This window comes from Bufo gargarizans, chromosome 11, assembly GCF_014858855.1.
Source record: "Bufo gargarizans isolate SCDJY-AF-19 chromosome 11, ASM1485885v1, whole genome shotgun sequence".
Classification (NCBI taxonomy): domain Eukaryota; kingdom Metazoa; phylum Chordata; class Amphibia; order Anura; family Bufonidae; genus Bufo; species Bufo gargarizans.
Genome location: NC_058090.1, coordinates 78,912,772 through 78,984,860, shown reverse-complemented (window position 1 = coordinate 78,984,860; position 72,089 = coordinate 78,912,772). Strand labels below are relative to the sequence as shown.

Genomic DNA, 72,089 nt, shown 5'->3' with positions numbered 1-72,089 from the left:
GCTCTGGCCACAGGTCAAGCCTGCACACCCAGTAGTCAAGGTGTTCCTTACTTCTCAGAGCGTCCACATCGACCGTTAAACCGATATAGTCGGACACCCGTCGGTCTGAGGCTGGATCCGGAGGGTGGCTGTCGATGGGTTGGCTGAAAGAATGATCTCATATCCGAATTGACCAACATATCTTCAAACCACCCTCTTCTTGCAGGCGGGGTAGGATTGGTACCCGCACCTGTTTCGCTGTGGGTAAAAATTCCTCTGTCAATGCCCACAACAAAAGAATGCAGCATCTCTCGCAGCAAGGCCTGGAAATGCATTCTGCCAGCCCTCTGTGATGCTGGTAAAATGTCCGCCATTTTGTGTTTGTTCCGGGGGTCTAAGTACATTGCCACCCACTACTGGTTCTTGCCCTTTATGCTTTTTTATACGGGGGTCACTCTTCAAACACTGGAGCATGAAGGCCCCCATTTGCACTAAATTGGAAGTGGTGGAGCGCTCTAGCTCCTGCTCATCGCCCAGAGAATATTGTCCTCGGTCTCCTCCCCCCAGCCACGGACAAAATCAGGGATCCCCAAAAAGCATAAAGTCCCCCTCAAAGCCTGCTCTTCTTGCTCCTCCTCCTCCCTCCAGCCACCATCCTCTTCAGACTCCTGCTGACTTTTTTTCAGATCGAGTAGCCCCCCCCCCCCCCTTGGAATTCATTCAGCATTGCGACTTCCTCAGCTTTGAGCATGAGCAGCCAAAAAACAATATTCACAGAACCTGTCCTGCTGCAGAGTTCGTACAGGAAGTCGTTAAAGGCACGTTGCTGCTGGAGCAGCCTATCAATCATAAACAAGGTCGAGTTCCAGCGCGCTGAGCTGTCACAAATCAGATGTCTTTCATGCAGGTGGTGTTGCCGCTGAACGTCATTTTGTCCTTTTTTAGTGTGCTCAGCAGATTGGCACTGTTGTTGCACACCACTTTACCAACTGTCAAATTGAGCGAGGTTACCACTGATTGGCCTGTGACCGCAGAGCTGAAAGTAGTGCAGGACTGGTGTGGCTCTGGGCTTCCAGGCACAGTGGGCTCACCCAGTGGGCAGTAAAATATATTTACCCTCCCTGCCCGTGTTTGTAGATGTATCTTGGCACTGACACTGTGTGCCAGAGATACATTCACTTTCCGCTGAACATGGCCATATAGCTCTGGGATGCGCTTCTGGGAGAAATTTTAACTTCCGTGGATCTTCTATTGCGGTGTGCCAATGGCCACAAATTTTCTAAAGGCTTCAGAGTCTACCAGTTTATATGGCAGTAGTTGGCGGGCTAGCAATTCCGACAAGCCAGCGGTAAGCCATTGGACAAGAGGGTTATCCAGCATCATCAACTTTTTACGTTTAAACATTTGGACCACGGAAGCCTGCCTTCTTCCAGAAGAACATGACGACGGCACGGTGGAAGGTGGAGTGGAGGACAAATGGGAGGAGAGAGAAGAAGTAGAAGTGGCACTGCGAGTTCTGCCTGCTTCTCCTTCTCCTCCCTATCTGCTGCTCCATTTCTCCCTATAAACTCCACTCCTTGCCCTCTCTTGTGGGGGTGTGTCCATGTGCTGAAACGACTCAATTGGCTGTCCTGTCCCACCTGATGGATGTGTCATGGGTCAAAGTTTGGTGCAATGCAAAACAATATGGCCCATGCAAATATCGCCATATGTTCGCATGTTCGGCGAATCGCGAACGAGCAAAATTCGCTGCGAAATGATTGCCTGGCAAACTGCAAGGCCATCTCTATCTGTAATGGTCAAAAGAAGAACCTTGAGCCTGGTAGAATGATCTCTATATGTGACCACCAGGTGACTACCATGGAGATGTTTTCCAATTCGTTCAACCTTTCCGGTACGTTTCATGGTGGTATTTTTATACCATTGATAATTCTTAGACCATTGTTAATTTCATGCAAGTGTGTGAAATATGAAGAAAACAAAAGCAAATATTTTACACCTGGTTACTAAAACTTATGATTTTAAGTGTTTTTTGTGACATCTGTAGCAAAATATATTATAGAGTAGGATGTGGCTGAGAGGTTAGCATTGGTGCACTGCAGTGCTGGGGTCCTAGGTTCAAAGCCGACCAAGTACAATATCTCCTTACATGACGGGGCTCACAGGCACAGCAAGCAGTCCACAAGAAGCTCCTCATCCCTCTTCCGAGTAGGTGCTTGGCCACAGGGCCGGACTGGGGATAAAAACCAGCCCTGGAAAACATTGCATACCAGCCCCACAACATTGCGTCATTATTTACTTGTTTATAAAAAGGGAAAGCATTCATTTTAAAACACGTGTGTAAACACGAATATGAACTTTGCTCTTTTGTAGAACCTCCATTGTTTATATTATCACAGTAGACAGTTTGTAGAAGAAGAAATAGAATGAACCTTTTTGATGGCGCTGTCAGCAGGAGTCAGAGATAAGTAGGTATTGTTAACACAATACTTTTTTATTTTCAGTCAACGCGTTTCAGGGGCGGAGGGCCCCCTTCATCAGGACAATATACAACGTGACGATTGCTTCCAAGGCACGGGGCTGGAACCTAGGCAGCAGCGCAGGCACCCTGCATGCTGATCGGGCAAATCAGCACAAGCTACATATAGGTGTTGTGACTCATCACAACACCACCCGGTAAGAGTTTTCACTTACCTCTTTTACTAATTATCTTACTATACCACACATGAGGCGCTGCCTCCTATCTCTCTTTTATCATCACAGTAGACCAGCTTTTCCCAACCAGGATGCCTCCAGCTGTTGCAAAACTACAACTCTCAGCATGCTCAGACAGCGTTTACCTTTTGAGGTAAAAAGTGCAAAAATGTTATACTAAACAATAATGCACCACAGCGTCCACACGGATTAACACTCTAACACTCTCTTCAGCCTGCGCCCTGCTTGTGCCAGGCCCGAGGGGGTAGTTGTAGCTGCTGAAGCACCTCCATATCGCTATATACAAGATGTATAACTTATACCAGCTATACATATATAATTATATACAGAAGATGCCCAGGTTATACCAGCATGGTTCATACCACTATATACAAGAAGATGTATAACTTATACCAGCTGTACATATATAATTATATACAGGAGATACCCAGGTTATACCAGCATGCTCCATATCACTATATACAAGAAGATGTATAACTTATACCAGCTGTATATATATAATTATATACAGGAGATACCCAGGTTATACCAGCATGCTCCATATCACTATATACAAGAAGATGTATAACTTATACCAGCTGTACATATATAATTATATACAGGAGATACCCAGGTTATACCAGCATGCTCCATATCACTATATACAAGAAGATGTATAACTTATACCAGCTGTACATATATAATTATATATAGGAGATGCCCAGGTTATACCAGCATGGTTCATACCACTATATACAAGAAGATGTATAACTTATACCAGCTGTACATATATAGTTATATACAGGAGATGCCCGGGTTATACCAGCATGCTCCATATCACTATATACAAGAAGATGTATAACTTACACCAGCTGTACATATATAATTATATACAGGAGATACCCAGGTTATACCAGCATGCTCCATATCACTATATACAAGAAGATGTATAACTTATACCAGCTGTATATATATAATTATATACAGGAGATACCCAGGTTATACCAGCATGCTCCATATCACTATATACAAGAAGATGTATAACTTATACCAGCTGTACATATATAATTATATACAGGAGATGCCCATGTTATAGCAGCATGCTCCATATCACTGTATACAAGAAGATGTATAACTTATACCAGCTGTACATATATAATTATATACAGGAGATACCCAGGTTATACCAGCATGGTCCATATCACTATATACAAGAAGATGTATAACTTATACCAGCTGTACATATATAATTATATACAGGAGATACCCAGGTTATACCAGCATGGTCCATATCACTATATACAAGAAGATGTATAACTTATACCAGCTGTACATATATAATTATATACAGGAGATACCCAGGTTTTACCAGCATGCTCCATATCACTATATACAAGAAGATGTATAACTTATGCCAGCTGTACATATATAATTATATATAGGAGATGCCCAGGTTATACCAGCATGCTCCATATCACTATATACAAGAAGATGTATAACTTATACCAGCTGTACATATATAATTACATACAGGAGATACCCAGGTTATACCAGCATGCTCCATATCACTATATACAAGAAGATGTATAACTTATACCAGCTGTACATATATAATTACATACAGGAGATACCCAGGTTTTACCAGCATGGTTCATATCACTATATACAAGTAGATGTATAAGTTATAAATCTTCAATGGACCATGCTGGTATAGCCTGGGTATCCCCTGTATATAATTATGTATGTACAGCTGGTATAAGTTATACATCTTCTTGTATATAGTGATATGGACCCAGCATGCCCGGACAGCCTACAGGTATCAGCCTATAGCAGGGCATTGTGGGAGTTGTAGTTTTGCAACAGCTGGAGGCCCGCAGTTTGAGATGCCTGCTTTAGGGTGAGTTCACAATTCAGTTATTTGTTCAGTTATTTCCATCATTTTTTGTGAGCCAAAACCAGTAGTGAAGCCTACTCAGAGTTAAGATGTAATAGAAAGATCTGCACCTGTTCTGTGTTTTTGACCCAAACCAGGTTCGATACTACACATTTTAGGATGTTTCAAATTCTTTTACACTTAATTTGATGCCTCAATCAGTAGTTCCGGAATTGGTGCAAAATTGTGGCCTGACACTATTTCTCTTAACCTTGCAGTTAATGTTAAAGTACTGTATGTCCGACAGGCAGGTGAGGAGGAGAGATCCACTGCTTCCTCCAGTAGGCGGGCAAGTAGTGATGATGAGAGTCGCATGGGAGATGGTGTTACAAGTGGTCAGGCATGTGGCCCTGAGAAAGGTGAAGGTGACATCAGTGACGTGTAGACCGTAGTGTATTATGATGTAGCTGGGCCTTGAGTCAGCAGGGTTACAGCAGAATGAGGTCTAAAACCAAACATGCCTGGGGTAGACCACCTGCTACGCAGGAGCCTATCTGTCTGGAATAAAGTAGCAGTGCATGGTTTCACAGAGGCAGCGGGCAGTCAGCATGGAGTGGTGGTGGAGAAATGCCATATTCTGCAATTTGGGCATTTTTCATCAAGCCGTCGTGGGACATTATGTCAGCATGGCCATTTGTAGAATCTGTGGGCAGATGGTGAAGTGTGGCCAGGGTGCCAATGTTGGCACCACGGCCCTGCGTCAATACATGCAGCATCACCATAAAGTGGCCTGGGAAAACCATTGCGCTAATGTAGTGGTACAGCCTGACGCAACAACCACAGCATCACACAGTGGCCTGCACCTATTCTCCAGCAGTTAAGGCTCCACCAACTTAACAGAAGGGAGTTGTGTTTCCTTACCAGCTCCTGCTCATCCTCCTCCTACTCATCGTGATTCATGTGATGAAATTGTGAATGTAGTTTACTTCATTCTTTTTGCTGGTTTTGAATGTGTAAAATATATGAAAAGCTTCTTTGCCTATTGTGAAGAGGTAGTGTTTCTTTTTAAACCATTGACTCATGGTTTTCCAAAATCTGTATCTTTAATGTGTTGTCATCTCAGTCACCGAAACTGGCCATAACTTATATTGTTCTTCCACTTTTTGTAGAAGGAACTTTTGTACTCACAAAATATATTGCAATCAATTATTTTTTTTAATGTTCTTGTGGTTATGTTGACCATGTAGGGTGTGACTGGCCACCAGCGTACCAGAGGATCCTCCGATTGTCCCAATCTCTCACATAGTAATAGGCTTCTTATAAATCTGGGTCCCTAAGGCCTAACAGAATGTTCTCCAGTGACTTGATGAAAAATTTCCACGACGGAAAAGTAGGTTCACTGCTTACTCACGGCCACTCTGCCATCCTGCTGGCTCAGCTGCTGCCTCACGCGCAATCTGCCATCCTCTTCTCCTGATGATGATGAAGACCCCTCTTCTCCCGGCTCCCACATGCGATCGGCTACATCATCATCCACTATTGTCTGCAAGTCAGTGATGTCATCCTCACCAGTCTTAGGGCCACATGCCTGACCGCTTGCAACACCAGCTCCCACGCGACTCTCATTGTCACTACTTGCTCGCCGACCAAAGGAAGCAGGGGATCTCTCCTCCAGATCCTGGCTGGGCAGTATCTTCTGACTGTCTTCTAGAAGCTTGTCCTCGATGAAAAGCAGAGCCGAGCCGATGGCATACAATACTTCCTGAGCAAAAGGAATAGAAAATCTAAGAGGCAGGTTCAGGACATGGGGGTATAGAGCTTGTTCCCAGGCCATGCCAACTAAGCGTGGTGTCAGAGGAACCTACCGACTCCTGGCAGAGGGTATCTGATGTCACTTGAGATGAGGTAGAAGACCAGGTCAACCATTCAAGGACAGCTGGGTTGCTGTTCAAAACATGACCGCTGGATGACTCTGGCAGCTGTGGCCTGTCGCTGAGACTGCTGCTACAACCCCTTCTTCTTCTGATGCTACTTCTGCCACTTGCTAGTTCCCTTAGAAGGGCCTGTCACCTGTCTGTCATACATACTGTACTGTAACAGTAACTATAAGGGTAAAGGGTAAAGGAGCAGTAGTGTCAGGCTGAAATTTCACCTCTGAAACAAGGATGAATGGATGTACTAAACTCCTCAAAATTTTTAGTATCAGGCCGCAATTTCACTCTAATTACACAATTAGGGATTAACGGATATACTCATGTATATCACTAAATTTTAGTATGTAGCCACAATTTCACCCCAATTAGAGAATCAAGGATTAATGGATTAAATTATATATGAAAGAATGTGAAGTCCCTAAAATCTGTAGTATTAGAACACTTTTTAACCCAAATAAGTGCAGCATGGTGTAATAGAATATCTCCTATTACCCAAGCTTTACACTCTCCTATTGGTCCCTGCTCTCTTCCTATAGTGTGGATAATGCCTTCCTATTATATCCCTACACTATGAATAACCTTTCCCTGAACTGTTTAATAGTAATATTTGGTGAATAAAGTATTTTCTAAACACTGTCCCATTTGCCTGTAATGTCTTTCCCTGCACTACATTCACTCGAAAATGGCAGAGATAGGGCAGGAGGAGACATTTTATAGGGTTGTGACATCACACATGTATGTTCTAATTGACTATCTGCATGGCATTATGGGTACTTCCTCGTTCCCAGTCTTCTTACTTCTTCATTCTAACATGTGCACCATCCATTTTAGAAAAAAACGATCCATTACCACGAAGTGTGAGGAAATTTGACTTCAGGACGAATCAAACTTTTCCTGAAATTCAAATCGAATTCCACTTTGTCAACGTCGATTCGCTCATCTCTAGTGGCATATGTCTTCATATGTCTTTATTCTCAGACTACGGGAGCTTTGGATATCACTAGGCTTCCATAAACCACCCAGCCCCATCACTGGAAGAGTCCATAAAATACGGTATTAGTGACTCACCACAAAGAACTAATGACAGTGATGCAATTACATATGTCTGCACCCTGCGCAGTGGGTAACGGCTGAACATACACTTGTGAAGGTGAGATATAGATAGTGTTTTTTACAAGTATATTAGAGTTTGTAGAAGGTAGAGCGTAAAACCGTGGCTTGTCTGCCCAGAACGAAGCTTGAAGCAAGAGTGAAAAGTTAATAGAAGCTTCTACATATCTAAACTTTTTAGCAACAAATAGCTATATTCTCCATATTAGGTATTAACATGGAACACTGAGGATGTGGTGAACCAGACACTGGTGCCTTTGGATGAAAGCAGGGATCAAACAGCCGTAACGGGTGGCTACAGAAACAATGGTACCAGCGCGTTCTATTGACCAGTTACCATATTAAATGTCAAAATGGACATCATCCTAGGAAATCAGGCCGACCTTAGGGCTGAGTTGCAAACAAAAGGAAAACCTGCTGTTTTTTTATTCCTGATTTTTTGTTTTTTTGTTCAGTATGCCTATTGTCTGTTTAATTCTGTTACTTTGTACACTCGTTTATGATCTCTGAAATTATTGTGTGTGTGTGACATGTCAAAGAGAGTGTGTTTCGATGTTTAGGACCTCCCGTCATACAGTACATGTAGTTCCACCACTCATATAGGCTAACAAACCATTTATACCATGTAGCTAGGGGCGTTATGATAGTGTACACAGGAGAAGTGCCTGCTATAGGGCCCTCATTCAGAGGGGCAACACCCAGGAGTAGGGATGCAATGTATACTATAACTATACTCTACACCTAGATTATATCCAGTCACAGAACATACAGGTCCATCATATACATAATATACTTGTAGTATATGATGGATCAGCTGCGTGGTTGATGTGAGAGCCGTGGTGACTAGCCTCAGGAGGAGGCATGACATGTATACTATAACTATACTCTACACTTACATTATATCCAGTTAAACATCATACAGGTCCATCATAGACATGTGGTAAAAGATGGAGCAACTATGTGACTGATGTGAGAGCCGTGGTGACCAGGGGCGTAGCGTGGGGGGGGCCGGAGGGGCCGTTGCCCCGGGCGCCAAATTGCAGGGGGCGCCAGGCATCCGAAATTTCAATGAGGGCTACGGGAGCCTATGGCTCCCGTCCCCTCCGTTATGCCCCATAGGCTTCAGGCCACTAGGCCTGAAGCCTATAAGGCAGTAGAGGCGAGCGACGCAGGACTCGGTCACGATAACCTCACTGTGACCTCCTGCGTCGGGTCTCGCGAGATGACGCGATGACGCGGCGCAGGAAGGCACAGTGAGGCGTTCGTGACCGCCTGCGGCGGGAACAAGCGGGGATGGAGATAGGTAAGTATTTTTTTTTATGTTAACTTGCCTAATTGCAGAGGCTCTGGCGGCAGTATGGGGGGTGGGAAAGGAGAAGAGAGGACTGGAGCAGAAAGGCTTCACAGGCATTGGCACAGCAATAAGAGGGGCGATTATATTAGCAAAGAGGGGGGCCAGTACATTAATAACAGAGGGGCCAGTACATTAATAACAAAGAGGGGGACATTATATTAGCAAAGAGGGGGGCCAGTACATTTAATAATAAAAAGGGGGCCATTATATTAATAATAAAGAGGGGGCCAGTACATTATTAATAAAAAGGGGGCCATTATATTAATAATAAAGAGGGGGCCAGTACATTATTAATAAAAAGGGGGCCATTATATTAATAATAAAGAGGGGGCCAGTACATTATTATTATTAATGTAATGACCCCCTCTTCATTATTAATGTAATGACCCCCTCTTTATTATTAATATAATGGCCCCCTCTTTATTATTAATATAATGGCCCCCTCTTTATTATTAATGTAATGCCCCCTCTTTATTATTAATGTAATGGCCCCCTCTTTATTATTAATGTAATGGCCCCCTCTTTATTATTAATGTAATGCCCCCTCTTTATTATTAATGTGATGGCCACTCTTTATTATTAATATAATGGCCCCCTCTTTATTATTAATGTAATGGCCCCTCTTTATTATTAATGTAATGACCCCCTCTTTATTATTAATGTAATGACCCCCTCTTTATTATTAATGTGATGGCCCCTCTTTATTATTAATGTGATGACCCCCTCTTTATTATTAATGTAATGACCCCCTCTTTGCTAATATAATGGCCCCCTCTTTGTTATTAAAGAGGGGGCCAGTACATTAATAATAAAGAGGGGGCCATTATAATATACAGGGGGAATGAAAGCTATCTGTCTGGCTCTAGCTCAGTATTGGGGGGCAGCAGGATGACAGTGTTGAAGGAAGGAGAGCATGATAGTAAAGTGAGGAACCTAAATTTTTTTCGGTGAAACTCTGCAGAGACGAGAAGCGGCTGAAAGAAGTTATCATGGCGGTCTTATCTCTGAATGAAGACGTCGAGGAGAGTCTACATCACAGGAGACGTCACTGGATGTAACAGGTATGGTGCGGTATTCTACTGTAATAATAATGTCCATCCACATATCTGTTTCATGGTAGGGTTGGGGGAGAAGATTGAGAATTTGGCCCATACTGCCGCATTCTGGCCCCAGACTTCAGGTCACACTGTACGTGTTCAGAATTCTGGGGCCTCACACCCATCTACTACATTATCTGTACTCAGAGTTATCACTGTGTTATCTGTGGTGTTACATAGGACTGCTAGTGATCTACTACAGTATCTGTTAAAAGTGGCGTGCCTGGGGTAGGCGCGGGGGGGGGGGGGGGCGCAATTTTTGGCTTGCCCCGGGTGCTGGCAACCCACGCTACGCCACTGGTGGTGACTAGCCTCAGGAGGATGCGTGACATGTATACTATAACTATACTCTACACTTACATTATATATCTTATGCTATATATGTGTCATTCACAGATATCCCCCATAAGTGCGTCATCCACAGATATCCCCCATAAGTGCGTCATCCACAGATATCCCCCATAAGTGCGTCATCCACGGATATCCCCCATAAGTGCGTCATCCACAGATATCCCCCATAAGTGCGTCATCCACAGATATCCCCCATAAGTGCCCTCCACAGATATCCCCCATAAGTGCGTCATGCACAGATATCCCCCATGAGTGCGTCATGCACAGATATCCCCCATAAGTGCGTCATCCACAGATATCCCCCATAAGTGCGTCATCCACAGATATCCCCCATAAGTGCGTCATCCACAGATATCCCCCATAAGTGCGTCATCCACAGATATCCCCCATAAGTGCCCTCCACAGATATCCCCCATAAGTGCGTCATGCACAGATATCCCCCATGAGTGCGTCATGCACAGATATCCCCCATAAGTGCGTCATCCACAGATATCCCCCATAAGTGCCCTCCACAGATATCCCCCATAAGTGCGTCATCCACAGATATCCCCCATAAGTGCGTCATCCACAGATATCCCCCATAAGTGCATCATCCACAGATATCCCCATAAGTGCGTCATCCACAGATATCCTCCATAAGTGCGTCATCCACAGATATCCCCCATAAGTGCGTCATCCACAGATATCCCCCATAAGTGCGTCATCCACAGATATCCCCCATAAGTGCGTCATCCACAGATATCCCCCATAAGTGCGTCATCCACAGATATCCCCCATAAGTGCGTCATCCACAGATATCCCCCATAAGTGCGTCATCCACATTACATCCACATCTGCAGACACGTTTAATAAAAGTAAAAAATGATAAAGATAAAATTAAATTATAATCAAGATCCAAATAAAAGAAAGTACATATAAAAGTATGTAAAAACACACTCTGGGCTCGTGCCCACGAATGTAAGGGCGCCGTGCCTGTGCTACAGACCGCAAATAGCGGTCCACGGGGCAGCTGCATGAGGATCGCGGACCCATTCACTTGAATGGGGTTCGCGATCCGCATCCGACTGCCCGCACCGCAAAAAAGTAGCGCATGCTGAAGCGAATGGGTCCATGATGTGGGCTGCACACATTATGGACCCATTCACTTCAATGGGTCCAGGATCCGGGATATGAGAGCTACAGTGTGCTTCTGGCTGTGCCTCCGCACCGCAAAAAAGTAGTGCAGTAAAAATACAAACATATAGTGACCAATATAGAGTCCACAATCACAGCACCATCACCAGTCCACCCCCCGACGCGCGTTTCGCGGTCTGCTTCCTCAAGGGGCAGTGACTGGAATGATGGTGGTACAAAACTTATATAGGGCAGAAATTGGGAGTAATCTGACCATGTGATCAGTTGTTATCCAATAGGCTTAGCTCATTTGGAGAATGAAAGGTGGGATGTAATTGGTTGCTATGGGAATCTGGGGCAGTTCTCTTTTACAGCAGTTTAAGAAATCCTCCAACTACATTTCCTTATGCAGAAGCTGATACTGCACTGGTACAAGACGTGTGAGGTAATAATACTCCCATATATGATTTTGAAGCTGATACTACACCAGTACATGATGTGTGAGGTAATAATACTCCCATATATAATGTAGAAGCTGTTACGGCACCAGTACATGATGTGCGAGGCAATAATACTGCCATGTATGATGTAGAAGCTGATACTACACCAGTAAATTATGTGTGAGGTATTAAAACTCCATATATGATGTAGAAACTTATACTACACCAGTGCATAATGTGTGAGGTAATAATACCCCCATATATGATGTAGAAGCTGATACTACACATTACATGATGTGTGAAGTAATAATACCCCCATATATGATGTAGAAGCTGATACTATACAGTACATGATTTGTGAGGTAATAATACCCCCATATATGATGTAGAAGCTGATACTACACACTACATGATGTGTGAGATAATAATACCCCCATATATGATGTAGAAGCTGATAATACACCAGTACATGATGTATGAGGTAATAATAGTCCCATGTATGATGTAGAAGCTGATACTACACTAGTACAAGACATGTGAGGTAATAATACCCCCATATATGATGTAGAAGCTGATACTACACCAGTACATGATGTGTGAGGTAATAATACTCCCATGTATGATTTAGAAGCTGATATTATATTAGTACAAGACATGTGAGGTAATAATTCTGCCAAATATGATGTAGAAGCTGATACTACATCAGTACATGATGTGTGAGGTAATAATACTCCCATGTATTATGTAGAAGCTGATACTACACCAGTACATGATGTGTGAGGTAATAATACTCCCATATATAATGTAGAAGCTGATACTACACCAGTACATGATGTGCGAGGCAATAATACTGCCATGTATGATGTAGAAGCTGAAACTACACTAGTACAAGATGTGTGAGGTAATAATACTGCCATCTATGATGTAGAAGCTGATACTACACCAGTACATGATGTGTGAGGTAATAATACTCCCATATATAATGTAGAAGCTGATACTGCACCAGTACATGATGTGCGAGGCAATAATACTGCCATGTATGATGTAGAAGCTGAAACTACACTAGTACAAGATGTGTGAGGTAATAATACCCCATATATGATGTAGAAGCTGATACTACACCAGTACATGATGTGTGAGGTAATAATACTCCCATATATGATTTTGAAGCTGATACTACACCAGTACATGATGTGTGAGGTAATAATACTCCCATATATAATGTAGAAGCTGATACGGCACCAGTACATGATGTGCGATGCAATAATACTGCCATTTATGATGTAGAAGCTGATACTACACCAGTAAATTATGTGTGAGGTATTAAAACTCCATATATGATGTAGAAACTTATACTACACCAGTGCATAACGTGTGAGGTAATAATACCCCCATATATGATGTAGAAGCTGATACTACACATTACATGATGTGTGAGGTAATAATACCCCATTATATGATGTAGAAGCTGATACTACACAGTACATGATGTGTGAGGTAATAATACCCCCATATATGATGTAGAAGCTGATACTACACAGTACATGATGTGTGAGGTAATAATACCCCATTATGTGATGTAGAAGCTGATACTACACAGTACATGATGTGTGAGGTAATAATACCCCATTATGTGATGTAGAAGCTGATACTACACAGTACATGATGTGTGAGGTAATAATACCCCATTATGTGATGTAGAAGCTGATAATACACCAGTACATGATGTGTGAGGGAATAATACTCCATTATATGATGTAGAAGCTGATAATACACCAGTACATGATGTGTGAGGTAATAATACCCCATTATATGATGTAGAAGCTGATAATACACCAGTACATGATGTGTGAGGGAATAATACTCCATTATATGATGTAGAAGCTGATAATACACCAGTACATGATGTGTGAGGTAATAATACCCCATTATATGATGTAGAAGCTGATAATACACCAGTACATGATGTGTGAGGGAATAATACTCCATTATATGATGTAGAAGCTGATACTACACAGTACATGATGTGTGAGGTAATAATACCCCATTATGTGATGTAGAAGCTGATACTACACAGTACATGATGTGTGAGGGAATAATACTCCATTATATGATGTAGAAGCTGATACTACACCAGTACATGATGTGTGAGGTAATAATACCCCCATATATGATATAGAAGCTGATACTACACCGGTACATGATGTGTGAGGTAATAATACCCCCATATATGATGTAGAAGCTGATACTACACCAGTGCATGATCTAAGAACATTTAGACACATCCATAAAGCTGGCATGCAGGCAGCAAACACAAACGTGGAGGTTTGGAGGTTGGTTTCAAATGAAAAATAAAAGTTTGGACTTTTCTTTAAATATATTGTTTCTTGGTCTCCACTAAGGGAGGCCACTATTTATTGTATTTCCATAGCACAAATAATACTTTCATTCACCTCTTACCACCCAGCTGCTTTTTTCTGGAGAACAAGGACCCCCATCATATAACGGCATTGGTTGGTCTCGAACCCACACTATTGAAAGACACCAGTGCTGACCACTGAGCCACCATGGAGGACATAGGACACATAATGACCCAACCATAACTATAACCAGTAAATAAGACACCAACCACTTTATTGGAGAAATTAGGCCGTGTTGCTTTATTATGGGGTTACCAAAATTTAATGAACCAGTGAATCTTTAATAAACCATGAAACAAGATCAAGTATTAGACCAATAAAACCAATGACCACCAAGCCCACCCAGCATTAGCTAGGTGACTTTTACCCCCTAATAAGCAACACGAAGGGTTTTCGGGGCTCAGGTCCGGATCTTCTTAACACTGCAGCAGCTGATAGCGACGTCCCGTCTTTTATTTCCACAGGGTTCAAGCCACAGAACTGCTTCTCCAATCAGCTGGTGAGGATTTTCCCGCCGCTGTACATCTGGCCAATCATCTTCTTGACATCTGACAGCTGTCAAAATCCAACATCTGACAGGACCAGCGGGATCCGGATAAAACCAGGTAAGACCTGTCAACATAAGAGGGGAGGGGGAGCAACTACACAGAAAATACTGAAACCGCCAGAATATTAAAACCACCTGACAGGAAAGTGCCCATGTGTCCCCCAAGCGATCCGCTCTGGGGGGCCCCTGCATTCTGCTTATTACTAGCAGGTTCCAGGAGATAAATGAAAACATGAACCAGCAATGAGAGGAGAGCCTTCAGGTGATGAGCTGTCTAATAGTTCCAGGGGTTCTCAATGTTCCCTGGTCACATACATGAACCAAGTACCCCAAGGCTATGATCATGCCCTGCGCTGCCTATAAGAAGCACAGCATGAGCACACTGTCAGCACTGTCCCTATTAAAGGCATGGTAGCCCTAGGGTACACGTAGCGCAGGTTTGATCATAGCAGGCAAATGGCAATATCTACTAAATGATACAAAAAACAGTAAGCAAACCCTCTGGAAGGATCATTTCACCTGCCCTAACCCGTGATGGAGCAGGGGCTTATTCCCCCTGACGCCAATGCCACGCATGCACGATTGGCCGGACTGAGCATGCAGGTGTACAGGACAGATGGGAGTACCAGCTGAAGTAAGAGAGAAGGGATGTCTCCACCACAATGTCACTTTACATGCTCTTCAGGGTCTGTGGAAAGCAGGGTGATACGTCTTACTTGCGGCCATTAGTAGCTGGTATCTTCTGGGACTGGGAACGGATAGGACCTGAGTGGTCGGATAATGTGCAGCTTCTTCGTGGAAGGTTTTATTATTCTTCACACTTATCCCCTTTTCCAGATTTTCTGTGTAGGAAACGACAATCCTTCAGAAACCGCTGGATGATAGGAGAAAATCTAGATAATACCCCCCCCCCCCCCCATGCACTATAAAGTACAGGAATATATATAGTCATCACCATATAAAAGTACGAGGAGCAAAAGAGGGAGCTGGATAAAGAACCACTTATTCCTCAAGATGGAGTACTGTCAAAGTGTGCCCCCATATAGAGCAAGCCAAAGTGTGCCCCATACCCATATAGTGTAAGACACAGTGTGCCCCCATATAGTGTAAGACACAGTGTGCCCCCATATAGTGTAAGACACAGTGTGCCCCCATATAGTGTAAGACATAGTGTGCCCCCATATAGTGTAAGACACAGTGTGCCCCCATATAGTGTAAGACAGTGTGATGCCATATAGAGAAAGCCACAGTGTGCCCCCGTATAGTGCAAGCCACAGTGTGCCCCCGTATAGTGCAAGACACAGTGTGCCCCCGTATAGTGCAAGACACAGTGTGCCCCCATATAGTGTAAGACACAGTGTGCCCCCATATAGTGTAAGACACAGTGTGCCCCCATATAGTGTAAGACACAGTGTGCCCCCATATAGTGTAAGACACAGTGTGCCCCCATATAGTGTAAGACACAGTGTGCCCCATATAGTGCAATGCACAGTGTGCCCCCATATAGTGTAAGACACAGTGTGCCCCCATATAGTGTAAGACACAGTGTGCCCCATATAGTGCAATGCACAGTGTGCCCCCATATAGTGTAAGACACAGTGTGCCCCCATATAGTGTAAGACACAGTGTGCCCCCATATAGTGTAAGACACAGTGTGCCCCCATATAGAGAAAGCCACAGTGTGACCCATATAGTGTGATTATTTACAGTTGGTCACTAGACCATTGATGTCTCTAGGTTGACACTTGTTATTTTGATACTAAAATGTAACATTTATTGCTTGTCCATAAAATTTACTGGAACTACATTAAAATGATCAGCTGTGCCTGCTATGTCACTGGCTATCATCCATCTGTAATTAGGATATTATACTAAAGTAGTACCACTACAGGGCGACCTTCAGTTATAACTGTGTGTCTGTTTACAGTGTTGCCGCTTAGAATCCTCCGTGCTTTGTTTTAGTGCACGCTGTTAATTCCACAGTGCGCTGCCTCCCAACAGTGACTGCTCCTCTAGTGTTTACTTGATTCCTATATCAAATTGCTCTGCTTAGCATGGCTCACGCTGGCTAAAACACAAATTATTTACTCTCTGCCCCCCAACATGTTTCGCCAAATACCTTGGCGTCTTCAGGGGTATGGGCAGTGAATGTGTTGGGGGCTGGACCGGGCTTTTAAAACCTCCCTAATCGCGTCACTGTTGCGCTAGCTAATATGTATCTGTTTTAATTTTAGGTCCGGCTGGCCAGCCAATCACTATTCGCTTTTCATATAAATAAAAAAAACAACAAAAAAAAAAAAACAGATGAGCATTACTGGGATCAAACTTAACTTCACAAGAGAAAGTAGATTTGGATAGTCTGATGAAAGTCAATAATTTAGACATCAAACCCTCAGACAAGGGCGGCAACATAGTGCTCCTCAAAAAGGAGCACTATGTACACATGGTGATGGCCCTACTGGAAGATACGAACACGTATCGACCACTGAAAGAAAACCCTACAGAGAAATTTAAACAAGATCTGAAAGTAATCTTAGATCAAGCGAAAGAGAGTAGTGTTGAGCGAACTTTTGTTTTAAGTTCGGCGTCTAAAGTTCGGGTTTGGGTTATCGAAGAATCGCGTTATGGATTCCACTACCACATAGTCCGTGGTAGCAGAATCCTTAACGTCATTTTTCGATAACCCGAACCCGAACTTTAGACGCCGAACTTAAAACAAAAGTTCGCTCAACACTAAAAGAGATAGATCTCATCACCGAAGAAGAACTGAAAGTGCTTTATAACCCCCATCCAACCATAGCTACTTTCTACGCTATCCCGAAGGTGCATAAAAGACGTGACCCTATACCAGGGAGGCCCATAGTGTCAGGCAACCAAAGTCTGTGTGAGGGGATCAGTGGCTATGTGGACCAGATGATATCCCCATTTGTATCTAGTTTATCCTCATATTTGAAAGACACTAAAGACACGCTGACGAAGCTCCAGGGCATTCGGGTCAACAAAAGGACTTTAATAGCGAGTCTGGATGTAGAGGCTCTCTACACCAGCATTAAACACGATCTGGGCCTAGAAGCAATTAGATATTATTTAAACACTAAAGGCACACAATTCCAAGACCGCAATAATTTTGTTTTGTCACTATTACAGTTTTTGTTAACACATAATTACTTTATATTTAACGGTAAGTTTTATTTACAGATCACCGGGACAGCTATGGGGACGACCTGTGCACCTAGCTTTGCAAATTTATTCATAGGGTGGTGGGAGGAACGTACAGTATTTACAGAAGAAAATCATCAATTCACAAATCACATACTTTACTTGTGTCGCTTTATAGATGATATTTTAATTTTGTGGGAGAGCACGAGCACAAATTTCCTTGAGTTTGTCAAGGAACTTAATGAGAATTCACTAGGCCTAAAATTCACCGTGGAAATAGATGAGAGAACAATTCATTTTTTAGACCTTACGATTGCCCTGGAGGATGACGGCAGCATTAATACTACTATATATAGGAAGCCTACCTGTACTAAAAGCCTACTACACTGGCAAAGTCATCATCCTACTACCCTTAAAAAAGGAATTCCCATTGGGCAATACCTTCGGGCAAAACGAAATTGCTCCAGAGGAAGAGTGTAGGCTCCTTTATGATAGATTTTTATCAAGAGGATATCCGAAAAAGACCCTACACTATGCATATAATCGGGCCAAGAAAAGCGATAAAACTACTTTACTTCTTAGTAGCAAACAATCTGGAAATCAAAATAAGAACGTAATACGAGGCATAGGCAACTACGACGGGCAACATGAAAAGATACGCAGTATTTTAGGACGACATTGGCATATACTGCTCTCAGATGATGAACTGCAGGAGACCATTACCACAAAGCCAGCTATTACATATAGGAGGGGGCAAAATATAAAGGAAAAATTAGTGCATAGTCACTTTACCCATAGCAGAGAACAAGACAGATCTACGTGGCTTCGGACGGTGGGGTCGTACCCCGGTGGTGACTGCAGTTTCTGTGGAAAAATGATACCAAGAAAAGATTTTTTAAATCCAGTTGACAACAAAAGATATCAGATCAAAGAATATATAAACTGTAAATCAATGGGAGTAATATATGCCATACAATGTGGCTGTCCGAAAATCTATGTGGGTAAAGCCACACAAGAACTTAGAAGGCGCATCTCTAAACACCTCAGCACCATCAATACCATCAGTGATACACCCCTCTCGAGACATATACATAATAAACATAATGGAAATATTCAGAGTTTACAAGTATGGGGTATTCAAAAACTTAAAGGGGTTGTCCGGGTTCAGAGCTGAACCCGGAAATACCCTTATTTTCACCCCGGCAGCCCCCCTGAGCCTAGCATCGGAGCATCTCATGCTCCAATGCGCTCCCGTGCCCTGCGCTAAATTGCGCAGGGCACAGGCTTTTTTGTTTTCAATAACACACTGCCGGGCGGTAACTTCCGCCCAGCAGTGTGTTCGGTGACGTCACCGGCTCTGAGGGGCGGGCTTTAGTCTGCCCTAGCCGTTTTACTGGCTAGGGCAGAGCTAAATCCTGCCCATCAGTGCCGGTGACGTCACCGGGTTTCCTGTCAGCCCCATGGAGAGCCCCGGTACGTCACCGGAACTTCTAAAAATGCCTTTGCCCTGTGCAATTTAGCGCAGGGCAAAGGAGAGCATCGGAGCATGAACTGCTCTGATGCTCATGTCAGGGGGGCTGCGGGGTGAAAATGGAGGGATGTCCGGGTTCAGCTCTGAACCCGGACAACCCCTTTAAGTTAGGCCCAAGAATGGGCAACATGGATAAGAGGCTACAACAGGAAGAAACCCGATGGATATATCACCTGGGTAGCCTAACCCCGCATGGTCTGAATGAGGGCTTTACCTATGCTTCATTTCTTTGAGAGATTCCAATAATTTCCTCAAAAACTAAAATGTATTATAGAGTAATTAACTTTAGAACTATACAATAATTAACAGAGGGGCAGGGTAACCGGTTATGTAAAACCCGTAATATAACCAAGCAATAATGCATCTATTTATAAAAATCTAATCATAAGGAGGATCCCCAGAAAATAAAATATAAAGTAATAATCCAAAATATGTATAAAATAAAATATATATATATATAATAAAAAATAAAAAAATCTAAAACATAAGATAGTATAAAACAAAATATAGCAAAGAATATATATATACCTACTTGGAGAGCTCCATATGAGATACAGCGAGGCTGGGCACTTCGAAAATCTGCAAAAACATATAGAAAAACATATATAAAATTTTTTCCAACAATGTATTAGAGAGTATAGGTCTGGCTGAGCGGTAGGTACACGTCAGTACTTATACTAAAAGTGAAATAACAATATCAGCAGTTAAGAAGAGAGAGAACTGTATTACTCAATCCAGTCCCAGCAAGATCCAGATATGGGATGTAAGACACAAATAAGTGGGAAGATTCCACATTTGAATGATCTATATAGGCGTATATCTGGGGACTCTATGCATATAGAGCAATATATAGAAGAGTGGTCCAGGAAGAGATAAGATCTCACACTCTAGTGAGCCTATATGTACCTGTGGCACTGGGCAGTTGAATGATGACAAAAAACACTCAGTGACAACTCTGTTGCTTATAGTAAAATCGGAATGTGCATAGACAACGACCATGCAAGCATCTGACAAGTTATAGTCCAGTCATGTACAGGAGGAATGATGGCAAATCTCTCAGCAACGAAGCCCAGCACATGCGCAATAGAGGACATATACAGGGAGTGCAGAATTATTAGGCAAATGAGTATTTTGACCGCATCATCCTCTTTATGCATGTTGTCTTTCTCCAAGCTGTATAGGCTCGAAAGCCTACTACCAATTAAGCATATTAGGTGATGTGCATCTCTGTAATGAGAAGGGGTGTGGTCTAATGACATCAACACCCTATATCAGGTGTGCATAATTATTAGGCAACTTCCTTTCCTTTGGCAAAATGGGTCAAAAGAAGGACTTGACAGGCTCAGAAAAGTCAAAAATAGTGAGATATCTTGCAGAGGGATGCAGCACTCTTAAAATTGCAAAGCTTCTGAAGCGTGATCATCGAACAATCAAGCGTTTCATTCAAAATAGTCAACAGGGTCGCAAGAAGCGTGTGGAAAAACCAAGGCGCAAAATAACTGCCCATGAACTGAGAAAAGTCAAGCGTGCAGCTGCCAAGATGCCACTTGCCACCAGTTTGGCCATATTTCAGAGCTGCAACATCACTGGAGTGCCCAAAAGCACAAGGTGTGCAATACTCAGAGACATGGCCAAGGTAAGAAAGGCTGAAAGACGACCACCACTGAACAAGACACACAAGCTGAAACGTCAAGACTGGGCCAAGAAATATCTCAAGACTGATTTTTCAAAGGTTTTATGGACTGATGAAATGAGAGTGACTCTTGATGGGCCAGATGGATGGGCCCGTGGCTGGATTGGTAAAGGGCAGAGAGCTCCAGTCCGACTCAGACGCCAGCAAGGTGGAGGTGGAGTACTGGTTTGGGCTGGTATCATCAAAGATGAGCTTCTGGGGCCTTTTCGGGTTGAGGATGGAGTCAAGCTCAACTCCCAGTCCTACTGCCAATTTCTGGAAGACACCTTCTTCAAGCAGTGGTGCAGGAAGAAGTCTGCATCCTTCAAGAAAAACATGATTTTCATGCAGGACAATGCTCCATCACACGCGTCCAAGTACTCCACAGCGTGGCTGGCAAGAAAGGGTATAAAAGAAGAAAATCTAATGACATGGCCTCCTTGTTCACCTGATCTGAACCCCATTGAGAACCTGTGGTCCATCATCAAATGTGAGATTTACAAGGAGGGAAAACAGTCCACCTCTCTGAACAGTGTCTGGGAGGCTGTGGTTGCTGCTGCACGCAATGTTGATGGTGAACAGATCAAAACACTGACAGAATCCATGGATGGCAGGCTTTTGAGTGTCCTTGCAAAGAAAGGTGGCTATATTGGTCACTGATTTGTTTTTGTTTTTGAATGTCAGAAATGTATATTTGTGAATGTTGAGATGTTATATTTGTTTCACTGGTAAAAATAAATAATTGAAATGGGTATATATTTGTTTTTTGTTAAGTTGCCTAATAATTATGCACAGTAATAGTCACCTGCACACACAGATATCCCCCTAAAATAGCTAAAACTAAAAACAAACTAAAAACTACTTTCAAAAATATTCAGCTTTGATATTAATGAGTTTTTTGGGTTTATTGAGAACATGGTTGTTGTTCAATAATAAAATTAATCCTCAAAAATACAACTTGCCTAATAATTCTGCACTCCCTGTACGGCTGCCTGAATACATCGAGTAAGTGCAGTAAACTACAATACCTGGAGGAAAATAACATCAAATATCCAGATTTGTGCGCCGATGAAAAATATGCAGCGAATGGACAAGTATAAAGTATCAGAATGCGCTCTGAAGGCGATGAGTCAACTCGTAACCTGACGCATGCGCACTGACAGCAGGAGAGAGCGCAACTGGAGTATAAGTATCAGCATAAAGTCCGCACGCAAGCATGTAAGGCGCAGCCGAATGGTCATTGGCCAGAAAAGAGTAGGACGGCCCACTCGTCAAGTGCTCTATGAAAAGCGAATAGTGATTGGCTGGCCAGCCGGACCTAAAAGTAAAACAGATACATATTAGCTAGCGCAACAGTGACGCGATTAGGGAGGTTTTAAAAGCCCGGTCCTGCCCCCAACATATTCACTGCCCATACCCCTGAAGACGCAAAGGTATTTGGCGAAACATGTCGGGCACAGAGAGTAAATAATTTGTGTTTTAGCCAGCGTGAGCCATGCTAAGCAGCTCTGAAGATATAGATTAGGCAAATGGTCGTCCTGAAGCTGAAGGAAGTTGGCGAGAGAGTGCCAAACGTAAGCCAGAAGGTGTTTGTCAAGATGATGGTCCTGGACCAGTGCTTTTCAAAAGCTGAAATAGTAAGCATCCAGTCATTCATTGCTGGGATGTTTTACATTACGTTTGCAAGCGCTACTGGGAGATGATTAAGGGTACAGTCACACAACCATATTTATGGGTCCCCATCCATTCCGCAATTTTGTGGAACAGATGCGAACCCATTAATTTCAACAGGGCCGCAAAAGATTTGTCTGGTCATTTCAATAGAGCCGCAAAAGATTGTGGACAAGAATAGTATTTCTATCATAGTGCTGGCCGTATGCGTTCCGCAAAATGCGAAACATGTATGGCCGGTATCTGTTTTATGGATCTGCAATTTGCAGAGCACAAAACACATATACATGAATGTACCCTAAAGCTGTAAAGCCAGACTACCCTTTCAGCGGCTTTGTGGACCACTGTCCAATTCAGAGGAAAAGACACTGTTTCCATGTGGATTCCACACATCCCTAGAAAAGATATTGTTACCTTCTTGAAGCATTTCTGCACCATGGTTAGGGATCGCAGCCACATCTTGCATAGAAATTCTTGCTGGCTTCTGGACCGGCAAATGATCTGTCATTGTCTGTTCAAACAAGGACTCCAAAGCCCCATATGGAGTAGAGCACCTGTCCCAATCATTTTCCTTGGGCATTACTTCAGGACTCATCTTTTACCCCAACATGCCACAGATTTGCAGGAAATGCAGCAAGTAGGGTCACAGTATGAAGGACTGCACAGAGGCCACCTGCAGGGCATAAATCCAAGGACTGTCTCAGTAAGACCGCCTGCAACCACTGCAGACAGGCAGCCCATATCTACAAGGACTGTCACAAGAAGGCCACGACATATGCTTCGGTTCTGCCAACTAAAAAAATTGTGTGGCCTACTCAAAGGGATTGAGCAAATGGCACCTTTAACGCATGATCTGCCACTGGCTAACTTGGAAGTTACACCAGAGAGTACACCTGTCTGTCTGCTGCATTAAGAAATTGTTGACCGTCTTCCTCTTCTTGTACAGTCGGTCTAACATATGGAGCTTGCCTTCTCCATATAGATGTTGGGGAAGATCGTTTGGCTTTTGCAGCTCAAGGAGGGCATGTTTGTGCATTCACTTTAGCCTCTCTTATCATGCAAGTTTCCTGGACATTTTTAACTGTTCTTGCAGTTCATTGGAAGACTTGAGGAACCGGGTGACAATGAGATTGAGATTCAAGACGTGCACCATGCAGGGCGCATGGGTTAGCTTTCTCTGATGCAAGGCAGACAAAATGTTCATCCCTTTATCAGTAACCATGGTTCCTATCTCCAGTTGGCAAGGAGACAGCCAGCGTTTGATTTCTTTATTGATAACATCGAGCAGTTCCTCCCTGGTGTGGCTGAGTTCGTCAAGGCTGACCAGGTGCAGAACCGCGTGACAATGCCTAGCTTTACATACTGTAGGGGATATGATTGAGGACCACTGTGCTTAGAGGGGAGGGTCACGAGAAGGTGGAGGATAAGGAGGCAGAGTAGGACATTGGCAGATAAATCCCACGATTACAACATGGAGGCAGCATTGCCGTCACCTGGCCAAGCTGCTGGTGTGCCTGGCTGGGAACGACATTTATCCATGCTATTTTTGTTCATTCTGACTCCCACAAAGTAAAGTAAAAAATAAAAGTTCTTAAAAAGCCATACCGTATGTCCCACAAAAAAACACAACTTTTGAAAACTGGAAAAGTTATGGTAAATAAGAAAGTCAAATATTTTTTTTAAATGTACTTAATGTGTACAAGTAGACAATCACTGTAATTATACTGGTCCAAACAATAAAGGTAATACATCCATTTGAGTTTATAATTTAAAATAGGGCATGCTATGTCATTGTATGGCTGGTACCAGGCCAGCTAGCCAAATGTAAATAATGTACATTTTTATCAATTTGGTTCCACAAAAACAGTTAAGTGCAGTAATGTTAACTCTGATGTGAATAATTACAGATGGAATTATCAGAGGACGTTATTCCCTCTCATCATAATCCCTCTTGTTCTCAATGCAGAATATAAAAAGAATTATTTGTATGTGTCCGATATAGTCCCACTGGATGAAAAGGCTTCCGCTTCTTTCACTGTATGTTAAAGGGGTAATAAACTGAACTTATTTTGTATGTGGTTTGTATTGCCTGTAACAAGTAAGTACAATTGTTGCACAAAGATATGGTAAGTTGAGCTTTTGAATATAAAAAAATAATATGTATTTATGTATTACTTTTATTTTACATAATCCATAAATTTTTTTAAATAATAAAAAAGTTGATAATAGAGAGGACCGCAACAAAGCTGAAGCCAAACAAACCAGGCTCATATCAACCACCCATGCTAATACATCTAACACTGCACTAAGGCAGCATGGCCGAGCGGTCAGACCCTGGTATTGGTAAGAAGCGCTACAGCACGATCCACTCTGCACATTTAGGGCTCATGCACACGGCCGTTGCCCCGCCGTGGCAGAGAATATATACCGCATTGTGTGAACTAAACCTAGTCCCGTTTGCGTGAGCTTAGAATTTGGGTGCCAAAAGGGACCATTATTTGGCTGCATGAATTTGATATTTGTTCTTAGATATTTTATATGATATGCATTAATGGAATGGTGTAATAAATTGTACTTTTATATTTTAATTTGAGAGCCGGCCACTGTGCATATGGTTTTGAAATTTGTTAAGTGGTTATAGCAGGCCGAGTTCCAATTTGGTGAGCCCTTCACAATTACTCCATTCAATTTAAGCTTTTGCCCCAAATTTGTCATTTTCACAACGGGTAACAGAAGAAAAAACACCTCACAATTTGTTATATATTTTCTTCCTCAATATGACAACACCCCACAGCATTCAGAAGGGAAGGAGTTGCACATGGATAGTTTTAATGGGCCATAAAATTTCAATTTTTTTTGTATGAGGGTTTGTTTTTTTGTGAGATAAGCTGTAGTATTTTCTTGTACCATTTGGGATAACGACTTATTTTTGGTCAGTTTTTATACCATTTTTAAGGAGGTGAGGTAAGTAAAAATTGCAATTGTGTCAGCGGTTTGATTTTATTTTTATCGGGTTCCTCATGCCCTATATAATATGCTAATTTTATTCTGTGGGTCGATATAGTTATGGTGATAACACATTTTTAAAAGTTTTTTTATGTCTGACCACTTTTGCAGCATTAAATCATTTATTAAAAATAACTTATATTTTGCTTTCCTATATACCAACATTCATAAAGTTTTTATTTTTTCACCAATGTAAGGCCTCATGCACACGACCGTTGTGTGCATCCGCGTCCATTCCGTCATTTTTCACAGTTTAGCGGAGGTCCCATTCATTTCTATGGAGCTGTGAAAAAAAACTGATAGTCCTCAGTTTTTTCTCTGCGTCCGTGATCCGTGATTCCAGTCTGTCAAAAAAATATAACCTGTCCTATTCTTGTCAGTGGAAAACAGAGGACGGACCCATTCAAGTCAATGGATCTGTAAAAAAAAAACGGATGCACAGCTGGTATGTCATCCGTGGCCGCTTTTTTCTACAAGTTGGTGCAATAAAATTACACTTTTCATTAAACTTCCTTTTTTTTCCCGTCAGACAAAAAAAAAGGAAGACACAAGGAAACACAACTGAAGCAAAATCGGACACGGACCACTGAAGCCAAATCACTGACAGTGAAAAAACACTGTCATGTGCATGAGGCCTAAGGCCGAGTTCACACGAACGTGTGTGACCCGTGCCCGTGCTGCGGCCCGCAAATTGCAGGCCGCAATGTACGATCGCCGGCCGTAGGTCAGCCGCATCGGATCGCGGACCCATTCACTTTAATGGGTCAGCGATCCGCCCGTTCCGCAAAAAGATAGGACATGTTCTATCTTTTTGCGGAACGGAAGTACGGGACGCAACCCCACGGAAGCACTCTGTAGTGCTTCCGAGGGGTCCCGTTCCGTGCGGCCGTTCCGCAATTCCGGATTTGCGGACCCATTGAAGTGAATCCGTGATGCGGAATGCACACGGAGCTGTGGCTGTGTATTGCGGCCCACGGATCACACACAGATCATGTGAAATCAGCCTAACTGTGTGATGGCGTTTTTTTGCAGAGAGGGATGTAGTTTTTAAAGATGAACAAATTTCATGTTATGAAATTCGTTCACACTTTGTTTACTGGTAAAAGGGGAATTGCGAATTGGATTCCGTTACCACGGACCATAACGCAATTCTATGATGGAATGCCTTTAGAGGCATTCCGTTATTCATTCCGTCGTAATAGAAGTCTATGGGCTGCAAAATGTATCCGTCCCATTTTCGTTATGCAGGAGAGGACTCCCATAAATAACCAAAACTAAACTAATCCGTTTTGCAGCCCTTATACTTCTATTATGACGGAATGAATAACGGAATACCTCTAAAGGCATTCCGTTATGCATTCCGATATAGAATTTTGTTATGGTTTGTGGTAACAGAATCCATAACGCAATTCACCTTTTACCAATAAATAAAGTGTAAACAACTTTTTTTTAAAATCTAAAATTCTCTTATCTCTAATAGTTTTTTTATTTTTTATTTTGGAATATTGGTATCAGTTTGGAGTACATATGACTTTTTGATCACTTTTTACACCTTTTTTTTTGAGATGACAAAAACAGCGATTCCGTAATACTTTTTAATTTTCTTTTTTATGGCATTCGCCGTTCACTCACTCCCCCCCATGGATTCCACAGTGGCTGTTACAGTAGAGTGTTAGCTATATGTTACACCTGACAGTTGTTGCTGATGGTGGCAGCTCAGTTCCTGAGCTGCGCATATCAAAAATCTGTAATGGTGTGGGCACAGGAGCAAACAGATGGCAGACAGGGGACATGGGGTGGCACAGATGGCACAGGAAGGGCTCAGTGGAGATCAGAGCTTTCATACAGTAGACAAAATCAGAGGAATCGGGAATCGCTGACAAGGGACCACTCAGATTGGTCCCTTGCCAGAATCTCCCAAGTCTTCTCTGCCGGGGAAAATGGAGACTTCAGGACTGTGACACTGTATAGTGTCATAGCCTCCAGTAAGAGCTTAGGAGTAACTATACGCCCAACTGCAGTAACGAGCATGCAGTCTGGATGTACTGTTATGTCCATATGTGGGAAAGGTTTAAAGAAAACTGTAGATGCATATACAAATGCAGAGAATGATGTATTACTGTTATTAATATATTATAGACAATTCCTTTAAAACTGCACTATGAAGTCTGGAACTCCTAACTCAAATTGAATGCATTCTCGACTGCTGTCCGACTTTATATCGGAGGTCGGGACTTTAAATATAGCCACTAATGCTCTTTTAAACAGCAGACCCCCGGGGGTAATGTATGTGATTGACAAAATCAATTGCACACATTCAATCCCTCAGATACCATGGTCAAATGTTACCATGGCATCTGGGAGTTCAATAACTTTGAGCGCATGCTCCTGGCAGTGCACTGGCTCCCCCTAGGGATCATCAGGGGAGTCGGTTTCAGTTTGCGGCAGCCTTTGTCCTCCTGAATGACAGATGGCTGCTGCACATTAGTTCATAAGGAAAGCCTGCCTGTGGCAGGGCTCCATAGGAACTTAGTGTAATTGTCATAATACTCCAATATTAATGCTTGTTTGTTATAGTTTCCTATCGGAACTATTAAAAAGTGTAAAAAACAAGAAATTTTTTTTAATTTATATACAGGTCCTTCTCAAAAAATTAGCATATTGTGATAAAGTTCATTATTTTCTGTAATGTACTGATAAACATTAGACTTTCATATATTTTAGATTCATTACACACCAACTGATGTAGTTCAAGCCTTTTATTGTTTTAATATTGATGATTTTGGCATACAGCTCATGAAAACCCAAAATTCCTATCTAAAAAAATTAGCATATTTCATCCGACCAATAAAAGAAAAGTGTTTTTAATACAAAAAAAAGTCAACCTTCAAATAATGATGTTCAGTTATGCACTCAATACTTGGTCGGGAATCCTTTAGCAGAAATGACTGCTTCAATGCGGCGTGGCATGGAGGCAATCAGCCTGTGGCACTGCTGAGGTGTTATGGAGGCCCAGGATGCTTCGATAGCGGCCTTAAGCTCATCCAGAGTGTTGGGTCTTGCGTCTCTCAACTTTCTCTTCCCAATATCCCACAGATTCTCTATGGGGTTCAGGTCAGGAGAGTTGGCAGGCCAATTGAGCACAGTAATACCATGGTCAGTAAACCATTTACCAGTGGTTTTGGCACTGTGAGCAGGTGCCAGTTTGTGCTGAAAAATGAAATCTTCATCTCCATAAAGCTTTTCAGCAGATGGAAGCATGAAGTGCTCCAAAATCTCCTGATAGCTAGCTGCATTGACCCTGCCCTTGATAAAACACAGTGGACCAACACCAGCAGCTGACATGGCACCCCAGACCATCACTGACTGTGGGTACTTGACACTGGACTTCAGGCATTTTGGCATTTCCCTCTCCCCAGTCTTCCTCCAGACTCTGGCACCTTGATTTCCGAATGACATGCAACAGTCCAGTGCTGCTTCTCTGTAGCCCAGGTCAGGCGCTTCTGCCGCTGTTTCTGGTTCAAAAATGGCTTGACCTGGGGAATGCTGCACCTGTAGCCCATTTCCTGCACACGCCTGTACACGTTGGCTCTGGATGTTTCTACTCCAGACTCAGTCCACTGCTTCCGCAGGTCCCCCAAGGTCTGGAATCGGTTGTTCTCCACAATCTTCCTCAGGGTCCGGTCACCTCTTCTCGTTGTGCAGCGTTTTCTGCCACACTTTTTCCTTCCCACAGACTTCCCACTGAGGTGCCTTGATACAGCACTCTGGGAACAGCCTATTCGTTCAGAAATTTCTTTCTGTGTCTTACCCTCTTGCTTGAGGGTGTCAATGATGGCCTTCTGGACAGCAGTCAGGTCGGCAGTCTTACCCATGATTGCGGTTTTGAGTAATGAACCAGGCTGGGAGTTTTTAAAAGCCTCAGGAATCTTTTGCAGGTGTTTAGAGTTAATTAGTTGATTCAGATGATTAGGTTAATAGCTCGTTTAGAGAACCTTTTCATGATATGCTAATTTTTTTAGATAGGAATTTGGGGTTTTCATGAGCTGTATGCCAAAATCATCAATATTAAAACAATAAAAGGCTTGAACTACTTCAGTTGGTGTGTAATGAATCTAAAATATATGAAAGTCTAATGTTTATCAGTACATTACAGAAAATAATGAACTTTATCACAATATGCTAATTTTTTTAGAAGGACCTGTATATATATATATATATATATATATATATATATATACACACATTCAACTCACCCCCCTTTTCGAAACAGAAAAAAACTGTCAACATTGACGATTGACAGTTTTTTAGTCACTTTGCTTCCCACAAAAAATGGAATAAAAAGTGATCCAAAAGTCATACATACCCCAAAATAGTACCAATGAAATATATGAATCTTTACACATCTCTGTAAAAGATAAAAATAAAAAAGTTATGAGAGTAAGAATATGGTGATGCAAAGAGAAAAAAATCCAGTTTTTATTTGTTTTTCAGCATTAAAACACAAGAATAACTATATAAAAGTAGTATCATTGTAATCGGACTAATCATTAGAATAAAAAAAAAAGGTCAATTTTTACCACATAGGAAACAATGTAATAACAAAACCCGATTTCACCACATTTGGAATTTTTTACTGTTTCCCAATACATTGTATGCAACCTTAAGTGGTGCCTTTAGAAAGAAAAAGTTGTCCCGCAAAAATCAAGCCCTTAAACGGCTTTGTGAATGGAAATATAAAAAAGTTATGGCTTTGAAAATGCTAGGACAAAAAAAAATAAAAAAATTGCACGGTCATTAAAGGGTTAAAGCTTGTAATAAAAAGTGTGAACTAGTGTCGATCGAGCATGCTTGGGCCGAATACTGCATGTGCTCGAGTACAGTCAATAAACATGCAGGTAAGTACTGCCCTTCACTGTAATGCCGTAGCCATGTTGGTTACTGGCATTACAGTGATTGGCTGTCCGAAACGCTTCATCGGGTGCTATATAGCAACCGATGACACGTGTTCGGCTCAGTGTTAGTCAGGGGAGAGCTGTGCTGAAGAAGGGACAGATAGTGTAGGGAGTGAATTATATATTTTTTCAGTAGAAAAACTTGTCAGAGACCCAAAAGTCCTTTTAAGGACTATTGTTGTGTGTGGCAGCAGCAATATATATTTTTAGCGCAACCTGCGATAAATTGCTAAAACTTTACAGATCCCAAAGTCCTTTTAAGGACTATTGTGTGGCAGCAATATCTATTTTTAGCGCATCCTGCGCTAAATAGCGTGCAATAATTAGGTCGCTGCAGACAGCAACATTATCTGCGCTACATCTCCTGTGTAACGTGTGCGCATCCCAAAAATATCAGTGACATCCAGTGTACTTTTTGTTTAAATGGTGTCCACTACATCTCCTATGTAACGTTTCCACATCCCAAATACCCATGACATTCTCTGTAATTTTATATTAGCCACTGCTGAAATCAGTGACATTATCTGCGGTATTTCTCCTGTGTAATGTAACACCACTGCCTCCTTTTCCCCTGTGTTACGTGCTGGCTAATCCCCTGTCAAAGGAGCAGCCCCGGATGCCTCCCGCCCTGCACCTGGACATTATCAAGAGGTCACCATCAGCGACCACATCCACTTCTGTGTCCCAGCACAGCGTACAAATGTCCTTACCCCAGGCATTTGAACGCAAACGCAAATACACAGCCACCCACCCACTGGCCATAGCACTAAATGTGCAACTTTCCAAATTACTGGCCCTGGAAATGTTGCCATTTAGGCTTGTGGACACTGAGGCCTTCCGCAGCCTGATGTCGGCGGCCTTCTCTTGTTACGCAGTCCCCAGCCGCCACTTTTTCATGGTGTGCCGTGCCCCCCTTACTCCAGCATGTGTCCTGTAACATCACATGTGCCCTGACCAACGCAGTTACTGAGAAGGTCCACTTAACCACTGATACACTGACAATTGCTTATTGCCAGGGATGCAACATTTACCGACGCCAAGGATTACGGGCCCTAATTCCATCAGGGTTTCCGCCACCACCTAAGTTAGTGGCTCCAACCCCCACTTCACCTCCTCCCCCTCCTCTTCCACCTCAGAATTATCCACTTGCAGCACCAGTCAGCTGTCAGTAAGTAGCTGGAAGCAGTGTAGCACTGCAGTAGGGTAGTGTAAACAGGCCGTGCTTAAGCTGATCTGCTTAGGTGACAAACAGCACACCGCCGCAGAACTGTGGCAGGGGATAGGAGACCAGACTGAGCTGTGGCTCTCTCCACTTAACCTAGAACCATGCATGGTTGTGTCTGATAATGGCCGTAACTTGGTCAGCGGATTCTGAAAACCTACCCCAATTTGCCTGAGCTTACTGCTGAAGGTGTGTGCCCATTTCTGCAAGTCATCGACAGCTTCCGCCGGTCTGTCAACGCTGCAGCAGCGCTAACAAATGCCACTTTGTCGACTGTTGTGTGACATGAGCAAGCACTGTAACTCCACGTTCTACATGTTGGCCCGGCTTTGTGAGCAGCAGAGCGCAGTAGTGGAATACCAGCTGCAACATGGTTGTCACCTTTCCAGTCAGCTTCCGCTCTTCACAAGCGAGGAGTGGGCATGGATGTCTGACCTCTGTGAGATTTTAAGAAACTTTGAGGAATCAACACAGATGGTGAGCGGTGATAACTCTATTATCAGCGTCATCATCTGTGTCTACTCAAACGCTCACTGCTCACAATTAAGGATGACGCTTTGCATGTGGAAGAGGTGGAAATGGGGGAAGACATTACACATGGTGATAGCCAGACCACCCTCAGTTCGTCTTCTCAGCACAAATTGGATGATGATGAGAGGGAGGAGGAGGAGGAGGAGCAGGAGACAGTTGCCTCTGAAATAGAGGGTAGTACCCATGGAAGTTTAATTCCATCTGTTCATCTTGAATGGGCAGAAGAGGGGGAAGAGGATGAGAAGATTGAGAGTGATCCTCCTTATGACGACTGCAAAGTCTTGCCTGTTGGGACTCTGGCACACATGGCTGACTTTATGTTAGGTTGCCCTTCCTGTGACCCACGTGTTTCACGCATTTTGGACAACACTGATTACTGGTTGTTCACACTTCTCGACCCACGCTACAAAGAGAACTTCTCATCTCTCATTCCAGCAGTGTAGAGGACAAGCAAAATGGTGCAATACCAGAAGGTCCTTGTGGAAAAACTGCTCCAAAAATTTCCAACTGACAACGCTGGCAGCATAGTACGTAGTTCCTTGGCCAACCGAGGAGGGGAGACGAGGGGAACACACAGCAATTCCAACAGATGCAAAGCAACATTCTCCAAGGCCTGGGACAGTTTCATGACACCCTACCAGCACCCTCACCCTGATGCGCGGCCTAGTGTCACAAGGAGAGAAAAGTTTTGGAAAATGGTGAAGGAGTACGTAGCAGACCGTGTCAGCCTCCCCAATGATCCCTCTGTGCCTTACAATTACTGGGTGTACAAACTGGACACATGGCACAAAAAGGCGCTCTATGCCTTGCAGGTGCTGGCCTGTCCTGCCGCCAGCATTTTGTCAGAGCAGGTATTTAGTGCTGCTCGGGCATAATAACCGATAAGTGTATCCACCTGTCAACTGAAAATGCTGAAAGGTTGACTCTTATAAAAATGAACAAGGCCTGGATTGCCCCTGACTTCTCTACTCCACCAGAGGAAAGCGGCTGAACATAAAAGCACTTTAAATGTGTTTTTTATAATGTACTGAATACACTGTATTCCCATGCACACCTTCCACCACAAAAAAGGGTATGTGGTTCAATCTTCATTTTCTCGTCCTCCTCCTCTTCCATCATATCAACATGCTTATTAGTCTGCCCTTGCTCCTAATGTTGTAGAGGGTGAGCTCACATGCAGGCCCTCACATATAATGCTTCAGAGGGTCAGCTCACCAGCAGGCCCTAGCATATAATGTTTTAGAAGGTCAGCTCACTAGAAGACCCTCACCTACAATCTTTTAGCGGGTCAGCTCACCTGAAGGCCCTCACATGTATTGTTTTAGAGGGTCAGCTCACCAGCAGGCCCTCACCTACAATCTTTTAGCGGGTCAGCTCACCTGTAGGCCCTCGAATATAATGTTTTAGATGGTCAGCTCACCTGCAGGCCCTCGCATGTAATGTTTTAGATGGTCAGCTCACCTGCAGGCCCTCACCTACAATCTTTTAGAGGGTCAGCTCACCTGCAGGCCCTTGCATGTAATTTTTTAGAGGGTCAGCTCACCAGCAGGTCCTCACCTACAATCTTTTAGCAGCTCAGCTCATCTGCAGGCCCTTGCATATAATGTTTTAGAAGGTCACCTCACCAGTAGGCCCCCAACTACAATCTTTTAGAGGGTCATATCATCTGCAGGCCCTCGCATGTAATGTTTTAGAGGGTCATCTCATAAGCAGGCCATCACCTACATTCTTTGAGCGGGTCAGCTCAACTGCAGGCCCTCGCATATAATGTTTTAGAAGGTCAGCTCATTTTTTTAGAGGGTCAGCTCACCTGCAGGCCCTCGCATGTAATTTTTTAGATGGTCAGCTCACCAGCAGGTCCTCAACTACAATATTTTAGAGGGTCATCTCAACTGCAGGCCCTCACATATGTTTTAGAGGGTCAGCTCACCAGCAGCCCCTCACCTACAATCTTTTAGCAACTCATCTACAGGCCCTCGCATATAATGTTTTAGAAGGTCACCTCACCAGCAGGCCTCCAACTACAATCTTTTAGAGGGTCATATCATCTGCAGGCCCTCGCATGTAATGTTTTAGAGGGTCATCTCACAAGTAGGCCATCACCTACATTCTTTTAGCGGGTCAGCTCACCTGCAGGCCCTCGCATATAATGTTTTAGAAGGTCAGCTCATTCTTTTAGAGGGTCAGATCACCTGCAGGCCCTTGCATGTAATGTTTTAGAGGGTCAGCTCACCAGCATATCCTCGCTTGTAATGTTTTAGAGGATCAGCTCACCAGCAGGCCCTCAACTACAATCTTTTAGAGGGTCAGCTCATCTGCAGGCCCTTGCATATAATGTTTTAGAGGGTCAGCTCACCAGAAGGCCGTCACCTACAATCTTTTAGCGGGTCAGCTCACCTGTAGGCCCTCGCATATAATGTTTTAGAACGTCAGCTCACCAGCAGGCTCTCAACTACAATCTTTTAGAGGGTCAGCTCACCTGCAGGACCTCGCATGTAATGTTTTAGAGGGTCAGATCACCAGCAGGCCCTCACCTACAATCTTAGGCCCTCGCATGTAATGTTTTATAGGGTCATCTCACCAGTAGGCCCTCGCCTACAATATTTTAGAGGGTCATCTCAACTGCAGGCCCTCGCATATAATGTTTTAGAGGGTCAGCTCACCAGCAGGCCCTCACCTACAATCTTTTAGAGGGTCAGCTCATCTGCAGGCCCTTGCATGTAATGTTTTAGAGGGTCAGCTCACCAGCAGGCCTTCACCTACAATCTTTTAGAGGGTCAGCTCATCTGCAGGCCCTCACATATAATGTTTTAGAGGATAAGCTCACCAGCAGGCACTCATTCCTATTTTTTTTAATTGTCAGCTCAGCAGCAGGCACTCGTCCATAATGTTTTAGATGTCAGCTCAGCAGCAGGCCCTCGCCTGTAATGTTTTAGAGGGTCACCATTACCAGCAGACCATCAGTCATCATATTTCAAGGGTGTGTGTACTAAAGGGTGCATTTGAGTGCCGGTTCCTTGTATTTTTTGGCAGCCCTTTCATTTAGTGCATAGACTCTATGAGTGTAGGACTCCCACTACCTGAACAATTGTACCACAATGTGAATGAGGCCCTCCATTATGTGATATACAGGTTGTATCGGAGTGCCTCTTCCTTGTAATTTTTGGCAGCACTTGCACTTTATATACAAGTAAATATACAGGAAAGAATGTTTCCTGACAATTTTTGGTCTAAAATCGATTTTATATTCAGTTTTGTGTATATTATTGTCAGTCTGTAAAAGTGGCATACCACTCGAACAACATTGTTCCCAGCAGCGACCTGGGAATCCAAAATGCATCCAGACATCCTCCCCATGCTGTTCCCAAACTACTGTTGGTGTGTCTCTCATGTTCTGACCTTTTCCTATTGTTGTGCCTTTTCATAGGTAAATGCATTGATATCCAATTATTTTAGTCAAGATGAATGTTCATTCCCTTTAAGAGCCATGCTCGACCATAGTTACAATTTTGTATGTCTTGAGAAGGCCAAAGTAAGGTCACACGAAGGTTTCTACTTTTTAGTGTTATTCTTCTCATGAATGTACCAGTCTGAGAAGAGGCCTCCTTGTCTACTCTTAAATTTATGACAAGAGATAAAGATAAGCTCTATGCAGCTGGTGATAATTACCTATACAATTAGGCATTTATTAATGAAGCAAAATATATAATATGTATGTATTCATTTAATGAGCCTTAGTCCTTAGCATAAGACAATCAGTAGAACATATAATATATATTATATTATACTGTTATATGTTATGAAGACAACATGTATCCAGTATATTATATATATTTCTCATTAGGAGAATATTTGTCTCTAAAAGAGTGTCTGTGAAGATGTGTGTTTTGTAACAATTATTCACCTCTTTGGTATGAGAGGAGGTACTGATATCCCTGAGTAAACAAAGCCATTGAAGTTATTTACGATCCACAAATAAACAATGTGAGAAACATTCAGAGAGACGCCTAGAGGTCTGTCTCTAATTGCTACAAGTGTCAAATCTAATCCCTATAGCCTTGAATTAAAGCTTTTAAGGTCAAAATGTATATTATACCTTTATTCAGACTTACAGAAGTTAACCCTTTATACTATGATGCAAATAGCTTACACAGCAGTGCCACCTAGGTATGAGTAGGTGACATTACAACAGTAGCAAAAGTGCATTCTGGGTAAGGTTATGATGTCATTTCTTATCAATAGTCACGCCCATCCGATTATGATTGGAAACTTTCAAACTAGGAAGGTGTGTCTAACTGATAAGTTTGTGTTCATAAACCATACACAGGGGGGAGAAAAAAAAGGGAGACACACACAAGAAAGAGAGGAAAGAGAAGTTAAGCTCTTTAGAGGGGTCTATCAAGATGAAAATCCATGGTGAGATGTGCTATGATGGACCACCCAGCTTTCCTAGGAGCAGAAGTGAGATTTCTACTAGGACTTGGTAAGAGACACAGAAAATGATATTTCATTTTATTAAGACTAATTTGATAGTATGGGTGAAATTATACCATCTAGATTGGCGAATAAATAAATAATTAAATTAATTGATCATCTCCATATTGAGATGTAGTTTTAGGATATTGTGAGGCTTCATTCTACCTGCAGAAGAATCAAGACTCATAATCTAGCAAAGCATTAAATAATTGCTTAGATATATATATATTGATAGAACATTCTTCGCCAAGCTAAGTGATGGATTCCCACAGGAAAGACTTATTTCAAGTCCTTCCCATTTAAGATATGGTCTAGCAAAGATCCTATATCCCTGTTATTTGTCTTAATAGTCTTACCAAAGTTATATGTGTGAAAATAGTCCAGGATGGGGCGGAAGGATACAGTTATCTCTTCTAAGTTGTATCCTTGATTGGATTTGCCCATGCCTGAAGTCATGTGATGTGTAGTTGGTTAGAAGGGGGCAGAATGTATTTAGCATTCCATATTGATGTCTAGGATTAGACATGCCCGTCCTGATATCATGAGGCTTTCTCTGAACAGAAGTGATGTATATAACTTATGTTTATACTTTGATACCCTAACCTAATAATATCTTTGTTATAATGTGACAAGTTATTTCCACTCACATGTATTGTTAAGCTTGTAATGCTATATATATTCATTTGCATGTATCATTGTGTTTATTTACTTATATATGTTTATAACCTTGTATCCAATAAATCTGCATATTTTTATAATACCTTTGTATTATTGTGTAATATAGAACTACATGTTTTCTCATTAACGTCATCTCACGTCAAAAATAACTTATTTATCTGAGGAAATAGTCGGACTCAGATGTGAATTGTATCAATTAGGTTGTCTACAATTCACCAGGTCATGATTTTAAGAATTTATGACAAATTTTATAAATTTTATTTTTTTATGGTTAATTATTTTTATGACCATAATTAATAATTCTTAATTGAATTATTACCCCTGACACTATGAACCACACACCCTCCCCTCTTCAGAGCAAGGGGTGCCTGGTTTAATGCTCGAGTTCTTCCATTTACTTCCATTGTGCTCGAGTGTTCGGTGGTGAACCATTCGATCATTGGTAGAAAGGTCAATGTTAGAGTTTCATAGGACCTAAGGGGGATTTAAGAAAATTGTCATGTGTCTTATTATTATAATCATGGCTGTCCAATTTCAGAGTTTGTGTAGTGGTGCTATCTACTTATATATGCTAATGTTTTGGTGAAGAAATTTATATTAGCAAAATGGATTTCAAAAGAACCGAAGTAGATGAAAAATTTGAAACTTTCCATAATTCATATGATATATCTGGAAAAAAGAACAGCTATAACTAATTTTTAGTTATATAAGTTCAACAAGGTTTGGGATAATTGGACTAAAAGCAGGAGTACCTCCAAAAGTATTAGTTGAAGCTTAGTTTCTCTCTACTCTCAAAAATTATTTTTTTTTCCTTTTCTCATTGTAGCTCTAAAGCCATCTTTTACTGTTTTAACATTAATGTTAGGATTGGTAAATTGTTGTAAGAATAAAATTAAATACAAAATAAAGATCAGCTTCTATGTAAATTTTTGCATTCAGAATGCAAGATGTCAACAAAACTACAGTGACAAAATTTGTACTTTTGGGCTTTTCCAATTTTCACAAATTTCAGAACTTTCTCTTCTGTGCTGTTCTTCTGGCATACACTATTTGTGTTCTTGGAAACATCACTATCTTTCTGCTAGTTAGAAGTGAGTCTTCTCTTCATACTCCAATGTACTTCTTCATCAGTACATTCACAGTTTTGGAAATAATGTTTGTTTCTGTAACAGTCCCAAAACTGTTGGCACTTCTCATTCAGACTAAGAAGACCATCTCGTTTTTGGGTTGCTTCACACAGTTGTATGCCTTACATGCCCTGGGAGAGACAGAATGCGTCCTTCTTTCTTTGATGGTCTTTGATCGATACCTAGCTATTAACAATCCGTTACATTATTCTGCTATAATGAACACTCGATTCTGTCATGGGTTGGCTTTAATGCCATGGATATTTGGTTTTACTTTATCTTTATTTCCTACTGTTGAAACTTTTCTTTTAGACTTCTGTGGACCAAACGAAATTGACCACTTCTTCTGCGACCTGGCACCACTGCAAAATTTATCATGCTCAGACCCATTTGTCACTAATATGATTACAATTGTGGTAGCTATTATTTTAATAGCTTTGCCCTTTTTTGCTATAGTGGGGTTCTATAGTCATATTATATATACTGTGATGAAGATTAAAAACAAAGAAGGTAAAATGAAGGCCTTCTCCACTTGCTCATCCCATCTCATTGTAGTGTCTCTTTTTTTTGTCTCCGCTATTATTGTATATGCAAAGCCTGAAGCCAGTCACTATGACAAGTTCCTTGCCCTCATGTACACTGTGGTTACACCGCTTCTAAACCCATTTATTTATACCTTTAGAAATAGAGACGTAAAGAATGCTTTTAGAAAAGTCACAAGACAGGTTATCATGTGATGTCAATGTTAATGTTCCACACAATCAAAATTTACCTTTACGGGGCCAAGACCTTCAGATGCCGAATGTCTAAAGCAAAATTTCACTTTTGGAATGTCACATTGTGAATTTAACATATTTTTTATATTACAAATTTTTTTCATTTTTGGCAGAGGCCCAGCTTCTATTGACCTCTGCTGAATCTGCTGGTGTCACGGAAAACACTAAAGCCAGCAGATAAACCAGCAATATATAGAGGGAGAAGTGATTATGGTAAACAGATGGCTACAACGGCACGAAGCCTTACAAAGACCTTTGGACTTGCCATGTATGGAAGCCTACGAGGACCAGCCCACTGCCTGGGTCTCATTGGCAAACCGTCAGTGTAATACTGACAATTTCAATGCAGTACAATACAGCAGGACAAAAGTTAAAAAAAAAAAAAATTAAAGTGTTTTATAAAATAAAAAAAAGTTGCTCCTATCCCATCACCAAGCCAAAAATAAAAATTGGTATCTATGTAATGGTACTGACAATAACAAAACCCAAAAAGTAACTATTGCCTGCAGGGGCAGATTGGGAACTAAATGTGGCACAGGAAAAAAAAATGTGGCCCCATGTTGTAGGTAAGTCCAAACTGACAAAAGGCAGGGCAACATAATTAGGCAGGGCCAACAGAAGAAGGCAATACCACAGTGCAGAGGAATATACTGCCCAGCTGAACCAAATACCACAGTGCAGCACAAAATACTGCCATATGCTGAACAGTCGGCAATTGTATCACTGTCCTGAGGACATAGCTAATGATGGGCGACCATTGGCCGGGCAAAAATTCCCACAATAAATATGTTTTTTAATTAGGGGCCATTATTATGCGTCTTAAAGGGAAACTCTTAAAAATGTGCCCTGCAGTAGCCAAGAAAAATGTTATTTTAGGCCACGGGAGTACGGACCCCAAAAATTAGGCATTCACCTGACAGAAAAGAATAAGTGATTAGGTGGCTTGAGGTACGGTATATTAGACGGTAAGTGGATAACAATTTTACTGCAGGCCAGTGGAGTCCAGGCCACAAAAATTATGCATTTCATTGGACAGAAAAGAACAAGAGATTATGTGGCTGGAGGTACATTGGACGGTCAGTGGATAACAATTTTACTGTAGGCCAGTAGAGTACAGGCCCCAAACATTAGGCATTCACCGGACAGAAAAGAACAAGTGATTATGTGGCTGGAGGTACATTATATTAGGCAGTCAGTGGATAACAATTTTACTGTAGGCCAGTGGAGTACAGGCCACAAAAATTATGCATTTCATTGGACAGAAAAGAACAAGAGATTATGTGGCTGGAGGTACATTGGACGGTCAGTGGATAACAATTTTACTGTAGGCCAGTAGAGTACAGGCCCCAAACATTAGGCATTCACCGGACAGAAAAGAACAAGTGATTATGTGGCTGGAGGTACATTATATTAGGCAGTCAGTGGATAACAATTTTACTGTAGGCCAGTGGAGTACAGGACACAAACATTAGGCATTCACCGGACAGAAAAGAACAATTGATTATGTGGCTGGAGGTACATTAGGCGGTCACTGATTAAGGCCTCTTTCACATGGGCAAGATTTCCACATGGGTGCAATGCGTAAGGCGAACGCATTGCACCCGCACTGAATCCGGACCCATTTCTTTCTATGGGGCTGTGCACATGAGTGGTGATTTTCACGCATCACTTGTGCGTTGCGTGAAAATCACAGCATGCTCTATTTTGTGCATTTTTCACGCAATGCAGGCCCCATAGAAGTGAATGGGGCTGCGTGAAAATCGCAAGCATCCGCAAGCAAGTGCGGATGCGGTGTGATTTTCATGCACGGTTGCTAGGAGACAATCGGAATGGGGACCCGATCACTATTATCTTACCTTATAACATGGTTATAAGGGAAAATAATACCATTCTTAATACAAAATGCTTAGTAAAATAGGGCTGGAAGGGTTAAAAAAAGTTTAATTTTTTTTTTAACTCACCTCATCCACTTGTTTGTGCAGCACTGCATCTCTTCTTTCTTCTTCTTTGAGGAAAAGGACCTGTGGTGACGTCACTGCGCTCATCACATAGTCGATCACATGATCCATCACCATGGTGATGGATCATGTGACGGACCATGTGATGAGCACAGTGACGTCACCACAGGTCCTTTTCCGCACAGATCAGCAAAGAAGAAGACAGAAGAGAAGCCGGGCTTCGCGAAAAAGTGGATGAGGTGAGTTAAATTGTTTATTTTTTTTAATCCCTCCAGCCCTATTTTACTAGCATTCTGTATTAAGAATGCTATTATTTTCCCTTATAACCATGTTATAAGGGAAAATAATACAATCTACACAACCTTGAACCCAAACCTAAACTTCTGTGAAGAAGTTTGGGTCTGCGTACCACATTCACTTTTTAATCACACCCGTGCACAACGCATTGCACCCTCGCGATAAAAACTCAAAAACGGAACGCAATTGCAGTCAAAACTCACTGAAATTGCGTACCTACTCGCGCGGGTTTGCCGCAATGCACCCGGAACGCATCCTGAGACAAAACGTGACGCCCGTGTGAAAGAGGCCTAACAATTTACTGTAGGCTAGTGGAGTATAGGCCTAAAAAATTAGGCATTCACCTGACAGAAAAGAACTTGTGATGATGTGACTGGAGGTATATTAGGCGGTCACTGGATGCAAATTTTACTGTAGGCCACTGGAGTATAGAAAACAACAAGTGTTTATGTGGCTGGAGGTATATTAGACAGTCAGTGGATAACAATTGTACTATAGGCCAGTATAGGCCCAAAAAATTTGGCATTCACCTGACAGAAAAGAACTTGTGATTATGTTACTGGAGGTACATTAGGCGGTCACTGGATACAAATTTTACTGTAGGCCACTGGAGTGTAGACCCAAAAAATTTGTCATTCATCTGACAGAAAAAGCCTTTTATGCTGCTGTATATACATAAGACAAGGACCATTCTTTATTCTGGGTGGTGGTGGATATGTGTGGGTAGTGATAGAGGAACATCGGCCGAGATGATTTGTGAACTGCGCGTTTGCGGTGGGCCCCATTCGCTGTAATGGCAGGTGAACCTGAAAAACCTTCAGGTCATATTTGCAGCCAGCAAACACTTACTAGAAGTACACAAATAGTCCCACAACATGGACAGTGACATACCAGAGGGGGATCATTGGCAAAAATGTCCACAAAAAATATGTATTTTAATCAGGGGACATTTTTATGCGTTCCTATCGGTTTGATGTTTACAAATGTGCAGCACTCCACCTTTTTGTATCCTGCAGAGTCCATAAAAAAAATGAATGCGTTAGCGTACATTTTTTTTCTACCATGGAACTGCATGGTGAACGGACACCACTGTACGGCATCAGTGTGAGGCATCTGTTAATGCATACATTATTGGTAGGCATCAAATGAATGGCAAAAATAGTGTCAGAATAAGCACCAGTACACAGCGGAGCAAAGAGAGGAGGCCGCCATGTACTGACAGAGCGCTACCTGGTCCTGGTGGTCAGGAATGAGAACTGTTTCCCAAGGATCATTTTCTACTGGGAAATACAGGGCACAGTATAATACACTAGAATCTATATGATCTAAAAATATTAGCCCTACCCCCAAATAATAATACAATTAGGTGGTCATTTATTATATAGAAATATGTCTACGTTAGGCGTATTTCTAGCACAGATTGTGGTGCAAAGGTCCTTAGCACCACAATCTGCATATTTTTCCCACTCATGCCAGGTCTAAAAAAAGGATGCTGGAAATCCGTGTGCAAACGGATAGCATTTGTAGATGGATGGGTTCGTGCAACCTGTCACCTCCAAAACACATCATTACCTTACAGTAGCCCCTAGTGTGTTCATAATCATGTGTTTCATTCCTCCACTGGTTGTTGTATACTTAATAAAAACGCTGTTTTAATCATTTTTTTCGCTATCCTCAGAGTCCGCTTGAAGTCAAGGGGACAGCGGCATGGGAAGTGCAATTCTCTGTGTGCTCCTTGTCACTGCGCGATCCCGTCTCTGGCTCCTGCACTCAGCCGGACGCTTTCCTCTCTCTGCGCATGCATAGGGCGCGCGCACATGATGGAAAAACCCGGCGCATATGCAGAGAGAGGAAAGCAGCCGGCTGAGTGCAGGAGCCAGAGATCGGATCGCGCAGTGACAAGGAGCGCACAGAGAATTGCTCTGAAATAGAGCGATGTGACAATGCTGGCCCTCAGACCAAAAAAGGTTGTGCACCCCTGCTGTACAGTATTAACCACCTCAGCTACCCTAGCTTAAACCCCCTTAATGACCAGACCACTTTTTACAATTCTGCACTACACTACTTTCACAGTTTATTGCTCGGTCATACAACTTACCACCCAAATTAATTTTACCTCCTTTTCTTCTCACTAATAGAGCTTTCGTGAGGGCTATGGTTAGTTCATGTAAAATTAATTTTTTGTCACAAGTTAGTGGAATATGAGACTTTGTAAAAAAAATATAAAAAAATTCCGCTAACTTGTGCCCAAAAAAAATAATCTATGAACTCGTCCATGCCCCTCACGGACTACCTTAGGGTGTCTTCTTTCTAAAATGGGGTCACTTGTGGGGTATTTATACTGCCCTGGCACTTTAGGGGCCCTAAAGCGTGAGAAGTAGTTTGGAATCCAAATGCGTTAAAATGCCCTGTGAAATCCTAAAGGTACTCATTGGAATTTGGGCTCCTTTGCGCATCTTGGCTGCAAAAAAGTGTCACTCATGTGGTATCGCCATACTCAGGAGAAGTAGGGCAATGTGTTTTGGGGTGTATTTTTACATATACCCATACTGTGTGTGAGAAATATCTCTGTAAATGACAACTTTTCCCATTTTTTTATACAAAGTTGTCAATTTACAGAGATATTTCTCTCACCCAGCATGGGTATATGTAAAAATACACCCCAAACCACATTGCCCTACTTCTCCTGAGTACGGCGATACCACATGTGTGACACTTTTTGCAGCCTAGGTGCGCAAAGGGGTCCAAATTCCAATGAGTACCTTTTAGGAGGGCATTTTTAGGCATTTGGATTCCAGACTTCTTCTCACGCTTTAGGGCCCCTAAAATGCCAGGGCAGTATAAATACCCCACATGTGACCCCATTTTGGAACGAAGACACCCCAAGGTATTCCATAAGGGGCATGGCGAGTTCATAGAAGTTTTTTATTTTTTGGCACAAGTTAGCGGAAATTTTATTTTTTTTTTAAAGTTAGCGGAAATTGATTTTTTTTTGTTTTTTCTCACAAAGTCTCCCTTTCCGCTAACTTGTGATAAAAAGTTCAATCTTTCATGGACTCAATATGCCCCAAAAGGGGTCATTTGTGGGGTGTTTGTACTGTCCTGGCATTTGAGGGTCTCTGCAATCATTACATGTATGGCCAGCATTATGAGTTTCTGCTATTCTCCTTATATTGAGCATACGGGTAATGAGAAAAAATGAACGGCACAGATTTCTTAATTCGCATCGATCAATGTGGATGAAAAAATCTCTGCCAAAAAACGTGCAAAACAAAAAAAAAAGAGGGGAAAGGCGTCTGCCAGGACATAGGAGCTCCGCCCAACATCCAAACCCACTCAAACCGTATGCCCTGGCAAACCCGATTTCTCCATTCACATCAATCGATGTGGATGAATAAATCATTGCCGGAATTTTTTATTTATTTTAATATATACAAAGTGTTTGCCAAAGCATATGAACACAGCCCCTCAGCTCATAAGCCTCGGAAAATTTTCTTTTTTACTGCAGAGGAGAAATCTCGTCTTGCAGCGCCGCATACACCGACTTTTGTGTAATCTGACAGCAGCGCAATGAGGTTTGCAGCAGCTCTGTGTGAAAGGGCCCTAAGACCCCTGTGTGCCTGTCCTGTGTCACGCAATCCCTATACTAAGTGTACCTGTGTGTGGTACTTCCGGAAACACTCCCCTAAGCATAGGGCAGGGTGGTCAGGGCAGTCAGGACAGAAATAGCGGGTGTCACGCCTTATTCCACTCCTGCTACAGAGACGACATATTTTTCGGGGTGACGCTTGGCTTGAGGTACCAGCAACGACATTGGGGAAATGTCGCTCGTGTAGACGGCTCACTACACTGGTGGATGGGGCCACGGAACCTCCTGGATACAGGAGGTTCTCGATGATCTCTTCCTGAAATTTGAGGAAGGATCCTATTCTCCCAGCCTTAGGGTCCATTCACACGTCCGTTGTTTCTTTCCTGATCTGTTCAGTTTTTTGCGGAACAGATCTGGACCAGATCTGGACCCATTCATTTTCAATGGGTCCTGAAAAAAATCGGACAGCACAATGGGTCCAGATCTGTTCCGCAAAAAACGGAACAGATCAGGAAAGAAACAACTGACGTGTGAATGGACCCTTACTGTAGAGAACAAAACTATTGTACATAGCCAATTGAATTAGGTATACAGACACCTTCTTATACCAGCGTCTGGTACTGCGGGAGAGTAAATAAGGAGCCAACATCTGGTCATTGAAGTCCACCCCTCCCATGAGCAAATTATAGTCGTGGACCGAGAGGGGTTTTTCAATTACACTGGTTGCCCGTTCAATTTGGATTATCGTGTCTGCGTGAATGGAGGAGAGCATGTAAACGTCACACTTGTCTCTCCATTTCACCGCGAGCAGTTCTTCGTTACACAATACTGACAGTGCCCGTCACGACCCAATCGGTGCAACCTAAAAAGGTGAGCAGCATTTATTCACCTTAAATTGAAGAACGCTGTTTCATCTTTACCTATTTACCCTATGAGCACCTTTCTCATCCTGTGGCCACACATTTGCTTCGTTACACAAGGCAGCCCTCTCCCCCCTTGCAAGACAGGTGGTAACGAGCCATTAGGGGAAGCCCCAGCGACTAGGTTGCGCGTTGCCACAGCAGCCAATCTGTTCTAGATACAAATGCCTGAAGAGGGCCACACTTGTGTAGAAATTGTACACATAAAGGAGGTACCCCTTGCCAAATAAGGGTGACACCAAGTCCCAGACTGTCTTCCCACTGCTCCCCAGGTAGTCAGGGCAACCGACCGGCTCCAGGCTCTGATCTTTATCCTCATAGACACGAAATTTGTGGGTATAGCCTGTGGCCCTTTCACAGAGCTTACACAATTTTCCCTAATACCGGGCGCGCTTGCTTGGGATCTATTGTTTGAAGCCAAGGCGCCCATTAAAATGTATCAGGGACTCGTCTATGCAGATGTTTTGCTCAGGGGTATACAAATATGCAAATTTGGTGTTAAAGTGGTCTATGAGGGGCTGAATTTTGTGGAGCTGGTCAAAAGCTGGGTGGCCTCTGGGACGGGAGGTGCTATTATCACTAAAGTGCAGGAAACGCAGGATGGTCTCAAATCGTGTCCTGATATGGCAGCAGAGAACATGGGCATGTGATGAATTGGGTTCGTGGACCAATATGACCGCAATTAATGCTTTTTTTTCAGGCCCATGTTGAGGAGAAGGCCCAGAAAAGTCTTAAGTTCGGAAACTTGGACGGGTTTCCACTGGAAAGACTGGGCATAAAAGCTTCCCGGGTTGGCGTCTATAAATTGTGTGGCATACCGGTTTGTTTCTGCCACGACTAAGTCAAAGAGCTCCGCAGTCAAGAACAGCTCAAAAAAAAACAGTGCCAATCCGATCTGAGCTGTCTCAACCCGAACTCCAGACTGGGCGGTGAAAGGGGGAACTACAGGTGCGGCTGAAGTTGGGGACTGCCAATCAGGGTTTGTGAGCACCTCAGGGATTCTAGGGGCTCTACGGGCACATCTGTGCGGTGGCTGCGACGTGGGGAACTACTGCACGTGCCACTGTACCAGCTTCAACTGCCCTTTTGGTGCTCGCCACTTCACCAGGTTGTACGGCAGTGCTGGTACTAGGTCTAGGGAGAGCTGGGCTGCTGGTGTATGCCTCACCACGTAATCTGACAGTGCCAGCCCCACTCTGCTGCCCTTGAAGCGGATCCTGCGCAACCTGTGGTCTAGTGACACGGGGCCGGGTACGCCTGGTGCTATCAGGGACCTCAACCTCCTCGTCCGAACTTTGGGTCAGAGAGCCACTGCTTTCTACAGGTTCATATTCTGACCCGCTGGATTCGTCAGATGAGGGTTCCCATTCCTTATCCGACTGGGTCAGAAGCCTGCAGGCCTCTTCAGAAGAATACCCCTTGTTTGACATTTGGACTCAATTTAGGGGGTATTCCCTGAGACTATCCAAGAAAAAAAGCAAGCCTGTCTTACAAATGAGAGGCTAGCGAAATACCGGAGGCCGCTGCGGTTGATAAAAAATATCAAAACTGATTTTTTTATCGCCGCACGCTTGTGTAGTGATTGTGCAGTGATTAAAAAAAAATTGGTGTCACTGCGGTGGGGCGGGCGTGGGTGAACACACGTGTGGGCGACCGATCAGGCAAACACTGCGTTTTGGGTGGAGGGCGAGCTAAGGTGACACTAATACTATTATAGATCTGACTGTGATCAGTTCTGATTACTTACAGATACTATAAAAGTACCAATGCTGATTAGCGATACGCTAATCAGTAAATCAGTGACTGCGGTGCGGTGGGTGCTAACTGAAGCTAACTACCTACCAAAGGGGCCTAAACTAATCTAAACCTAACAGTCAATACTGGTGGGAAAAAAAATGTGACAGTTTACACTGATCACTTTTTTCCCTTTCACTAGTGATTGACAGGGGTGATCAAGGGGTTAATTGGGGTGATCTGGGGCTAAATATGTAGTGTTTGGTGTGTACTCACTGTGATCTGTGCTTTCTGCTGGGACCAACTGACGAAAAGGACCAGCAGAGGAGCACAGAAGCCATTTAACACATTATATTTATAAATATAATGTGTTAAATTGCTGGTGGTTTGTTATTTTAAAAGTCACCAACCTGCCAACGCTGATCATTGCCTGGCAGGCTGGTGACCAACTCCTTGTGCGCCTTTTGCAGACCCGCACTGCGCATGTGCGGGCCGCATTTGCGAGATGAGACATATATGCGTCCAGGAGGAATAACCCGGCCGCCCGCAGGACGCATCCCTGCGTTAGGGTTATGTTTTTTTACAGTATAAATCAATTTCTGAAGTTATTATGCGAAGTCTCGCGAGAATTCACAAAGTAATTACTTTGGCTCTTTGGAGGCAATACATTCTAATACTGTAGGGAGTATTGAAACAAAGTTTTATGTGAATTGACTTCAGATGTTTCATCCAAAGTCGATTAGCTCATCCCTAACGCTGGGTTCACACCTGAGCGTTTTACAGCGCGTTCCTACGCGCTGTAAAACGCACAACAGGCAAGAACCAATGATTCCCTATGGGAATGGTTCACACCTGGGCGTTTTACAGCGCGTACGATCGCGCTGTAAAACGCCCGACGCTCAAACAAGTACAGGAGCTTTTTTTGGCGCGTTTGACGCGCGTTTGGGCCATAGACTCTTTGGACAACACTGCTGTCAATCACCCAAACGCGCGTTTACTATTACAAAAAACGCGCATAAAAACGCGCGACAAAATCGCGCATAAAAACGCGTGTTTGCGAAACGCTTAGGTGTGAACCCAGCGTAAATGTAATCTTTGACATTTTCCAAACAGCTTTTTGTCTAGTAAACTTAAAGTTTTACAAATATATATATAATTTTTATTTTATTTTTGCTAATGGTTAGAGACAGGGATGGGGACCATTTTTCTATTATACTTTATTTAGGGAAAACCTTGATTTGTAGGAGAAAACAAGGGCTGAAATGTTCCTGTAAATAACTCAATCACAGATGGAGGAGCAACTGACGCTGTGAACAAAGATGTACACATATATATTAATGCCAAGAATGGCGTAGACCTGTCTTGACCCAGGTATAAAGTGTGTATTAAAACTTCACTTTTAATTCAAGATAATGATAAAACGGTTGTGAGCCATAACAAACAATTAAAACACTTTGTTTCCACCCCAAAAGAGTTGACGACTTAGTTGCTGCCAGGGTGAGGGAGTTGTGCGTTATCTCCTATTCACCACAACTATATCTGCAGAGCAATGTGTGGATGGACTAATGTAAGCAAACTACCTGTAGCTGCCTGCAAAAACTGATTCAATGGAATAGGTGACTGTGCTCCGACACACCAACGTTCACAGCACACTTGTCTGACACTACGTCAGTAGCTGTCAAGACGCATGCACACACGCTGCTAAGCGCTCCACCTAGCTCAAAACAGCTTGCCATAGTGAATGAAGTGTCCTACACAAGGACTTTTAAGCTAATGAGCAACATTGGAGTGGACAACAATTGTTTAAAACAATCAACTGGCCTCCAACATGTTTCACCAGATCACTGGCTTCTTCAGAGGTTTGGGCAGAATTGAAGACAACAGACATGATGGTGGTATATATGCTGCAATTCTGTGATTGATTTGTGTGGTAGCCAATTACTGTTAAGCAAGCTGCACCAAGTGACAAATGAGAACGCAAGAGATTGGGAATAGCTGCCCTCCCTATTTTGTTGTTGACAAATGAAAGCAGGGCAGAGGAGGTCTCCTTATGACATCATGCGCAAGCTGTCACTGCGCTCCAACTTAGAAAATCAGCGAGATGATGCTTTCCAAAGCGCATGTCCTGCGCAGGCGGCAGGTGCGTGAGCACTCAGTCTCTAGTAGCCAAGAGTGCCTTTACCCATGCACACCAACTAAAAAGTAAGGGAAAAGAAAACATGCCCGGTGCGCATGTCCTGCCGATGCGTGAGCACTTGGTTAAAACTAAAAATAAAATTTCTTTTTAAAAAAGTGCTCTGCTGCCCATGCGTGCCAACTTAGAATATGATAGCGATATGAGATGGCCTGTGCTATCAATAGATGCTCTGACACTTTAACCACCTCAGGATCGCCGAACACAGGATTGCGTCCTGGCGGCGGCGTTGTTATTCCTCCTGGACGCGCCGATGCGCCCTCTCACGAGAGACGAGATTTCCTGTGAACGCGCGCACACAGGAGCGCGCGTTCACAGGATCGGAAGGTAAACTAGTTGATCTACAGCTTGCCAGCGGCGATCATTCGCTGGCAGGCTGTAGATGCGATTTTTTTAACCCTTGAAAGGTATATCAGACGCTGTTTTGTTAACAGCGTCTGATATACCTGCTACCTGGTTCTCTTGTGGTCCCTTTTGCTTGGATCGACCACCAGAGGACACAGGCAGCTCTGTAAGTAGCACCAAACACCACTATACTACACCCCCCGTCACTTATTAACCCCTTATTAACCCCTGATCACCCCATATAGACTCCCTGATCACCCACCTGTCATTGATCACCCCCCTGTAAGGCTCCATTCAGACGTCCGTATGTGATTTGCGGATCCGCGGATTCACGGATCCGCAAAACACATAAGGACGTCTGAATGGAGCCTTACAGGGGGGGTGATCAATGACAGATGGGTGATCACCCCATATAGACTCCCTGATCAGCCCCCTGTCATTAATCACCCCCCTGTAATGCTCCATTCAGACGTCCATATGTGTTTTGCGGATCCACGGATTCGCGGATCTGCAAAACACATACGGATGTCTGAATGGAGCCTTACAGGGGGGTGATCACCCCATATAGACTCCCTGATCACCCCCCTGTCATTCATCACCCCCCTGTAAAGCTTCATTTAGACGTCCGTATGTGTTTTGCGGATCAGCAGATCCACAGATCCATCCGCGGATCCGCCAAACACATACGGACGTCTGAATGGAGCCTTACAGGGGGGTGATCAATGACATGGGGTGATCACCCCATATAGACTCCTTGATCACCCCCCTGTCATTGATCACCCCCCTGTAAGGCTTCATTCAGACGTCCGTATGTGTTTTGCGGATCCACAGATCCATCCGCGGATCCGCAAAACACATATGGACGTCTGAATGGAGCCTTACAGGGGGGTGATCAATGACAGGGGGTGATCACCCCATATAGACTCCCTGATCACCCCCCTGTCATTGATCACCCCCCTGTAAGGCTCCATTCAGATGTCCGTATGTGTTTTGCGGACAAGAATAGGACATGTTCTATAGGCTCTACAAAAAACGCAGTGTTCACCCGATCAGGCCTGATCTTGTGCGCACACTTGCGTTCAGTCCGCCACACGGCAGTGACAGAATTATTATTTTTTTGATCATTGCAAAAACACTGTAAAATCGCTGCAGCACTATAAAGATCACTTTTAAGGGGCATGGCAAGTTCATAGAAGATTTTTTTTTTAGCACAAGTTAGTGTAAATTGATTTTTTTTGTTTTTTCTTACAAAAGTCTCTATTATATATTCCACTAACTTGTGGCAAAAAATAAAATCTCACATGCGTAAATTTTTTTTGACATTTATATTCCAGACTTCTTCTCACGCTTTAGGGCCCTTAAAATGCCAGGGCAGTATAAACACCCCACAAATGACCCCATTTTGGAAAGTAGACACCCAAAGGTATTCGCTGAGGTGCATATTGAGTCCATGAAAGATTGAACTTTTTGTCACAAGTTAGCGGAAAGGGAGACTTTGTGAGAAAAAACTAAAAAAAATAATTTTCCGCTAACCTGTGCCAAAAAAAAAATCTTCTATGAACTCGCCATGCCCCTCACGGAATACCTTGGGGTGTCTTCTTTCCAAAATGGGGTCACTTGTGGGGTATTTATACTGCCCTGTCATTTTAGGGGCCCCAAAAGCGTGAGAAGAAGTCTGGAATATAAATGTCTAAAAATGCCCTCCTAAAAGGTACTCATTGGAATTTGGGCCCCTTTGCGCACCTAGGCTGCAAAAAAGTGTCATACATGTGGTATCGCCGTACTCAGGAGAAGGTGAGCAATGTGTTTTGGGGTGTCTTTTTACATATACCCATGCTGGGTGAGAGAAATATCTCTGTAAAATGCCAACTTTGTATAAAAAAACACTATTTTGGAAAGAAGACACCCCAAGGTATTCCGTGAGGGGCATGGCGAGTTGATGTAAAATTTTATTTTTTATCACAAGTTAGTGGAATACGAGACTTTGTAAGAAAAATAAATAAAATAAAACATTTTCCGCTAACTTGTGACAAAAATAAAAACTTCCATGAACTCATTATGCCCATCAGCGAATACCTTAGGGTGTCTACTTTCCGAAATGGGGTCATTTGTGGTGTGTTTCTACTGTCTGGGCATTGTAGAACCTCAGGAAACATGACAGGTGCTCAGAAAGTCAGAGCTGCTTCAAAAAGCGGAAATTCAAATTTTTGTACCATAGTGTGTAAACGCTATAACTTTTACCTAAACCAATTAATATACACTTATTGCATTTTTTTTTATCAAAGACATGTAGAACAATATATTTAGAGAAAAATGTATATAGAAATGTAGTTTTATTTGAAAAATTTTACAACCGAAAGTGAAAAATGTAATTTTTAGCAAAAATTTTGGTCAATTTTGATTAATATCAAAAAAAGTAAAAATGTCAGCTGCAATGAAATACCACCAAATGAAAGCTCTATTAGTGAGAAGAAAAGGAGGTAAAATTCATTTGGGTGGTAAGTTGTATGACCGAGCGATAAACCGTGAAAGTAGTGTAGTGCCGAAGTGTAAAAAGTGGTCTGGTCATTAAGGGGGTTTAGGCTAGGGGACCTGAGGTGGTTAACTACCGTAAGGGGTAGATATAATGGCACTAACGGAGAAAGAAAAAAAAAGGGGGGGAAATTTGATATCCATCATTAGTCTTGAGTGCGAATATTCGAATAGCGAATATTATTCACGAATATCTCAACTTTGAAAATTCGTGAATATTTTTTATATAGTGCTATACTGTATATTCGTTATAGCGAATATTCGTCATTTTTTCCCATCTGAACACATGATTGCTCCCTGCTTCTTGCTTGTGGGCCAATGAGTCATTGGCCCACAAGCAACTTAAGCAGGGAGGAATCATGTGTTCAGATGGGAAAAAATGACGAATATTCGAAAAAACAAATATATAGCACTATATTGAATATATTATAGTGAGTTTTTTATTCGTCTTTTTTTTTTTTATCCTGTACAGTTGCTCCGGCATACTTCTCCCCGACAAGCGTCCCGTCACCATCGGAACGCCTGGTGGTTAGAAGATACCATCAGATCAGAGTTTTCACGATCTCAGTGAGAATGTGAAAACTCAGATCCGATGGTTTATTCTAGCCCCCCGGGCGTTCCCATGGTGACGGAGACGCTTGTCGGGGAGGAGTATGCAAATATAATGAGGCAGTAAGGTGCCCAGAGGGGCGTATTTTCATTTAAAAGGTGCCCAGGAATGCCCTTGAGTGCCCAGGTCTGCCCCCCTACTGAGCCCAAGCACACATCTCTCTCCTCTCATACACTACGCCCCCCCCCCCCATCCCGGTTACGTCGCTAGTAGCCGATAATCCTGCCTACCCTTTCTCTTCACCTTCACCAACAGGCACAGGACCACAGGACCTGCGCTTTTCCAGTTTAACTGAGGGCATCAGCCTCAACTGTTTCACGCATCGGCTGCCGGCGCAGGACATGCGCATCGGGCATGTCTTGATTTCCTTTACTTTTTAGTTGGTGCGCATGGGTAAAGGCACTCTTGGCTACTAGAGACTGAGTGCTCACGCACCTGCCGCCTGCGCAGGACATGCGTTTTGGAAAGCATCATCTCGCTGATTTCGGAGAACAGTGACAGCTTGCGCATGATGTCATAAGGAGACCTCCTCTGCCCTGCTTTCATTTGTCAACAACAAAATAGGGAGGGCAGCTATTCCAAATCTCTTGCGTTCTCATTTGTCACTTGGTGCAGCTTGCTTAACAGTAATTGGCTACCACGCAAATCAATCACAGAATTGCAGCATATATACCACCATCATGTCTGTTGTCTTCAATTCTGCCCAAACCTCTGAAGAAGCCAGTGATCTGGTGAAACATGTTGGGGGGCAGTTGATTGTTTTAAACAATTGTTGTCCACTCCAATGTTGCTTATTAGCTTAGAAGTCCTTGTGTAGGACACTTCATTCACTATGGCAAGCTGGTTTGAGCTAAGTGGAGCGCTTAGCAGCGTGTGCGCAGTGTGTGAATGGGTCTTGACAGCTACTGACGTAGTGTCAGACAAGTGTGCTGTGCTGCGAACGTTGGTGTGTAGGAGCACAGGCACCTATTCCATTGAATCAGTTTTTGCAGGCAACTACAGGTAGTTTGCTTACATTAGTCCATCCACACATTGCCCCCCCCCCCATGTTCAAGCTCTGCAGATATAGTTGTAGCGCACATCTCCCTCACGCCGGCAGCAACTAAGTTGTCAACTCTTTGGAGTGTTTTAATTGTTTGTTATGGCTCACAGCCGTTTTATCATTATGTCGAATTAAAAGTGAATTTTTAATACACACTTTATACCTGGGTCAAGATAAGTCTAGGCCATTCTTGGCATTAATATATATGTGTATACAAATACCTTTACCCAGGTTAGGCCCCCTTCTTTTTTGTGAACGATAGTGACCAAAGATGTGACACCAAAATGCCATACGTTGCAAGAAAGACGGGACAAGATATTTGTCCCACACAGAGGCTACCATTATCTGGGTAACGTATGCACCAAAAACAACCTAGACCACATACTGTAGACACTTGGCAGCATGTTCCACAATTAGTGTTGAGTAGTGCTGAGCAAACTTGTTGTTTCAAGTTCGGCATACAAGGTTTGGGTCATCTAAGAATTCTGTTATGGATTCCGCTACCATGGAACACCACGAACCATAACTTATGGTTCGTGGTAGCAGAATCCATAACGAAACTCTTAAGCCTCATTCACACGTCAGTGATTTCCATCAGCGATTGTGAGTCAAAACCAGGATTGGAGCCTCCACAGACATGAGGTATAAGGGAAATATCTGCACCTGTTCTGTGGTTAGAGCCTCGCCTGGTTTTGGCTCAAATACACTGATGGAAATCACTGACCAAACACTGATGTGTGAATGAGGCATTAGATAACTCAAACCTTGGACCCCGAACTTGAAACCAAAAGTTCGCTCAACACTAGAAGTGTCCGAAGTGGACTTGGATCCGAATTTCAGGGAAAATTCAATTTGTCGCAAAGCCGAATTTCCTCGCGCTTCATGTTAACGAATTGATTTTGCCTAAAATGGGGTAAAAAAAATAAAATAATCATATAAGATTTTGCTCTGTATCTTCAATCAAGATGGCGACAGAGGGCTCTTCTCGTTCAAATGGATGAGGTAAGTACAATTTTTTATTTTTTTAATATAGACATTAATTATTGTCAGATCCTGCGATCAGTGTTGAACGCGACATCTGAGGGGTACAATGATGGGGAGCAGGGCAATCGCTGTTCCCTGTCATTGCACCTACTGCTTACAAGGAAATGCGCTATGTGACAGAGCAAATTTTGGGGTAAAATTTGGCGAAGCAGCCGAAATGAATTTTCAAAAACGTTGCTGGTCTCTAGCCACAATCATAAATTTAGGCGCAATAGTCTAGCAACAGCATTGTATCTACTATTGGCATAAAACTCCTATGCTGCAGACAAAATACACCTCACTTAAGAACAGCAGTGCACCAAATAAGAAATCCAACCCTAAATGCGCGCACATAATGGGGGGGAGAGGGCAGAAAATGACGGAGAAAAAGGCAAGCTTAGTAAATGTGCCCTATTGAATGTATGACCAGGAGCATATCTCTACTGGGAAGGACATTGGGAGAGATTTATCAAACTGGTGTAAAGTAGAACTGGCTTGGTTGCCCATAGCAACCAATCACATTCCACCTTTCATTTCAGGAGCTGTCAAAAATTTAAGGTGGAATCGGACTGGTTGCTATAGGCAACTAAGCCAGTTCTACTTTACACCAGTTTGATAATTAGTGTAGATATAATACAAGACAAAAAAAAATAAAAAATTTGAAATAAAAAAAAAAATATATACAGGTGAAACTCGAAAAATTTGAATATCGTGCAAAAGTCCATTTATTTCAGTAATGCAAATTAATAGGAATTGCTTTAATGCAGCTTAAAATGAGAATATTGTGAAAAGGTTCCATATTCTAGGCTCAAAGTGTCGCACTCTAGTCAGCTAATTATTCCATACCCCCTGAGCAAAGGGGACCTCAAAATTGAGACTTTGGGGTTTCATAAACTGTAAGCCATAATAATCCAGATTATAACAAATATAAAGGCTTGAAATATCTCGCTTTGCATGTAATGAGTCTCATATGTTAGTTTCACCTTTTAAGTTACATTACTGAAATAAAGGAACTTTGCACGATATTCAAATTTTTCGAGTTTCACCTGTATATATACAAAAGAGAAATCTAGTAGAATCTGGCTACTGTGTAAAATGAACACTACAGGTGGGATCATGAAGGAAAACCTGGCTGCCCCTAGTAATCCCTAAATGCCCTACACCTGATCTGGTTGTCCAAAGTGATGGCCCTGGAGTTCTTCTACCCACTGCCTACAGCAGAGCTCTGGATAATGTCCAAAATGTCCTGATCCTGGAGTGCAAATGCGTAGCTGATGCTGTGGACCATCAGGTGACCCTATTTCCTGCATGTCTAGAGAAAATGAAAAAAAAAAACAGGAATGGGGAGCGCAGCCAGCGAAATAGGAGCCATATGGTAAGGTTTATTAATTTTTTATGTCCCATTATGACCTTATTTTAAAGTAAATTTTATTTGCTGGCGACCCTTTTAAGGATTTTCTTGTTGCACTTTTCTTCCAATGTTTCAAAATATACATCCCCACATGAATTCTTGTCATTACACCAGGTTTTATCATAAGCATTGCCCCCATTGCCCCTGAGTATCTGAGGAAAGGGATTTAGGGGTCATTATTTCAGAAGACATAGGCCTCATGCACACGACCGTGCTGTTTTTTTTTTTTTTGCGGTCTGCAAATCGCGGATCCGCTAAAAACGGAAGCTGCCCGTGTGCCTTCCACAATTTGCAGAACTGAACGGGCGGCCCATTGTAGAAATGCCTATTCTTGTCTGCAAAACGGACAAGAATAGGACATGCTATATTTTTTTTGACGGGACCACGGAACGGTGCAACGGATGCGGACAGCACACGGAGTGCTGTCCGCATCTTTTGCGGCCTCATTGAAGTGAATGGGTCTGCAACCGAGGCGCAAAAAATGACGCTCGGATGTGGACCACAAAAACGGTCGTGTGCATGAGGCCTTAAAGGTGGGCAGACAATGTCATAGAGCAGCAGGAAATGCTAGCAGAAAGCTTGGGTGTATAGGGAGCGGCATTAACAGTAGAAAGATAAAAAATAATTGTCATATTGGCGATTTCGAAAAACGCAATACAAGTCAATCTCCATAAGAAAAATATCGCACAGTGTACGTGAGATTTGTGTTATCGCATACACTTTGATATTACTTTAATATGCTGCATTTTTTCTGTATGGGAATCTGCGCAGAAAAAATGTGCGTATGACTCAAAGTGTGTAGGTGGCCCTTTGAGGCATCTGCTTTTAAGGCCTCATTCCCACAATCAGGGTTTAAGGCCACTTTCATGCATCAGTATTTGGTCAGTGATTAAAGGGGTATTCTGATAGGTACAAGTTATCCCCTATCCACAGGTACAAGTTAACCCACTATCAGATTGGTGGTATTACCACTGGGACGCCCACTGATCACAAGAATGGGGGCCCCATACCCCCTGCAGGCCCCATGCTGCTTCCCTAAAATCACATAATCGGCCGGCCACACATTTATGTGGCTGCTCCATTTATTTTTATGGGAGTTCCGTAAATAGGTGTTATCCCCGGAACTCCCAAAGAAATTAATGGAGCGGCCAAGCACGTGTGCGACCATCCGCTTCGGTTGTTTTATCTGAGCAGCATTTTATAACACATTTTTTAATGCAGTTTTGCTGTGTATTTTCATTCCTGCCTATTTTCAATGGGAATTCTGGACATAGAACCCGCATGAAGAATGGCCAGGGCACTTATATTTTTCCATGGTTCAGTTTATAATACCACAAGCTAAAAGAAGGGGGTTGTCTCATCTGGGCCCCTGAAGTGAAGGGAGAGCACAATGTGCATGCCTGGCTCTGTAAATAGCTGATCACTGGCAATTCCCTAGCCGTGAATGGAGATAATGCTGCACATATACACTGTTATGGGGGATCTGTAAATGACACAGTGTTATGGGGATCTGTGGATGACACAGTGTTATGGGGGATCTGTGGGTGACACACTGTTATGGGGGGATCTGTGGATGACACACTTATGGGGGACCTGTGGATGACACACTGTTATGGGGGATCTGTGGGTGACACACTGTTATGGGGAGGATCTGTGGATGACACACTTATGGGGGACCTGTGGATGACACACTGTTATGGGGGACCTGTGGATGACACACTGTTAAGGGGGATCTGTGGGTGACACTTATGGGGGACCTGTAGATGACACAATGTTATGGGGGATCTGTGGATGACACACTGTTATGGGGGGGATCTGTGGATGGCACTTATGGGGGACCTGTAGATGACACACTGTTATGGGGGATCTGTGGGTGACACACTGTTATGGGGGATCTGTGGGTGACACTTATGGGGGACCTGTAGATGACACAATGTTATGGGGGATCTGTGGATGACACACTGTTATGGGGGGGATCTGTGGATGACACTTATGGGGGACCTGTAGATGACACACTGTTATGGGGGATCTGTGGATGACACACTGTTATGGGGGATCTGTGGATGACACACTGTTATGGGGGATCTGTGGATGACACACTGTTATGGGGGACCTGTGGATGACACACTGTTATGGATGACAGGCTCCATTCACACGTCCGCAATTCAGTTCCGCAATTTGCTGAACGGAATTGCAGACACATTCATTCCTATAGGGCAGCACGATGTGCTGCCTGGACACGGAATTGCGGACCCGCACTTCCGGGTCCGCAATTCCGTTCCCGAAAAAAATAGAACATGTCCTATTCTTGTCCGCAATTGCGGACAAGAATAGGCATATTCTATAGTGCCGGCAATGTGCGGTCCGCAAAATGCGGAACACACATTGCCACTGTCCGTGTTTTGCAGATCCGTGGCTCCATGGATCCGCAAAACATGTTGCAGACGTGTGAATGGAGCCTTATGGGGGACCTGTGGATGACACTTATGGGGGACCTGTTGATGACACATTGTTATGGGGATCTGTGGATGAGACACAGATCCCCATAACAGTGTGTAATACTGCCGCAATGTGTGACTTGGCTTTACAGATGCCTTTATTATTTATTTATTAGCAGCCCTGTTCTGCTCCCCCCCCAAGCACTGAAAAAAAAGACACTAATTTGTATTCAGATGTGGACCTCAGATTCTTAATCTATACGCCAACGTCCTGCCCCCATTAACAATGCAGACCACCTAAACAATGCCGTCTTCATTAGTTTCCAGGGCTTCAGCTCTGAACCGGACATCCCCATCTTCACCCCTCCGGCCCCTATTATATTTCATGCTCCAATGCGCTCCCTTGCCCTGTGCTAAATCACGCCGGGCAAGGGCTTGTTTGTTTACCTCTGCACACTGCTAGGCAGAGGCTTCCGCCTAGCAGTGTGTTCAGTGACGTTACCGGCTCTGATGTGCCGGCATTAGTGCTGCCCTAGCCACTTTACAGGCTAGGGCAGCGCTAAATAATAATAATAATGTTTAGCACCATATTCTGCAGTGCTTTACAAATAAAGCCCACCATCGGTGCCAGTGACATCACTGGGCTCACAGCTGGACTCACAAGCACCACACGAGCATGCCGTTTGTTTGTGCCATAAAAGTGCCGCAGACCTAGCTCATACTGGAGTCATATAGAGCCCACAGGACACAAGGAGCTCACACAGTACAACTAACACAGGGAGCGCACACAGAGGGGGCACAGGGACTGCACACATGGAGCGCACACAAGGAGCCAAGACAGAGGGGGCACAGGGGAAACCTGGAGCTCACAATGGGAACTCGCAGGTCAGTGACCATCAGTACTTGAGGGCAGTGCAGGGCTGCTACAATGAAAGTGTGACCCCCAGCAGCCCTGCACCCCCCTCCTCCACAGACACTGCTGCGTGTTTTTGACTGGATGGACTTACCAGCTGGAGAGGGAGAAGGCCACTTGCTTTGATAAGAGGGTCCTGGGAGCCCCTGCAGTCAAGCAGCTGAGGTCAGAGTCTAGGGGTTGTCAGATGGAGCAGAAGGCCTAGTCATCCCAGTCTGGTTTGGGCCTTGCAGCCAGGAGCAAGTGCAGGCAAATAATAGGGTGCGGAGCTATGTTATCTCCGCCCACAAGGAACGTCCTGATGTCAGTCTGTGGCAACAGGATTGTGAATAATGCTGTGCAGACGTCTGGTGACATGAGGGGAGTCGGGGGGCTGGACTCGCTGCAGAATATTAGAGGGGCACCTGGGGAGCATGTGGAGGAGAAAAATAACGCAGTTGAATGCAAAAAAAGGCTCCCACCGTCAGCACAACTAAGTATAAAAACTGCAGGTGGCACCTTTCAGAAAGGGGGCCCTGGGCAATTGCCCTGTTTGCCTCCCCTAACGCCAACTTGGCTACATCCTGCAAGCAATTATACTAATAGTATGTCACTAGAAAAATAATTCCTACAAGGGTTTAGGCCTCTTTCAGATAAGCGTGTGTAGTGCGTGATCCTCGCCTTGCAGGAGAGCACAGCATTATGCTCAGTTAAAATGCTATGTGTCTCTGTATGACCCCAGTTCACAGAACGGGAGGGTTCACATGACGTTTTTAATATCTGTTTAAGGGCTCATGCACACAAACATTTTTTTTTCCGTGGTCCGTATTTTTTTTCACAGAACCAATTACTTCAACTGGGCTCCAAAAAACCCGGAAATGACTCCGCGTGCATGCCGTGTCTGTGTGTCGACATGGCCGTTGCTCCAAAAAATTGAACATATCCTATTATTGTCCGCATTATAGAGAAAGATAGGAGTGTTCCGTTCCGTGGCAGTTCCATTCCGCAAAAACACATGACCAGTATCTATATTTTGTAGATATGCAATTTGTGTACCGCAAAACACCCTACGGTCATGTGCATGAGCCCTAACAGACAGATTACTCAAAAAAAAAAAGGGATACAAAAGTGCAGCATACTACGCTTTTGTATCCTGCAGATTCTGGTAAAAAAGAAAAAACGCATACGTTAACGTATACATCTTTTTTAGAATGGAACTCTATGGTGTACTGGATGCCACTGTATGACCTCTATCTGAGGCAACCATTAACATATATACAATTCTTGTACAAGAAACAGAAGGCAAATAACGTGATGTGACCCCCAGCCTTACACAGTGCTACATACAGTATATATAGTCAGGTCCATAAATATTGGGACATCGACACAATTCTAACATTTTTGGCTCTTTACACCACTACAATGGATTGATTTGAAATTAAACAAACAAGATGTAGTTTAACTGCAGACTGTCAGCTTTAATTTGAGGGTATTTATATCCAAATAAGGTGAACGGTTTAGGAATTACAACAGTTTTCATATGTGCTGTCAACACTCAAGAGGAGACCCAAAGAGCTGTCACCATCAGTGAAGCAAGCCATCATTAGGCTGAAAAAACACAACAAACCCATCAGAGAGATAGCAAAAACATTAGATTGTTGCTGCGCATGCACAGCTGTTCTGAAGATAAGAGTGGGCCTCAGAGGTGGGACCTAAACCTCTTAGACATTGATTTCATATCCTAGTGATCAATAAGTTACAGGTAAAGCAAAATGGAGCCATTGAAAAATGTAACAATGCTCAAAACAACCCCTCCTATGTTAACAATAGAAAAATAAATACTGTATGGCTCTCTGATTGCAGTGATGCAGAAATGAAAAAAATCCTGGGTACCTTAGTGCCAAAACAGGAGTTAATGAGTTATCATTACTAATAAGGCAGTTTAAGCTTATATCCAGCACACCAATAGGTATTTGTCCTAAGGGACTAATTATATATTTTTCTGAAAAGAAAAATTAGTTTTTATGTTGTTGATGCCTAATTGGTGCTTAATTAAACGACTTTTATGTGCACGATACGGTACCTAGCGGCTTAAAATATGATTAGACGTCAACATACATCCCATAGGACTTAGTGTTTAATACAGTATATATATATATAGCCGTTCAGTAGAAATTTTGATCCCCCTCAATATGTTCTTATCTAGAGAAGAACATTCAGGTTAGTCCTTATTGTAGTACTTAAAATCAGTGGGTATATTATTTGTTTATATGCAATATGGGACACATAGGACACCTCTGGAGTCTTCAAAATTTGGAAGAAAGGAAATGATTATAGTTTATGTGATATTTTATTCACATAAATCATAATTGGTACATAAATGGTGGACGCAGCATGATATATTGTATTTATAGTGTACAGTAACTCACTGGACATGCTAGACACATCTCTGGCTCGTCTACTGTTCCACCATGGTACTCATCTTTATTTAAGGAATCAAACTTTAATATTTTTTATGTTCTTAGTTTTTTTATAATATTTTTTTTTCTCACCCTGTATTTTAGGAATTCCCTTAATATCGCAAATGCATAGGACAGACATGGAATAATTTATTAAGCCCCGGCTGCATTATGAGCGCACCGATGTGGTAGCAGAGAGGGCCCTTCCCTCTTATAAACACCTTATATGACCCAGTCACTATTGATTGTAGCATCAAAGGGGTGAAAGGAGTTTTCCAGGACTTACTGATGACCTATCAGTAGAATATGCAACTTATATCAGACCAGCAAAAGCCTGACTCCCAACGCCTATGCTCGGCGGCTGTTTTGTTTAGTATCAGAATCCGATGCCGAAACTACACAGATCTTTCAGCCAAAAGTTTAACTTTTTTACTATGGGTTGCTTCTGGGGTTAATACCAATTAGGGTTATCTGTTTCTGTGTATGCCATAACTTTATTAATAATGCTCCTCTTTTGCAGATGTCCCTAGCCATTCGTATTGACACCTATTCTCACAAGAATGACCCTTATACTACTAAAACGTATCCCTGTTCTTCTTCCAGAAATCCCTGTCTTCTCATTCATATTCTCTCTAAGACTAGATCACCAATAAGTAACCCCTAGAAAAAAACACTTTAAATGGCTGGGATCAAAGTTATCTCTGATCCTCGCCATTACTTTGGCATGTCAGCTGTAACACCTAGCTGGTTATCGCTTGGACACCTTGATATAACACCATGATGTAATAGTACTACATTTTCTCATGTACCATTTCATTATTGAGTTAGAAGGAAATAAGAATTTGGCACATTTCGTAGTGATGCACCATTTTTTCAACACTTTTCAAAACTCTGAAGTAGAGATAAAAAGTTAAAAAAAAATAATGCAGCATATAGTACTTCTTTTTGGCACATTGTGTATAGTAAATCTTCCCCATTTACTGCCAGTCTGGTTGTTTAAATTTTATGGTGCCAACGTGTATATCTATTACAAGCAGCAGGGATTTCCCTATTGTCTTGTCTTCTTCGGTTTACGAACATTGGTTGGGGAAGGTGCTATGCAACTGTCTTATACCTGATCTGGCAAAGAATTCAGAATCCTGCTTCGGAGTTGGCATATGAAGAGAAACACTTGCAGGCTTGTATTGGCTACTGCAGGTCATTTTTGGGGAATATCTCAGGAACATAGGTTTTATAACACTAGACCGTCTTGACCGGGTTTTGAAGCGCCGTAGCAGGATTCTGATTTCTTCGTCAAAGCATCTTTCTGGAAGGACTGGACATCCCTCTGCAAAGGAACCCCGACCTGCGGCAGCACACCCGAAGACAAGTTCTTGTCTAATAAGTCTACAATAGGGTTGTGCCTATATTACAACCCCAAAAGGTGTGCCTCTATTATACATTGTTTATTTTACACATACGTCTCAGAACGTACTACCCTATTGTGCGCCTCTCTTATCGAGCTCTAGGCATGTCCATACTCTAAAGAATTACTCCTGATCTGGGTCAGTAGACTGTATATGTGAACAGTTCCATGTGACTTGTCTGCTCTCTGGGTTTGTCCATGTAAGGGTTAATGTTTCCCTGGTCTGTGTCTGAACAGGTGGTTAGGCATCTTAATTACTTTGCTATTTAGATCTGTGGGCTGTGTGCCTGGGAAGCACACCATGCTTCCTGTGTATATTCTGGTCTGCATGGGTTCTGGTTTATGCTCTGACCTGATTCTGTGTCTTTGGTCTGGTCTTGTCTGTTTAGTATACTCGGGTTCTGACTGCGTGAACAGGTTCCTGCAGTTCTTACTGCAGGTGCTTGGACTTTGCCCCTGCACTTAGCATAGGGACTGCTGACCAGTTGGATGCTGTCATTTAGAACAGATTGTCCAGATTGTAAGGACAGCGGTCAGGTGAGACTAGGTCTACACTGGTCCCGACCTGTACATCCTGTTTGATTTTGATTATGTTTGTCTTGTAATCATCATTGAATAAACTATTCTTTTTTGCCTATTCTCTGTCCTGATGTCTTGTCTGAATACACTTGTCATATATTCAGTGGTTTCCTTGACCCTTAAAAGTGACACTAGGTTTACTTAGGGAGCAGTTCTTGATTTTTAGACTTTCCTTTAAATGTCCATGTATTGTGCTTTTTAGATGCCTGTATAGCATGTGCTCTGTGTATCTGTATCGAGAATCAGTATTCCTATTTCTAATCCACAGTACATTTGTGTCTTGTCAGTGTAACTTGGTACCTTTAGTCCTTCTAGTCCCTTTATTGGTGACATTATTGATATGTGTTGTTTAGCCTTTATTACCTATTTTGTGAGTTTGGTATCATTTCTGTTCAACATCATTCATCTGTTTTCAGTCTGTGTACCATCACCAGCTCCCATCTGTGCTATTGTGAGCCTGCTTTCTCCTTCTTCCAACCATAAGTTGTCATAATTTAGTTCCTGTTACCTATCCATGAGTGTTAGGTCAGCGGTCCGTGCCCACCGCTGCCCTGCTATTTACCATCACACTTGGCAACCTCTGCACGCTGCTTTTTCCATTGCTCCAGACTTTTCATAAGGTCATGAGCATGCTTACTTGTAGCATCTTATAGGGCCAATGGCTGAAGTTCCCTTGGTATTTAAGGCAGCCTTCTCAAAGGGAGGGTATCAGAGCTTTGAAGTTTTCTATTCTATCTTTACTGGCAAAAGAGTGATATATTGTCTGATGACCTGTGTACCATACTTACCCGTCTTCCAATTCTGCTGCTTGCCACCTGCTCCGACCTACCTGGACAACGCATGTGCTTAGCCTGCCCTGACCTTGGCTTGTCTTCAGACTACACCATGTTTAATCCCTTGTCGCTTCTGCTATTCTCTTGCATCTTAACTGCATTATCTCTGCATTGTCCCCCACTAGTTTTCCTGTGAATTCTCCAGTGTTACATGCTCCACCCATATGTTCCAGTACATCTAACTTTCAGTGTTAAGTTCTGTTTAGCTAGTTCATCTGTATTGTCCATGCTTCAACCCAGTATCGAGCCTGTTTGCCTTGCCTGAATCTGCTCAGTTCACTGCATGCAAGCTTCTCCCTTTGTCTTTGTTTTGTTTTTTGTTTTTTTACAGCCAGAACCCCAAGTTACCAAAAACCTGTCTGAGTGCCTGTTCACACATATCTGTGGTTTTGGTGCATGTTCTGCATCCTGAGCTGCTGGTACTGGAGTACCTAACCTCAGTGGTCAGCTGCCAGAAACACTGGTAGTGGCCTGGTTGTTTCCCCACTGCAATGTTCAAATCCCTGTATAGGGGTTAACAGGTGAATACCACGGAAGTGCCAGGATAATGCCCTAAGTCAAACCGTTTAGTTGGCACAGTGGTTCCACGCTCACTGATCCATAACAGTGAGTTTCTATTTTTTACATTTCAGTGCGGATATATGCTTCATAATGTTCTTTGCAATCATCAGGTTGTTACACAGTTCAGATCTACTGTAAGTCATGGGGGTATCTGAGCACCAGAAGACACTGTTAGTACTTGGGAAATTGGCCGACTGCTATCATTGGAGTCTAATTCTGCTGTCTTTTGAGCTACCAGAATCTTTACAATATCATAAGCAAGTGCCTTAGATGGTAAATTCATATTGATGCCTACTATAAAGGAGTAAGATGAGGAAAAAAATAAAGTTAGTGTAATTCAACACTTGGTATTTCGTGTAATTTTTGTTAAAATGCATTAATACTTACATGCTGTAGTTATAGACGTTTTCTCACTCAAGAAAAAAACTAAAAGAAGCTCCAAAAGCTAATAAAAATATAATATACTGGTAATTACCATTTAAAGTAGTCACATTCCAGTCATAGCAGTTGACAACATATCACTGGAAGATGCTGTTACTTTCTGACTAGGGGTGTTCCAACTAATATGAGCCACAAATGGGAGAATAAAGGATGCAGTTCTTTGTTGAGCACCAAAGCTTATGAACGTTTCCATTCAGGTTCAATGCAGATACTACAATTGAATCCCAAAACTATGCAGCATAAATGGGGTCTTGGGCATTCTCATGATTAGCGAAGGGCCCTATGATCATATCTTAGATAATCTCCTATCACGGACTAGAATCAAGCAAACATCTTCCATGGTACAAGAAAGTTTGGGAGGGCCCAAGATTAGAGTGATATACCTAATATAAAGGGCTCACATTGACTCTGTTGCCATAGGAAACACATGCTTACAGCTAGCTTAGAAGGAAACACATGCTTACAGCTAGCTTAGAAGGAAACACATGCTTACAGCTTAGAATTAAACAGTTAATTTTTCAATTTTAGATTTCTGGACAGTGCCTAAAGAATACACATGACCACTTTGAAAGGACAACAACTTTGAGAAGTATTCAGCTCTGAAGACTGAGAATGTCTAAATAATGCATCATGTACAATAACATAAGAACGATACAAAACAAGTAAAGCAGAGGGATGTAATGATGGAGACCCCCAAGTCAGAGATAGTGTAGAAGGTCCTTCTGCTCAAAAATGTTTGGACAAGTACTATATCTAGTAAGTTGTGGTCCTGTTACAGATTTTGTAGTAGGGCACAGATGTACACATTTCATTTTGCATTTTGTCTATAAAAACATAAAAATTGTGAAAGTATTTGTGAAAAATTGTACAAGGATAACTTATCATTGAGCTGATTTTTCTTTACCATTTTTGCTATTACAGCTGGATTCAAGAAGAGTCATCTAACTAAACTCATCGAGAAAACAATTCATCACTACTATCATGTATAGGATAAAATGTATATAAAATAAATGTATAAATAGATACTAAAAAATACAACCTAACTTTGGAAGCTATGATAAATACGACTTGTGGACAAATCATTAAAAAAAGAGTTCAAACTAAAATATAGGAGGTGAGGAAATGGATCACAACCAGTCTATCAGTGAATTTATAATAGTCGGTTTTACTAAAATTACCCATTTCCAGTATCTCAGTTTTACAAGTTTGCTTTTACTTTTTGTCATCATTACAGTTAGCAATTGGGTTACAGTATTTGCTGTTGTTTTTGACTTTAACCTCCATAAACCCATGTACTATTTTATCATTGCTTTATCTGTGACAGAGTTTGGTATCGTCACCACTGTTTACCCTACATTATTGACTCTTGTCTTAAAGGGGCATGCATACATTTCTTTAAACAGTTGCTTTGCACAAATGTATGTTTTCCATTCCCTTGTCATAACTGAGAATTTTCTTTTAAGTGCAATGGCCTTTGATCGTTATATTGCAATCTGCAAGGCTCTTCAGTATCATACCATAATGACCGTCAGAATATGCAAGCTGCTGATAGCTCTTTGCTGTATCCTTGGCTTCATCACCCCCTTATCTTTGCTCATTATGGTTTCTAGATTGTCTTTTTGTGGACCAAACACAATACAACACTTATTTTGTGACTCTTCTCCAGTGCTATCATTAGCTTGTTCCAACTATGATTCCACCATCATATTGGACTTCATGATAAGTTCATTGACCATCACATTGACCTCATTGTTCATTTTTGCAACGTACATAAAAATATTGGCATTAATACTGAAGATGAAGACATCAGAAGAGCGGAAAAAGGCTTTATCCATTTGTGCCTCTCATCTCATAATGGCATTTATTTTCTATGGAAGCATTGCTTTTATGTACATACAGCTTCAAACCAGCTACTCCTCGGAATATGACTTGGCCACAGCAATCCACCAGTCTTTATTGACACCATTTTTAAGTCCCCTCATCTACAGCTTCCGCAATAGGGAAATTTGGAATTTTCTAAAAAGGTCATTTTATCCGAAAATAACTTTTTTCAGAACTATGGACATTTCTAGTGTATATGATAGTAAAGCAAGTAATGGATTAGCATAAGCAAATGTGATGTGGTGAGCTGAATGCAGAGTTCAACATTATGAACGCAATACCAACTGTCAAACAAAACAGTGGTATTGTGATTGGGATGCTTAGCTGTTTAAAACTTAAAGGGTTTTTGGGGACTTTTATATTGATAATTTAGATTTAGGATTGGTCATTAATATCAGATCATCAATCAGCTCTCTTTCCCCATTCAGATGGATGTGGTTGAGCTGAAGTAACCAGGCATGACCACTATGAGATGTTCTGAGCCGTACCTGGTTCAGATATGCGTTGTTCTCTGCAATCAGCTGTTCAGTGAGGATGCCACAAGTCAGATCCACACCAATCTTATATTGATGACCCATCCTAAGCAAAGGTGACTACTATTAAAGTATTGGAACATCTATCTAGCAGCTTGACATTTTTGAAGGAACTAGAGATGGGTGAATCGAAGTTGACAAAGTGAAATTCAATAGAATTTCAGGAAAAATTTGATTTGCAGCGAACCCAAATTTCCGCACACTTCGCAGTAACGAATCACATTTTTTCCTAAAATGGCTGCTGCACATGTTAGGACATGGAGCAAAGAACACTGGGAATGAGGGATCACCAACAATGCCAGGTATGTAGCCAATCAGCAGCCAGCCAGCCCCTGTGATGTCAGAGCCCTATAAATAGCCTCAGCCATCTTGGATTCTGCCATTTTCCAGTGCACTTAGTGCAGTGAGAGATGTGACACTATGTCACTGGGCCACTCAGTGGTCTCCTCATGCTGCTGGCACCTCACCACTGTGGGGTCTCCTCATGCTGGTGTCACTTCAACACTCTATCACTGGCCACTCTGTGGTCTCCTCATGCTACTGCCACCTCACCACTCTGTCACTGGCCCACTCTGTGGACTTCTCATGCTGCTGCCAACTCACCACTCTGTGGTCTCCTCATGCTGCTGCCAACTCACCACTATGTTACTGTGCCAGTCTGTGGTCTCCTCATGCTGCTGCTACTTCACCACTCTGTGGTCTCCTCATGCTGCTGCAGCTCACCACCAGAGATGAGTAGCATAAGCAATATTCAAATTTGCAATATTTTGCAACGTTTTGGCCGAATATTCACCATAAATTAGCAAATTCGAGAATTTGTGATCTCCAGTCATTATTTACTAGATTGCGAAAATCGGCAATGTAATATATTTGTGATTAGAATATTTGCAATCAACACTAATTTGTGATTAGAATATTCGCAATCAACACTAAGGGGTAGGCAACTTTCCTATTGGTTGCTAGGGATGTTGCTGAGTGCCGAAATTTGCGATAAATTTGCAATATAAATATTTGCGATCAAAACTATTCACGAATACGAATATCTAGCACTATATTGTAAATATTTGTGAAGTGGCGATATTCGCGATTAAAATTTGCAATTCGAATATTCGCACTCAACACTATTCACTACTATGTCACTGAGCCACTCTGAGGTCTCCCCATGCTACTTCTACCTCACCACTCTGTCACTGGGCCACTCTGTGGACTTCTCATGATGTTCCCACTCTCCCCACTCCATCACTGGACCATTATTTTGCCGTTTTGGCCTGGATGGCATCACTATTTATTTGACCCTTCTTCTGATCTCTCAGAAGGAAGGAAAAATGAGACACACAACGGATCCTTTCCATGTAGCATCTGTAAGGCCTTTATGACATGGTCCCTATTTGCATCAGAATTGGCTTCTGATTTGTTAGCCAAAAGCAGAAGTGGGTACAAAACACAGAAGACATGCAAATATTCCATTCATGTGTCATCTCTGTTTTGGATCCACACCTGTTTTCTTTTTGGCTTTAGCAATACTGATGGATTACTGACCAAATGCTGACTGAGTGAAGACAGATGCCCAACAGACAGAATCCGTTTTTTAAGGGGTTATCGCTCTGACGGATTAAAGGAAGGGCAAAATAATCAGTGACATCAACACAAACTTACTGCTGACACCCTTCTCCACTCTGTCAGGGGGGCTCTATTTGTATAAGCGTGTAATAGAACAGGTTCAGTAGAAATCTATGTGGAATCAGCTGACAACTAGAGATGTCGCGAACATAAAATTTTCCGTTGGCGAACGCGAATTTCCGCAAATGTTCGCGAATGTGCGAACCGCCATAGACCTCAATAGACAGGCGAATTTTAAAACCCACAGGGACTCTTTCTGGCCACAATAGTGATGGAAAAGTTGTTTCAAGGGGACTAACACCTGGACTGTGGCATGCCGGAGAGGGATCCATGGCAAAACTCCCATGGAAAATTACGTAGTTGACGCAGAGTGTGGTAAGTTGAATTTGCAATGCGATTACTATAACCTGCATTAATCGCAATGCGATTACTACTTAGATCTAAGTTCCTAATGGTTGTATTGCTAGAATTGACAAATATAGCACTATGTCCTCAATCTTCGTTATATTCTAGCAATACAACCATTAGGAACCCATCTCTAAGTTGAATTCAAAATGCGATTAATATAACCTGTATTAATCGCATTGCGATTACAAGTTAGTCAAATTTGCGACACTGCAGCTTCCGAATGAATCTAAGATGGATGCTGTCCTTGCTTTTTGATAGGAGGTGGGAGGGTCTGGGAGGGAGGGTATGCTGATTGGCTGGAATGTGTCTGCTGACTGTGAGGTACAGGGTCAAAGTTTGCTCAATGATGATGTATAGGGGGCGGATCGAACATCGCATATGTTCACCCACCGCGGCGAACGCGAACATGCGATGTTCACCGGCGAATAGTTCGGGACATCTCTACTGACAACGAGGTAAAATGAGTGCTTTCTTTCATACTATAGTAGGATTTTGGGCCTCTGCGCGGTTCTTTAGACCTGGTGCTAACATTGACCTGTAAGGCTGACTTCATACTTGAGTTATTTGGTCAGTTTTGGCCCCATGAAGTGTGCAGTGATTCTAAGAGCGAAGCTTGTCATCTGCATGTCATACTGACTCACAAGAAAAAGGAAAAAGTCTGGTATCGT

The 72,089-nt window shown here is 42.7% G+C and overlaps 2 protein-coding genes across 2 annotated transcripts in view; one reads left to right on the top strand and one right to left on the bottom strand.

The window, feature by feature from the left end:
* LOC122921319 (embryonic protein UVS.2-like) overlaps positions 1-23,540 on the bottom strand; it is a 76,821-nt gene extending 53,281 nt beyond the window's left edge. Inside the window, exons 1-3 of the mRNA XM_044271296.1 lie at positions 23,360-23,540; positions 20,135-20,181; positions 6,116-6,308 (exon numbers count right to left, since the gene is read on the bottom strand). Of these exons, the coding sequence (XP_044127231.1) occupies positions 6,116-6,308; positions 20,135-20,181; positions 23,360-23,540 (421 nt within the window). The remainder of the gene's footprint in view (positions 1-6,115; positions 6,309-20,134; positions 20,182-23,359) is intronic.
* Positions 23,541-38,753: 15,213 nt separating this feature from the next.
* LOC122921318 (olfactory receptor 10A7-like) lies at positions 38,754-39,677 on the top strand. The gene has a single exon (XM_044271294.1). The coding sequence runs from the start codon at positions 38,754-38,756 to the stop codon at positions 39,675-39,677; it is 924 nt and encodes a 307-aa protein (XP_044127229.1).
* The last annotated feature ends 32,412 nt before the right edge of the window (positions 39,678-72,089 follow it).

Coding starts and splice junctions, on each gene's coding strand:
- LOC122921318 (XM_044271294.1), top strand. CDS start 38,754: ATGCAAGATGTCAACAAAACTACAGTGACAAAATTTGTACTTTTGGGC.